Source organism: Vitis vinifera, chromosome 12 (assembly GCF_030704535.1).
Source record: "Vitis vinifera cultivar Pinot Noir 40024 chromosome 12, ASM3070453v1".
NCBI lineage: Eukaryota > Viridiplantae > Streptophyta > Magnoliopsida > Vitales > Vitaceae > Vitis > Vitis vinifera.
Genome location: NC_081816.1, coordinates 11,966,301 through 12,038,389, shown reverse-complemented (window position 1 = coordinate 12,038,389; position 72,089 = coordinate 11,966,301). Strand labels below are relative to the sequence as shown.

The window sequence follows — 72,089 nt, the reverse complement described above, 5'->3', positions numbered from 1 at the left end:
TTTTTTAACAAAATAACATAAGTCAATAATTTTTCTATAAGAGTTTTTAATTTTAATATAATTTTTAAATTTTTTTACAAGAAAATTTATGTAAATGGGATATTAATTTTTTTTATATACTCATAACTTTGTTTGGTTGCCCCCTCATAATTTGTGGACCAACCTTTATTTTTTTTTAAGTTTTTTTTATTAATTGTAATCCATTTTTTACTTTACTTTATTTCATTACTTTTTTCTTTCTCTCTTCATTATTTAACTAATATCAATTCTTTAATTTTCATGAAACCTTCAATTTTAGTTCATTAATAAATATTAATTTTGATTTATTGAATAAAAAATGAAGGAAAAAATGTCAATAATTGTTTAATGCTATATTAATAATTAAAATGTAATATTGATGTCTCCTACATACATGATGTCTTGTCTTTCTAAATCTTCATCTCTTAGATATAATCCAAGGTTTAACAATCATATTGCTCTTGGAAGTGTAAGCCGAAACAATAAGGACCATAAGGATGAGATAGGTGATGAAGAGTGGACATTGGGGGACTGAAAACTATAAAAAGATAAAGGGTGTGGTTGGCAGCATAATGGAGAAGATGAAGGTCCTTATTATTGTTGTCAATATAACACAAATGTTAGACTAACAAGTCTTGATTCCTCTCTATCAATCTCTTTATTTATATCTACTTCATTTGAACTACACTCTTATGAAATATAAGTGAGCCTTCAAATTTTCTATGCAATTCATTCATCAAGAGATGTATCAGCTCTCGAACAAAAGGCCTGATACATTTGTTTAATGTTTTTACATTTCTAATATTTCTATGGGCCGTTATGTGTGGACCCCGTATTTCGGCTCATGCGTTTTCCACTCGATGGAGAGCTTGATTTTATTTCAAAATGATTTTATTCATTAAGAAAATGACTTGGAGTCGCCACTTATTTTTGTTTTATTTTTAAAGGGGAAACAAAATAAGAAAGAAAACCTTAAGTGTGACTCCTTATTTTTGGAAAAGGTGGTCTGTGAAAAATCGGATCGGGTTCGGAGGTCAAGTTACTTATCGGGAAGGTACGGTAAAGACCGTAGCACCCCTCTAACTCCCTAAAAACGGGTTTCTACTAATAAAATGAAGCAAGTGTGACAATTGATAAAGAAATCAATGGATACCAAAGAAATCATCAAATAATAAAACGAATCATGTATGAAAACAAACAAAGTGGGAGCGAGAGCATACCTTGGCAGCAAGTAATAGTACACTATTATGGGAACAGAGTTAACTTAAACGCAAAATAATCACATACATATCAAAGAGCCAGTCAAAGATTAATTAATATTCATTAAACATAGCAAATGGCAATCAGAAGGGATCATATGTAAGGCCCCCACCTAAGCCCAATTTATCTTACATGAATTGGTTTCACAAATTTCATTATTTTGGCATTATGAAAAATTCATTCTTACTTATGAAAAATCAAAAGAAACAGAAGATTGTTTGAAAACTGAAGTGGAATTAAAACTGTTCAAGAAAAAACTGGATTTTTGAAATTTATTTGGAAATTGGAGTCTTGAAAATTATTTGAAAATTGGAGTTTTAGGAATTAAATTTAAGAATTGGATTTTTGGAAATTAAATTTGAAAGAAATTGGAATTTTTTTAAAACAAATTATTTGAGAATTAGAGTTTTGAAAATTAAATTAAAGAATTGGAATTTTGGAAATTAAATTTGAGAGAAATTAGAAATTTGAAAATCATTTGAAAATTGGAACATTGAAAATTAAATTATAAAAATTGGAATCTTGGAAATTATTTGAAGGAGGGATTTTTAAAAAGTAAATAAATAAAATGATAATAATAATAAATATAATAACAATAATGATAATAAATAAATAAATATGAAAATTGGAATTTTGGAGGATTATTTAGAGATGGAATTTAAAATAAATGAATAAGTGAATAAATAAATGAATGGAATAATAATAATAATATCGAAAATAATAATGATTGGATAAATAATTGCGAAAATTGGAATTTTGGAACTTGGGAATTGAACTTAGAGATTGGAAATTTGAAGAATTATTTAGAGATTGAATTTTAAATAAACGAGTAAGTGAATAAATAAATGAATGGAATAATAATAATAACGAAAATAATAATGATTAAATAAATAAATATGAAAATTGGAATTTTGGAAAATCAAATTTCGAAAATTGGAAACTTGAAAAATTATTTTGAGGATGGAATGTCGAAAAATTAAATTTCGAAAACCGGAAACTCGAAAAATTATATTAAGGATGGAATGTTGGAAAATTAAATTTCGAAAACCGGAAACCCGAAAAATTATATTAAGGATGGAATGTCGGAAGATTAAATTTCGAAAACCAGAAACCCAAAAAACTATTTTAAGAATGAAATGTCAGAAAATTAAATTTTGAAAACTGGAAACCCGAAAATAATAATGATTGGATAAATAATTACGAAAATGAGAATTTTGGAAATTGAAAATTAAATTTGGAAACCGAAATTTTAAAAATATTGTTTAAGGATGGAATTTTGAAAATAAATGAATAAATAGAATAAAAATAATAATGATTAAATAAATAAATGTGAAAATTCGAATTTTGGAAATTGGAAATTAAGTTTGGAAATCAAAATTTTGAAGAATTGATTTGAAAGGAAATGGGGTTTCGAAAATTTATTTGAAGGTGGCGTTTTTAAAAAAAAAAATTCGGAATTGTAGAATTTCGGAAAATTAAATTTAAAATTTTGAATCTTGGAAAATTAAAGTTAAAATTAAAACCTTAGAAAATTATTTTGAAGATTGAACTTTGAAGAATTAAATTTAGGGAACTGAATTTCGAGAATTAGAGTTTGGTGAACTAACTTTAGAATCGGGTTTTAGAAGATTTTTTCGAAAATGGTAATAATAATAATTTTTTGTTTTAGAAAAAATACATGAATAAGTGAATAAATTTAGAAATTTAAAATTTTAGAGGATTTTTAAAGGATCATTTGAGAATATATAAAAACAAAATAAAAGAGAATAAATAAAATAAACGAAGAAATGAAACTTTTAACGTGGAGAGTTTGAAAAAAAATGAAAAGAGTTTAAAGTGCATTGTTTCTTCACGTGTTCAAAGTGGCAACAAACCCATTTTTTTCTTTTATCAACCAATTCCATGCACTGTTGGAACGCATTTTCCATACCCCTTATCCATTACCACCTTCCAAACCATTAAAAATCTCATAACAGCAGCCACGCGTGGACCATTAAACCCATTTTTTTTAATTTAGTCCAAGCACCTCTTCTTGCTTAGTATTTCATTTGTGAAGGCCACACTCCTTGTACTCCTCCATGTCTTCAACTTCCCACCCTCTGCTTCCTCTAATGACCCAGCTGCTTCATCGGAAACGTAGCTTCGGGAAGCACCATTGCAGAGAGTATTGAGCTGCGTCTCTATGTTGTTCAGAAACGCGGTGGCTTCATTGAAAGGCCTGGCGAGATCCGATTTATATTTCACCAGTACATCGCAGTAGGTTTCCATGGACTCATCCAGCTCAGGATCCGCACCCAAACAAGTGGAAACGGTGTTTCTTCTACAAAGCTCGCTTCCTCTCCGTATTTCTTCCAACAGATAAGCCACCTTCGGTGGCGCTCCTACCTTCTAGCACTCGATGTAAGCATGGAGAAGTTTAGGATAGAAAGAATGAGTAGCGATTTTGGCTCGAATAGCACTGGAAACCTCCTCCTTGAATTTGAGCCATCATGGAAGCTGCATCAGAGACTGTTGGTTTTCTTAAAGCCAGTAACAAACTTGAAACGCAAACAAACACAGAGGATTTTTTGGTGATGCTCAACACTAACATCATTTTCTGGTTTTCTTATTATATAAGCAAATACAAAATCATAACTGCACTACTAACATTACAACCCACATTTTCTAAAAATAAAACTAACCACATAAACTTTACTTAAATAACTGCTACCCTAATTTTAGCCACACACTGGACTAAAAACTGACAGCCTAATTACGGACTCAAACAAAAACCAAGTTTGCTAAAATTAAACAAATCAACTACTGGACACGACCCTCTAACAACAAGATTAACTCATCAATCTCCTCCTTAAGCTTGTTGTTCTCTACTGATGATCCCCACACCAATCCTTTCTCTCATCTCCAAGAACTTCAGCATACCAGCATGCTGATCTTCTGTGCAAACATGTTGAATTTCAATCATTCCTGATTCAACACAATCTCTAATGTAGTGGAATCGAGTATCGATGTGTTTGCTCCTCTCATGGTGAACTGAATTCTTGCTCAATGCAATTGCGGACTGATTATCGATCTTTAGAACCACTTTCTTAACCTCGGTCTTTAACAAATCTGCCAACAGTGGTCCCAGCCACACTCCTTGACACGCTGCTGCACAAGCAACAATGTACTCCGCTTCACAAGAAGATAACGCAACCACTTTCTGTTTTTATGAACACCAACTAATAGGATTTGACCCAAGGAAAAATATTAAACCTGAGGTACTTTTCCTGTCATCAGTATCACCAGCTAGATCACTATCAGAGTAACCGATCAGCTCCAAGCTTCCTTCCTTCTTCTCATAAACACAACCGAGGTTTAAAGTTCCTTTCACGTACTGCAGTATGTGCTTCACTGCAGCCATGTGCTCCGTTGTGGGCTTCTCCATGTATTTACTCACCATGCCGACAGAGAATGCCAAATCTGGGCGCGTGTGCAGTAGGTATCTTAAATTGCCAACAATACTTCGATACAGAGTTGTGTCTACAGGTGGACTTGTGTTTTCCTTGCTCAGTTTCAGACGAGGTTCCATCGGGATTTGCGAAGGGTTGCAATCTTTCATGCCGCATTTGTCTAAAACCTTTCTTGCATATGCCGACTGGTTGAGTGTAATCCTTTGAGAATTCTGACAGACTTCAATTCCCAGATAGTAACTTAGTAACCCAAGGTCACTCATGCTAAACAATTTCTTCATCTGTGATTTGAACTTGTCTATGTCTTGAATACACTTTCCAGTGATGATTAAATCATCCACGTAGACTCCAACAATTAAATTCCCTTTACCTTGATTTCTCATGTACACGGCATGCTCTAAAGAACACCTCTCAAAACCGAGTGTCCTCAATGACTTGTCCAGTTTTGAGTTCTAGGCTCTAGGTGCTTGTCGCAAACCGTACAATGCTTTGTGCAGTTTTAACACCTTGTGTTCTTCTCCTTATATTTCAAAACCCGGCGGTTGAATGACATACACTTCCTCTTCCAAATCACCGTTGAGGAAGGCTGACTTCACATCCATATGATGTACCTTCCATCCTTCATGTGCCGCAATAGAGATCAGCAAACGTACTGTCTCTAGCCGAGCAATAGGGGCGAAAACTTCATCAAAGTCTATGCCTTGTTGTTGAACATACACCTTTGCCACTAATCTCGCCTTGTGTTTCACAATTCTGCCTTGAGTGTCCTTCTTTAGCTTGTAAACTCACTTTAGACCTATAGGTTTGTGGCTGTCGAGTAATGGAACGAGCTTCCAAGTTTCATTTTTTCGAATAGAGGAAATTTCCTCCTCCATTGCTCTTCTCCACATCGAATCTGCCTTGGCTTCTTCGAAATTTGACGGCTCTTCTTCTCCTAGCAAACGCAGTCCCGAATACTGCAACTCTATTGGGACTGTTGCATCGTACAAGCTTTTGATGTCATGCTTACCCCGTGGTCCTACTAATGAACTCTCATCAGATGTCGAGGGTTGTAGTGTTTCGGTTGATACTGATTCTTCAAAACTTGCTGCTGGAGTATATGGTGAGTTTGAAACAGATGTTCTGGATCTTGTGTTCATCACTGGTGTAGCATGCTGGTATCGGTTACCAGTTTGTTCTTGTGTCATCTGTGGGAAATCCATGCCAGAATTGCTGATACCAATGCCAGAATCGCTGACACCCTCTTTATCTTCCTGATTTGTCGTATCAGATGCTCCTGCTATGGTAAAATAGTGTGCTGTAAGAGTGTTCCCTGTTGATCCTGTTTCTGTTTCTGGAAATTTGCTCCACTCCCACTTCTTCTCCTCTTTGAACACGACATCCCGTGTCACCACTACTCATTTTGACTTTGGATCAAACATCCGATAGCCTTTTGTATTCGAATCATAACCTATAAACACCATTGGCTTGCTTCGGTTTGCAAGTTTTGAGAGGTGAGGTGTAACATCTTTTACGTGTCCCACACATCCAAAGATGCGAAAGTGATCAACAGTTGGCTTGCGGTTGTAATATGCTTCATAGGGAGTTTTGCCGATGATGCCTTTTGTTGGTGCTCGATTTAGGAGATATACGGCAGTTGATACCACTTCTCCCCAAAATTCGCCTGGGACTCCCATGCTTTTCAACAGGCTCCTTGCCATGCCAACCACCGTCTGATTTCTTCGTTCAACAACTCCGTTCTGCTGAGGAGAATAAGGCGTCGTGAGATAACGCTTAATTCCCAACAGCTCATAGTAAGTCTTGAACTCATTTGAGGTGAATTCGCCGCCACGATCTGTGCGAAAAGCCTTCAGTTTGCTGTTTTTCTCCATTTCTGCTGATGTTTTGGTCTTCTTGAATTCCTCAAATGCTTCGTCTTTGTTTCAGATCAACACCTACCACATGAATCTAGTACAATCGTCAACCAACAGTAGAAAATAGCACTTGCCTCCGTGTGTAGCAGGAGTTATTGGCCCGCACAAATCTCCATGCCACAGTTCAAAGGGTGATTCTACTCGGAATTTTGCCACTTCTGGAAATGGATTTCGGTGTTGCTTTCCAATCAAGCAACCATCGCAGAGGCGGTCTTCATTCTCGATTACGGGTAGTCCGTGCACCATCTGTTTCTGACTTAGAATTTTCAAGGCATGAAAGTTCACATGCCTGTATCTTGCATGCCAGTGCCAAGCACTTTCTTTGCTTCTAGCCATGAGACATTCTGGTATGACCTAAGCAATGTGCAGCAGATATAAACGACTTCTTGACCTGCTCACTTTTGCTAGTAGCCTTCGTGTCCTGTCCAGGATAGTCATCACTCCTCCTTCAATTACAACCTTGCATCCGTTCTCATCTAACTGACCAAGGCTTATTATGTTGCTCTTCAACTTCAGGATGTAGTAGACATTAGTAAGTACATGATGTTCACCTGTGAAGCATTCAAATAAAACTGAACCTCTTCCTTGTATTTCTACAGCCGAGCCATCTCCAAATTTGACTGACCCTTTAATGGTCGTGTCAATTTCAACAAATTTTTCGATACAACCGGTCATGTGGTTACTTGCGCCGGTATCTAAATACCAAGCCTTGTCTTGGGTGCTATTAATCTTTGGCACCACCTTGTCTTCGTATAGTAACACATGTTCGTTCTGTATTGCGTGGCTGAGAATACAAGTTTCAGCCATCAACAGTGTCGTTTCATCATCGGTTTGTGTTGTAACAAGATTGGCCCTCTCTCTTCGGTTTGGCTTGGGACACTCTTTTGCAAAGTGACCATATTCATTACAATTGAAACACTTGACCCTGGATTTGTCGAAGTTGCGTGGCTTTCGGTCTTCGTTAATGCGTTCACCATTTCCTCGACCTCTACCATACCCACGCCCGCGACCACGACCTCTCCCGTGACATCCTCCTCTTTTGGTGCTGCTGAAACCTTCATCTTTCTTTCCCTTTGAGCATCTTGCCTCCCACTCGGCTTGGGCAAGAAGTAGTTGTTCTCCACCGCCCTTTGTGTGTACTCGTCCTTTAAGTCCTTCCTCAAAGATTCTGAGGCGGCCGATTGCTTCTGAGACCGACATGTTCTCAATATCGCCAAACTGCTCGATCGTTTCGATAATTTGGAGAAATCTGTCTAGAACTGCGCTGAACAGTTTTTCAACAACTTCGCTGTCGTCGAGCTTCGTGCCCAGCGAGCGGATCTCACCCGCCAACGTGGTAAGCTTCATGGAAAACTCGTTTATTGTCTCTGAATCCTCCATGTGTAACTTGTTCAGTTGCCGTTTCAGCACCTCTGTACGCGTGCCTTCTTGACGCGATCTTCACCAACCCGCATCTCCCTGAGTGCGTCCCAAGCCTCCTTTGTCGTCTTCTTCTCCGCGATTGCCATCATCACGTCATCTGGCACGGCTTGAGAAATGGCTACCATGGCGCCTTGATCTTTGTCATCGTCTGTGTCTCCGCCTTCGATCACTGACCATACTCCTAGCGAACGCAAGATTATCTTCATCTTGACAGCCCATATGTCGTAGTTCGTTTTGCTTAACATTGGATATTGGATCGGGATTGAGGGTCCTCTTGCCGTCGGTTTGACGACTGCAAGCGTCTTAGATTGATCTCCTTCAACACCGGCCATTGCTTTGACAATCTGGCTCTGGTACCAAATGTTGGTTTTCTTAAAGCCATTAACAAACTTGAAACGCAAACAAACACAAAGGATTTTTTGGTGATGCTCAACACTAGCATCATTTTCTAGTTTTCTTATTATATAAGCAAATACAAAATCATAACTGCACTACTAACATTACAGCCCACGTTTTCTAAAAATAAAACTAACCACATAAACTTTACTTAAATAACTGCTACCCTAATTTTAGCCACACACTGGACTAAAAACTGACAGCCTAATTACGGACTCAAACAAAAACCAAGTTTGCTAAAATTAAACAAATCAACTACTGGACACGACCCTCTAACAACAAGATTAACTCATCAGAGACCGCCACAGACGACGCCAACAACAGCTGGTCGGATCCAAAGATCGGAAATGGTGTGGGAGAATTAAAATTAGGGTAGTGAGACGGAGAAATCAGATTTTCCGACATAAATGGAGGCGAGTGATGGTAATTGGAGGAGGAGGGAGAGTAGAGACCGTACAGTTGGTCCATACGAGTAGAAGATCAGGTGTGAAGGAGACTATTAAAAATAGTGAAAGGTGCCCATTCTTCGTAATTCATACTTGATCCTAGTCACTGCAAAAATGGAAATGAGAGAGAATGGGTTTGATGAATGGGGTGAGAGTGGGGATGGTTACGGTGAATATACAAGACAAGATGGGTATGGTTATTTAGTTTGGTGGGTATGGGAGACACAAATAGACGAAGGTAATGAATATGAAGGACATGCGTGCCATGAGTGAAATGGGTAGTGAGACAAATGGGTGTGAGAGACGACCATACATGCAGGAGATCAAAAATATAATAGGGAGCCAAAACAGAGTAATATTCACAAACAAGCAGATTCAACCATGACAACTTAGAAACTCTTGATGGACAAAGTGAACAAATGAACCATCCTCATCGGCTAACAGAAAATGAAATTGAATCTTTAGGAAATAAGAGAAAATGACAAGCTCGTCATAACCTTACCTGGAGGTCCGCAACAGAAAAAAAAAATCCTTATCCCTTCTCTACCCCCATTCCTCTCATTCTGCTCCCAATTTCCTCTTTTTTTTTTTGCTTTCTGCTCCCCCACTGCTACCCATCCCCCGCTCTTGGTCAGAGATGTCCCTCTATCAACTCCTTGTTCCTGCCATCACCTTCTGAAGCTCCAACTACCACCATGGCAATGGTCACATCCTCTCCCACGCGTCCTACGCTGCTTGCCCTTTCCAGCATGGGGTCCCCCTCACTTCAAAAATGAGACTTTTAGCTCTTCCCCGGGTGGTCCGAAACAAAAGGAAAGCTATTGGTTTTTAAAAGGGGTCTACATTATGCTTTGTCTTTCTATTAATCCAATTTTATAACTTTTACTTATATGTTTTCCCATAATTTATCTAGTTGCATTGTCTTTGTTACATGCATTTTATGGATCTTTGTGTAATGTCTTACTTTTAGTTTAGGTATGATCTTTCTTCATCTTCATATAATATATATTGTTCTTTAATTGTATTTCCATGTACTAAAATGTGTTATATTATTACTTGATTTTGAAATTGTAAGCACGGTGATAGACATATAATGATTTTGTGTGTGTCTATATATATATATTGTTATTTTGTAGATTTTAAGGTTTTAATATAACAAAATCATTTGTTGGAAAGAATTGATTTTTGTTTTGTTTTTAGTAATAAGAAGGCCTTTGTTCTCAATTATAGTTAACCTAATACATATTAAGTATATTATTAAGAGCGGCTTGCCTAATTTCATTTCATATGAAAATTCAATTTAAACTTTTTATATCAAAATTTCAATGTTTTCAAAAGGAAAAAAAGTAATTGACAATGCCTTATTAAATATGAGATATTTCCCCCTTTTAATAGACACAAATTATGCATTAAAAGGTTCTCAAATATGAGATACAAGTTTTTAATCTTAAACCCAGATTGTTGAATGGAGTTTCCAAATCTCCAATACTCAATTTATTCATTGAAATTAAAAAATGGGTATCTAAAGAAAATTTTAGAAGATTTTAGAAATGGATGGTAGGAAGGAATACGATGAATACTAACATGTTAAACGAGGTTATCATCCATAAAATAAAGCAAAATTTTTGTATGCTTCTTATTCAAATTCCAACAAAATGGAAATTATAAGAATATTAATTTTACGTTATAAGTATGTTAATTTTATATTTTAACACGTCTAATTATAGATTATATAACTATTGTAAAGTATATAAATTTTTTAATAATAATTTGAACAATTCTTTTAGGCTAATAATTTGAATTAAATTTTTTGTTATTCTTATAAAATGGGAAATCCTTTGTTTAGGCTAAGATATTATATTATATTCCATATTTGGTTGATAATCGGATAAATAGATTAAGTTATCTCATCATTTATCATATTCTATATTAAACCAAATATAGGATATGATATATTATCCAATTTTTTTTATTTTTTATTTTTTTTATTTTTATTTTTTATTTTATCCCTTTTACATGAGATATGTTAATCTCATTTATCAAAAATTTATTTTTCGACATTTTTTGTTTTTTTATTTTTATTTTTTAATATACTAATTTTATAAAATAAATTTTTAATTATAAATTAAATTTATGATTAAAAAAAAAACTTAAAAAATATTTATAAAATAATATTAATATATGATATATAAAAATTACTTTTATATATATTAAATAATATAATATAAAAAAAATTATTTGTAGAATTCAAATATTTCAATCATGACAATTGTTAAACATAACAAAAATTCCATTTTTTTTCAAATAGAAACTATTTGAATGTGATATAAATTTTATTTTAAACATTGAAAATGATATATATATATTTCATATTATTTTTTATTATTCATTTCAAAAATTAAATATAAATATAAATATAAATATGTGATAAGATACCTTAAAATACCATATTCATAAGACATGTGTATCCAAGGATATCATATCTCATTAGAAATAACATCCTAGATTTCTATATCCTATCATATCTTATCCTACCAACCAAACACACCTTGAATACTAAACCCTAAATCCTAAACTTCAAACCCCAAACCCTAAACTCCAAACCCTAAGCCTTAAACCCCAAACCCTAAAACCCCCTAAACCCCAAACCTTAAACTCCAAACCCCAAGCCTTAAATCTCAAACCCTAAACCCTAAACTCCAAAACCTTAAACCCTAAAACCTAAACCCAAAACCTAAACCTTAAACCCTAAAACCTAAACCTCAAACCCTAAATCCTAACCCCTAACCCTAAACCTCAAACGCTAAACCTTAAACCCTAAACCCTAACCCTAAACACTAAACCCCAAACCCAGAACCTTAAACCTAAAAACCCTAAACCCTAAACCTTAAGACCCCTTAAACTTAAAACCCTAAACATTAAACCCCAAACCCTAAACCCTAACCCCAAAACCCAAAACCTTAAACCCAACTTAAACCTTAAACTCCAAACCCAAAAACCTTAAACCCTAAACCCTAAATTCCAAACCTAAAAATCATAAAATCCTAAACCCTAACCCTAAACCCCTAACCCCTAAATCCTAAACTCTAAACCCTAAACCCCAAACCTTAACCCCAAACCCCAAACCCCAACCCTAAACTCCAAACCCAAAAACCCTTAACCCTAAAACCTAAATCCTAAACCTTAAAACCCTAAACCTCAAACCCTAAACTCCAAACCATAAGCCCTAAAACCCTAAACCCTAAACATTAAACCCAAACCCTAAACCCTAAAACCCTAAACACCAAACCCCAACCCCTAAACCTTAAACCCTAAACCCTAAACGTTAAACCCCAAATCCCAAACCCTAAACCCTAACCCCAAAACCCAAAACCTTAAACCCCAAACCCTAAACCCTAAACTCCAAACCCAAAAACCTTAAACCCTAAAACCTAAACCCTAAACCCTAAACTCCAAACTTAAAAATCCTAAATCCTAAACTCTAACCCTAAACCCCTAACCCCTAAATCCTAAACTCTAAACCTTAAACCCCAAACCTTAACCCCAAACCCCAAACCTCAACCTTAAACTCCAAACCCAAAAACCCTAAACCCTAAACCCCAAAACCCCAAAACCTAAACCCTAAACCCTAAACCTTAAACTCCAAACCCAAAAACCCTTAACCCTAAAACCTAAATCCTAAATCCTAAACCTTAAAACCCTAAACCTTAAACCCTAAACTCTAAACCATAAGCCCTAAAACCCTAAACCCTAAACCTTAAACCCCAAACCCCACTTTGAAACCCTAAACCCTTAACCCTAAACCTTAAACCCTAAACCCCAAAAGACCTCAAACCCCAAATCTTAAACCCTAAACCCTAAAACCCCAAACCTCAAATCCTAAACCTTAAACACTAAACCTTAAACCTCAAACTCTAAACCCTAAAACCCTAAACCCCCTAAAAACCTTAAACCCTAAATCCTAAAAACCCTCACTAGATATTTAGCTAAACACTACATCAAGAGGGAGAGAGTTTATCTCCAAATTTTGGCGAGGATACTTTGGTACATTAGTGGAAGATACCAAAGATTTTTTGAGTAACAATAGAGCAAACACTACTAATCAAAGATACAAAGTTGTGAATATAAGTCTTCCAAAGCTGAATCAATAGCAAATGAGGAGGTTAGACGCAATTAACAATAATTATACTATTGGGATTGAGCTTCCAAAAGCAAGACATGATGTAATAAAATTAGACTTAACTATCCCCTTGCTATCCCTTTGGCACATTGACATTGATTTGAGCATTCAACCCATATCTTTTATATTGTACATGATTTAGGTGCATTAAAAGTTGCATAGAAGATACAAGTCATGAGTTTTTTGTAAGTAAATAAGTTGTTCAGAGTCAGTTCATGGATTTAGACAATTTAATAGATATTGTAGTGCATAACCTCCTAATTGGAGGGATGGATTGTCTTGGCTGTTGAAATAGATTTCCCATGATGAGTGCACTAGTTAATATTTGGTAAATGTTAACTAAATATTTGAGTACATGACAAGTACGTGACCAATGCTCTTTTATACCATGTTTATAATAATTTTCAATATTGTTTCACTTCTAGTGATATTATGTGATTTATTTTGCCATGTTAACTTCCACTTTAGCATTAACAATCAAGACAGAAGATTTGCATTTGCTTTTGGGAATAACATTACATTTGCTTTGAGGAATAACTTTCACTTTAGTATTAATAATCCCAAATTTAAGATCAAGAAATTACCTTTAAAACAATTTGTGCAGATAATGTGTCATAAAACAAGAACAAACTTTGAATGTTGCATAAAGAAAAATTGAGAGAATAAGAGAATGGAACGAAAAGAATTTTTTGAAATGTTTTTTCTACAAGGTATGAGAGGCCTTTTATAGGCTTCATAAATGACTTCTATTACTCAACTTTAAGATGAGTAAATGGAAGTTCATGAATAAACTTTAATGGTGGTCATTCACCTTGTCATTTACAACAATTGCAAAAGTTTAAATAAAATTGTAAAAAAAAATACAATAAGCATTCACATTCCATTAAGATCTAAAATACAATTACTCCATTTAAAATTTTTAAATATATCTTATTTTTATTCCTTTAAACCCCACACATCCATAGTAACCAAAACTCAAATCTTTCATGAATTTGAAAGTCTATAAAACCAGCGCCAATGATTGGGGGTGGTGGGGGATGATGTAAAAAAGTGAAGCCACAATTGCAACCATTTTTGCAAGTTATTTCAAACTACCTCATTCCTACTAATGATAAAATTGGTGTTAATAATATAATATTTAACAAGTGGGACTTACACATTTGAAGAAAGTATATACTACAAGGAGGCTAAGAAAGCAGAGGACAACCACCATGTTTAACTAGCAAAAAGGTGAAATGAGATCAAATTCAGTTCAGATTTTATTTCAAAATGGCTGTACAAACAGTGTTTAATCTCACATAACAGTTGAATTTGCCACTGCCTACAGGCAACAACCATATCAGGCAATTTAAACTAAAGATAGGAATACATTGGTCAAGGGTTTTGCACACACCAGATGAGGAAGCAAAGGAGGCCCAAAGTATTAGATTCATGATTCATTACAAGCATCTTTGGTTACTGAAAACCACATATTCTGCAGCTCTTCTGGATATTTGTTTGTGAAACCACTAGTTCAATTCCACAACAAACACTCCATCCTCGCAAACCACCTTAACAGTAGCTTCCGGTTCAAGATTCCTTCTATAAAGGCACAAAATAAAAAGAGCAGCCAAAAAGAACAAAGCAAAAACTTTTTTGCTTTGGAATGTAACAAATGCAGGTAAGCAGCTGAAATTCACTTTTGTTAATGTTCCTCAACTAAAACAAGGGTTCCAAAATAAGAATAATTACACTATCAACTATACACAAAAATCAAGCAGCCCTTGAATATAGCTTACCAACCTCGTATTTTTCTTTGTTTCCCTTTATTTTTTATCTCCTCTAAAAGGCTGAGAAGAAAAAAGTTACAAAACCTTGTATTGAATCCTCATCTGTCACTCCCAAAAGTTGGAGAGGAAGAGCAAGAGCCCAGAAAGTTATCATCAACTCATCAATTTTCTTAATCTTTTTTCGGCAAGATTAGCAACCTTATTCTGTGGCTCAAGAACAAGAGCATGCTTGAAATCTGCAAATATAAAGAGAATGTTGGTTTGGATAAGAAGAAAACAATGAAAAGACCTGTGCACCTTCATGTGTGTGTCCCTTCATTCCCACACCATTTCTTGCTTATCCACTTCATACTGTCAGACTATATCTTACGCAAGGATAAATGAAATGGAATGGATAACAAATAGTTGTAACAGAAATGGACCTGACTCTACAACTAAATGGTATATCAACCTTCATTTCTTTCACAACTAAGGCAATAAGTGCCTCCTTGCATCAAATGGGCAGCTTAAGAATGTGCCTACCATTTGTCTCAGAGATGACGTGACACAAGTATAGGTCTACAATATTTGTCAGACAGTTCTGATGAAAAAAAAATGTCAGACAGAAAGACATGCCAGTTAAAATTTTCTGACAGGCATCTTTCAGAAAGAAAAGGGGTACATTCCTAATTCACCACAAGTTCCTGAGAACACTTGAGATATTTCTAGCCATATGGATATTCTAAAATGTTCCACATTCATGTGGGATCTTCACAAATGATTATAGACACTTCAATTCAATCCAGAATCTAAGGCAAGAAAGGATGATATGATAATTCAATTATGACATGTATACGACCATGTGACGACCACATGGTCGTCACAATTCTATATCCTAAATCTTGGACAGATGCAATGGATACCATTCTAAAAGCCTCCTAAAAAGTTATTTCCATAATGCAGGGCCAACTGCATGTTCTTCACCTAAGCCCAACTGATGAGTACTCTGCCAAATGCCTCATTAAAATTTATTTCTGCAATGCAACCCCACATGTAACTCTCCAACCACAGATACATACGCCTCCCTCTCCTCAAACCAAGTTTACTGGGTGGAATGATTATTGCCAGCTTGACATTTATCCCACCTCACATAATCACATAAAATTTTATTTCATTATCCCTCATTTGCTATGTCTCATTAATGCTGAGCTGTCTTAATATTTTCTCTGATAGCCAACAAAGCTTTTAAGTTCAATAGAATTCTTGCGACCTACTAATTTTATAGAAAAATTTAAAAATTATAATCCATTATTTATGTTAGAAATGAGTGTTTTTTTCCAGTCCAGCTGACCACAGAAGCTTTGCAGAAGGCCAAAAAGAACTACTAAATAGGCTCCCATGATTTCATGGATTTAGCATTCCATAATTCTTTTTTCCTTTTTTTTTTCTTTTTTTAAGTAAGCAATGATAAGATCCCTCATCTAGAAAGCAAGGTGCATAGGTCATAGAAAGGGAAAAAGGTATAACCCTAAGGAGGGAAAATACAAAAAGGTGCTCCCTCCTTAATCTAGATCCCACCCAATCTAAAAAATCAATTGAAGGCGTTGTTCATTCTAGTATGTACATCCTAATCCAAAATGAAAAACTTCTAACAAAGGAGCTCTTCAATGCCTGAGCTGATTGTTCTGCACTTTCAAAGACTCTTCAGATCTTTCCACAAAGTCCAAAAAATATACAATGAAGCAGCTCTCTAGAATAAATGGTTGACAAAACCAGCATACATGGATCCTTTGGTTTCACTTAAAGGATATCTTGTCTTTCCTTGTACCTTTTTTTTTGCTTTTAAAGTAGTAAATAGCTTGTTTTCTTGTTTGGGAAAGAAATACCCAAAACAAAAGGTTAAAAAAAAAAAAAACTTTGGAATGTGTGGTGGTGAAATAAGTATTCAACTTTTATTAAGCTCCAGATTATGCTTGCAGTAAAGTAAATTGAATTTTCATGTGGATGTGAGCAAAATTAGCACAGTGCATCTAATATGAGATATATATACATATATAGCATTCTCACCTTGAGCAGCCTCCTTGTAACAGAGAAGTGATTCTCTAGCAGTCCCACGTCTCAGATATGCTTTCACATTCTGCACAGGGAAATTGAGCATTGTCAATAACAGAGTTGATATAATGATGTGTTTAAAACTCAAAGAGGCCAAAGAAGAGTTTAACTGTAGGAAGAGAGAAATTTGGAAATTTGAATTAATTTCAACATGGGGTTTGCATTGCAGCTTCAAATACACATATTTCAAATTATCCCCTTTTTGATTACTATCTAGATTAAGAAAGAAACTCTAGTTCAACCATTATACATATGCACAAAGCACGACTTATACCATAGATGCGTTCAACATAACTTACTGCTTATGATTATTATATTTATCTTCCATGACTAAGAAAACCTTACTTCATGCAGAATACCAAGCAGAGAAGTTTGGCAGTTGAAAATTTACTGGTCTAGAAACCCCTCTAAAATCACTACAATGGAACAGAGTTTATTCTTAAAAAGAAGATGAGACAGCATTAGACAACTCCTTTGCAATGTAACTACATTTTTTTTATAGGTAAATTAAGCAAATATGTTAAAAGCTCTTGCAAAAGGCCCACAAAGTACACAGTACACAACCGTATGGCAAGCAAAAGGAAATGAGAAATAACAAACCACAACCTGATACAAAAACATCACCTCAAAGGCCTAGAAAGACATAAAGACCCTGGACAACCTTTCATGCTTGTAAACCAACTCTGTATATACTGCAATCTTATTGAATCCTTGGATAAATTCAGACTTCATCCATCCACTACTGCCAATTCCACTCTCTCTTGCCACTTCCAGAAATGACTACCTTCTGCCCCATAGGAATTACAAAACAAACCCAAATCTCTAAAACCCTTACCTTGAGACCAAGAGATACAATTACAGCCCCTCTCCACTTCTCTATTGTTCCTATTTTTGGGGAGAGCCAAGCACCCAGCCTCTAAACCTACTAATGGCAATCTGAAAATCTCAAACTTCATGATCACTCACAATTCATATCCCACCACTCTTCCCACTCCTCTCTTTTACACTTGATTTGTTGTAATTAACCAAACACTCCAATTTTTGAAGCCCCCTATCAAAGTGGGATGTAGAGGAAGGCCTCCTCTTCATACTCAAGATTGCTACACTACGACCCTTTATGGCTTCCAACTTTCTCTATAAGGAATGAATTTCCTTCTCATACCTTTCCACTGGCAATCCCAAAAACTTGCCACAAGAGACAAATTTTTCAAAAGATTGATTTGGAGAAGCTCTCATCTCCCATCAAGTCCTTATTGGGGCTCCCATTCCTTGAAGCCACCTCCTCATTGCACACATCTAGGTCTGCACTCTTGGCCTTGCTAGGAAGTCTGCAACCAAACCTTTGCTAGAAATCATACACAACAGCCTATAACCATCAAACTCACATTCCAATGAAAGCCCCTTATCTTGCTCCCTCCACGGAATCAAGCTTTTGGCCCTCGCAGATTCATTGGAATGTTAGTTGATGGTTTTGAGGGTGAAATTTTGGCTCTCATGAAGAGAATAAAATAGAGAATAAGAGGCAACACCTTCAGTTCAATAATTAAAAAAAAGCCAGGTGTTGGGTCTAGAATTGAGAGAGTTGTGTAAGTTGGAGTGCTTCATCAATTATTCCTCTGCTACAAGTAAAGGGAGGAGGAGTGGGAAAGCCAATTGAGAGTTACACAAATTTTGTTGATGAAGCTCCACATTCTTTCTTGGAATGTCAAGGGAATAAGTGAGAGGGATAAGTGGAAAGTTATTGAATCTCTCATCAAGTCTCAAAGGGTGGATCTTGTATGCCTTCAAGAAACAAAGATCTAACACATATCTACTAAGGTGATGAAGAGTTTGGGATTAGGTAGATTTTTGAGTTGGGGTATTGTGGATGCTAGAAGTTGAGCAAGGGGGATCCCAGTTTTCTAGAGCAACAAAGTGATGGAGTTAATTGATTTATTCTATCTCTTGCCGATTCAAAAAATAGTGAAGACAATTTTATTTGAATGCTTTTAGGGGTGTAAGGGCCAATTCAAAATAGGGAAAGGGAGGATTTTTCAGGAGAGCTATGTTCTATTACAGGGCTTTGGAATGACTTGAGCTGTATCGATAAAGATTTCAGTGTAGTTTGTATCCATGAGGAAAGGAGAAACCACCTAAGAAGTTCAGTAGCAATGCGGCATTCCTCAATCTTCATTGAGGAGATTCACTTGAGGGACCTCCCCTTGACTGAAGAGTGGAAAAATCACTTTAGTGGCCTTATCCAATGAGTTTTCCAAGATCAATCTCTGATCACGCTCCCATTTTATTGGATAGAGGAGGGATGAGGAGGGATAAACACCCTTTAGGTTTGAAAATAAGTGGTTGGAAGAGGAAGGGTTCAAAGACTTGATTAGAAACTAGTGGATGAGCTACTATATTGGGGTTTGTATATCAACATCTTAGCAATCAAGCTCAAAGCCTTAAAGCATTACCTTAAAGTTTGGAATAGAGAGGTTTCTAGGAATGTTGCCACCAACAAAGTTGCAACCCTGAATCAAATTAGTGTTTGGGACAAAAAGGAAAGGAAAGCCATTCTTTCTTTTGAAGTGAATAAGGCTAGAAGGAAGGTAATGGAGGAGAATTGCAAGTGGGAAAAAATGGAAGAAGTTTCATGGAGACAAAAATCTTGAGAATTATGGCTTAAAAAGGGAGATAAGAACACAAAGTTCTTCCATGAGATGGTCAATGCTTGTAGAAGAAGGAACTATTTGGATAAAGCTAGCGTACTTGGATGTTGAGGAGGTGGCTAATGCTTTTCAATGTCTTTTCGAATAGGGGGACGGGAGACCAAGTATCAGCAAATTGATTTTTGAAAATTTGGATAGAGAAGATTAAGGGCATCTAGAGGTTCCTTATTGGAGGAGGTATTTTGAGCCCTTTCTAGTTTCTGTGGGGAAAAGGTCCTGGGCTGGATGGCTTCTCTATGGTCTTCTTGCAATTTAGTTGGGACTTTGAGAAAAGTGAAGTGATGGACTTCTTTAGGGTGTTCTACAAGATGGGCACTTTTCAAAGAAGTCTAGACGCCACATTTCTAGTGTTAGTTCCAAAAAAAGCATGTTGAAGACTTAAAAGATTTCAAACCAATCAATTTGGTGGGTGGTTTATACAAGCTACTAGCAAAAGTCCTTGCCAACAGGATTAAAGAAGTGTGTAAAGTGGTCTCGACCTTCCAACATGCCTATGTGGAGGGAAGGCAAATTCTAGATATTGTCTTCATTGCTAATGAAGCCATTGACTCTAACATGAAGTGTAACAATAAGGAGATCATTTGTAAACTGGGTATTGTGAAGGCTTTTTTGATCATGTCAACTAGGACTTCTTATTAGCAATTTTGGATTAAATGGGTTTTAGCCCCATGTGGATAAGTTGGATTATATGACTCAATTCTTTGTTTTGGTATAAGCCCTTCGAGTTACTTTCAAATTTCTAGGGGGTTGAGGCAAGGTGATCTTTTATCCTTGTATCTCTTTTATCCTTCTCATGGAGGCTCTCTCATCTATCCTTAAAAGGGCAAAGGAAGGGGGTCTCATCTCAGGTTTCTCAATGGTGGAAGAGGAGGACAAGGAATAGGTGTGTCTTATTTGATTTTTTTCCAATGATACGCTTATCCTCTGTGATGTCTCAAAGGAGAAAATGGAATATTTGAGGTGGATTTCATGTGGTTTGAAGCAATCTTTGGCCTTAACATCAATCTAGAGAAAAGTAAGTTAATTCCTAGTAGGGAGGTTGCCAATGTGGACAAGCAAGCTAAGGTCTTGCATTGCAGCATGAGAACCCTTCTAGATATCTTGGCCTTCCATTGGCAGCTCCTTTCAAATCAATTCGAGTTTGGGATATGATTGAGAATAGATTTAAAAAATGTCTTGCTATGTGGAGATAACAATACTTATCAAATGGGGACAGACTTACTCTAATTCATTATACACTTTCTAGCATGCCAATTTACTTCATGTCCCTCTTCATTATTCTAAGAAAGGTGAGTTTGCAGTTAGAAAAGATCTAGAGGGACTTCCTTTGGTGAGAGCCCTTGAGAGTAAGCTACACTTGGTCAATTGGTCCTTAATTTGTCAAAAGAAGAGATGTGGGGGTTTAGGTATTAGAAGTTTGTTCATCCTCGGCAAAGCTCTGCATGGAAAGTGGTTGTGGAGATTTGCGTGCAAAAGAGACACCCATTGGAAGCGGGTGATTTCAAGGAAGTATGAGGAGGATGAGGGATGTGCTCTAGAGAAGTGAGGATGAGGTATGAGGTGAGGGTACGGAACATCATCAAAAGCGGGTGAGAAGGCTTTAAAAGCAAAGCAAGCTTTAGGGTAGGTAATAGGCAAAGGGTAAAGTTTTGAATGAATAGGAAGTGGGGATGAACCCTAAGGTGAGGCTTTCCCTATGCTACTCTCGATTGCTTCCTCCAAAGATGTATGAATAGCTAAGATGTGAGAGCAGATTAGGGAGGGTGCACGTTGAAACCTAGGTTCACAAGAAAGATCCACCATTGGGAACTAGATGAGGTGGAAGTCTATTTTAGGAAACAACAGACATAGTCAATTTGTAGTGGCATAGAGGATAAAATGGTTTCACATGTAAGATGTGGCAAATTCTCTATTAAGTCTCTTTATTCGTCCTTTTCCATTGAAAATTTAGAGGCATTTGCTAGAAGCTTGGTCTAAAATCCATCGGTCTTGATGAGGGTGAGTTTCTTCCCATGGGAAGCTACTTGGGGAGGATTTTGACATTAGACTAGCTTAAAAGGAGGGGATGGAGAATTCTAAAATATGTTATTTGTGCAAAGGCAATGAAGAAATGGTTGGTCATATCCTCCATTGTTCGAAAGCAGTCATGTTGTGACATCTTATTTATGCTCGTTTTAAGATAAAATGGGTGATGCACTCTGTTGTGAGAGAGGTCCTTCTAAGTTGAAATGGTTCTTGTGTTAGGAAGAAGAGGATAAAAGTTTAGAGAGTTACCCCCTTCGGTTAAATTTTTGGACTATCTAGAAGGAAAGAAATGAGAGAGCTTTTGAAAACATTGAAAAAGAGGACCACTTAATCAACAAACTTTTATGTATGTCTATTAGGAGTGGGTTAGATTGTACATAGGTGGTAACTCTTTATCCATGTGTCCACTTCATTGATTGGTTGAGCTCTAAGTGAGACGGGGGAATTGCTTTTTTGTTTTCCCGCGACATTGTTTGGCTATTTTGGCACCTTGCATGCATAATGTATACCTTTTCTTGCCTTTTGTTAGGCACTATAATATATTCTATCTTTGCCTATCAAAAGGAGTTATCCAATGCTCTTTGACCTTTAAACTCAAGAAAGCCAAACTTTTTTCCTCATACTTGGATATTTTATTTATTTATTGTATTATTTTTGGTCTTTTAGCAAGGGTTGATTAGTTGGGAAGGAATACTAGGATATTTAAAGGTAGTCGTCTCAGAATTTACTATCATTCCCAATAGCTTGATTATGCTCAATTTGAGAGATGTGTGCAAAGGGTGATAGGTTTTGGGTTGGGGTTTTGGTGCTTAGGGAGCCTCCTTCCTTCTGGAATCCTAAACGTAACTTTGATGGGTGATTTTTGGGGAATCTAAGCCAAATGAGAGAGCAATGTGTTCAAAGATCAAATTCTGATTAAAAAAAAATGTTCAAAGATCAAAGGGGCAACTTGTTTTGGGCTCAATTTTGATGGTTGCTTTATGGTTGAATATAGAGGAAGAGATTCTAGCCCCATGTATGAAGGATTGTTTGGTAAAGGCACCAATTCAATAGCTTTCATGTTGAACATGATGTAACCATTATTATTTGAATTAATTGGTTAAAAGGGATGAAATAATCCCCGAATTTGTGAATCTAGCCCTTCCCATGTGTTTACTAGAAAAGTAACCATTTTTGACATAAATGTCCTTTATCATTTCAAATATTTATATGTAAGCTTTAAAAGAAAATGTTATTTTTACAATAAAAGAGCGAGCACATTTATGTTAAAATGAAACCAAAAAAAGGATGGAGGGTTAAATTTCAAAATTTGAGCTTTCAATGGCTTTGTTAATCAAATAACCCTTATTATTTTTTGGATATCTCTAGAGAAGAGAAGCGCTTGAGATGGGATGTTTAGATTTGCAAAATTTAAGATTCTCTAGTAGAAATGTTTCGCTACTTTGGGGCCTCAAACTGATAATTAGTTAACAAATTGACTAGCAAAAGGAGTTGATCATCAAAAGGTTTTTAAAAGAAGCAAAATGAGGTGCCTCATTAGAGGTTTTTGAAAAAGACTTCTTTTGCTTTTTTTTTGGATGAGATTGAAAAAGACTTCTTTCAGTGTGTCTAGATTAGATAAGCTAGGATGGATTGTGGAGCATGTGTGACATGATGACTATCTCATATAGGGGTTTGGAGAGAATCATTAAAGGCAAGATCCTATGGCAAATCGCTTGTCTCACACTGATGTGGATTGTGTGGTGGGAGAGAAACACCAAGGACTTTGAGTACAAGTGGAGGATGACAGAGACACTGTGGGATTTAATCCACTTCTATTCCTCTTTATGTTGTTTTCAAGATATTACTCTCAATGTTGTTTAGCTTAATTGGTCCTCAATGTAAAAAACAAAAGGTTTTGAATATCAATGAGAGGAGTTTTGCTTGGTTTTAGGAGATGCCATTGTATTTCCTTTTGGACCAAACTCTTTAGCTAGGTCTCCTCCTATCGTGGTAGAGTTTCGCCATTTTTTTAATGAGCTCTTTGTAACTATGGGAAGGACTCCTCATCCTTTTCATGTACTTTTTATACATATTTAATACATTTCTGTTTATGATACAAAAAAGGTGTTTGGATTAGGATGGTTCATATTCTTTTTCATCCTTGGTTTGTACTTCTTGTTTTCGTTGAAGATGTTCATCCTTCCTTGCATCTCAGTTGTCTTTTTGGCAGTGAAATTCTTGTTTTCTAACCCCAAGACTAACAACCACCACAGTAACCCCCCACACAACATAAATAAAAAGTTCATAAAATTGTATCATTGATGGACTTCAAAAGGAAATATAAAAGAACAATATAGTCTGCTAATGAAACTATGTTGCAGGATATCATAAGGTTACTTTCAAACAAAAGCAACCATATCAAATCAATGCAGACTGTTTAAATAATCTTCAGATCACAACATGAAAATAAGTTTTTTTTTCTTCCACCCAAAACCCTTACCACTTGAGCTAGGCCTCAAGGGCTATACATTAAAAGAAGTTATAAGATTATTAAAACAAATATAAGCCATATAATTTGTGATGGTTGACATTTAATATCTCGAATTCATCAGGAAGGGGGTGAACAGTACCACCTTCCCTCCTGTAAAAGAAAATTAACAAACAAAAGAATTTGGATAACTTTAGAGAAAGATTTAAAAGAAGCTAATTTCAAAAACCAACACTATTGAGCATAACACATGGCCCTAAAACCAATGGCAACCAGATCAAAGAATTAAAAGATGCACATATGGAGTAATTAATGTTTTACATTATGCCATCAACACCATTAGCTTATCTTACCTTTTTATCAAGCAATATTGCCTTACTACAATCCTCCACAGCTTGTTGAAAGCTGCATGAATTGATATCAAATATTAAGATCAGCCTCAAACATGAAGTAACAAAATGAAGATCATCGGCTAACAAGTCAACAAAATGTCATACCATCCTAATTCTAAGTAAGCAGCTGCCCGGTTGCAATAGTATGTTGCATTTGTCTCATTCAACTTGATAGCTTCAGTGTAGTAATTTACAGCCTTATTCCACTGTCTCCCCTTAAATGCAGCATTTCCCTGCAACAAGATTTGTCCCCAATTCAAGAGAGCTTGCAATAATGGAGCCTAATAACTGCTTCATGTAAGGAGCTTATGATGCATCTCACGTGTTAGTTAATAAATAGTTGATAGAACTTTGACCAGTATTAGCTTTTGAGTGAATAAACATTGTAACAATCATAAGAAAGAAAAGCTCCTGAGCAGCCTATGCTAACAAATCTTCAAAATATGTAGATGATAAATGGGGAGGCTTCATAAGGCACTCTAGCAAAAAGACATAATAGTAAGTATTACAATGTGTAACCCCATGGAGCGAGGAGGGAGGGGGAGGGAGAGGGAGTGAGAGTGAGAGAGAGAGAGAGAGAGAGAGAGAGAGAGCTTTGGGCTATAATATATTGGCCAATAAAACGTGGAAAACAGCGGAATAAGGAATTATCCAATTGTGCCTCAGAAAGAAAGAGAGAGATCCTACAATTGTCTAGGATGCCTATGTGGTCTACATGCCATTGAGTTGGCCTAGAATGACCAAAAAATGCAGTTCTTAGCCAGTGTAATGTATCATTAGTGGCAGAACAAAACCAGTTCTAACCCACTGTAGGTATTAATTCAGATCTTGTTATCTCTACCTGAAATGGATGTGAGACATTGAAGTTTTAAAAAGCTCTTGACACGATCCAGCTTTAAAATCAGGAAACAGTTACCAACAAGTTTCATTTATTTGCACAATTTGTGCATTGCTGTTAATGCATAACAAACATCTATTAGCATCTTACAAAAATGGTATTCATCAAACTACTTCACACAGATACAATGCTTCATGTCTAAACATAACAAGAAGAAAGGAGCTCTAAATTGGCAAGAAAATTTAAATGAACTAGGAAGATACTGTTCAACCATACAAGTTTGAGAGAGAGAGAGAGAGAGAGAGAGAGAGGACAGTGTCAACCATCTTACAGTAAGTCTTATTTATTTAATATCCATCCCCAACAAGATTAGTTTATTATAGAAAGAGAACATGAGGACACCGATCCTAATGCTACTGTCACTCACACCACTTTATGATGAGACTAAACCCACTGAATGATATGCAACTCCATTAGAGAACACTTATCAATGGTGAAATAGAAACATTATGCAATTTCTAATAGGCAAACAGAAAATATATTATAAGTGCCTAACGAAGGTGCACACAAAAGTATACATGGGGCATAGAAAGGTGCCAAAAGGCCGACAAAGACCAGAGAGAAACAAAAAACAACCCCCTCTCCCTATTTAGAGCTTAGCCAGATAATGAAGTCTAACATGGACATTGAGAAATATCCTATATACACACCAACCCACTTCACTCATTCAGTATTTTCAAATGATATCCTATTTCTTTACTTTCATATGGTCTAAAAAACCAACTCCATAAGCATTTTGAAACTATTTTTGAATAATCTAAATCTAAAAAATGATAAAATCATGTGAGTCTCCTCAATGGGAGAGTCCTTAGGATTCAAACCCACAACAAAATGAAGCCAGGTAACTACCAGTGAACCAAGAAACAAGTAATAACAGATGAAAATTTGCATCTGGTGATCAATAACAAGATTATGGAATATTACAGCTCATAGTTGTTGATATCAAATGACCCATGATACATGATCCAATATATAGTGTAAAAATTACACAATTAAGTGTATCTTTGCTTCTATTTTTCCCTGAGAGTCTTCTGATCCATTTGTATAGTTCAACAGACCAGACAACCTGATTTTGAAAGAAAATCTTTTTAATTTGTTTTTTAATTCTCAATCACATCCTTTTTCCCCCCTCCTTTTTTAACAGTATTCTAGGACCTTTTAGGGTTACAAATAAGATGAGCAGGTCTTTCTAGTGATTAAGTTTTCTTGAGGCCTTTTCCCATTTTCAAAAGATTTGAAATCTCTCTACAAAGCTCTGAAATGAATGACATTTCCACATTCAAAGACACTCTGGATACAAGTTTGAAGAGATCTGAAGACTCTCTGTTGGTCCATAAGTTAACTTTTTACTTCATTAGGGGTCGTTTCTTGTTAGCAAATCTGGGTGATAAGAGAACAGTCCTACATGGAAAAGTTAGAACTTTTGTACAATAGTAACTATTGAATAATTCAAGATTTGGAACTTAAAAGTTAATAAAAATTTAAAAAGTTATTTTGTGATTTTTATGACAAATCATGCATTAAATATCACATTGTGTTGAGTTCATTTTATCTAACCCCCTGATTAATGTTCAATAAATGATACCCAAAAAAAAAAAAGTGATGAGTGGCAAGATTTATAATTTAATAATTCTGCCTCAATGGTTGTCTCTTTCACTTTTCTGACATCTTTTGGTGACTGTTATATACGTCTTGTGTACTTAGGTGTGCTCTTTTTAATACAATCTTTATTTGCCTATTTAAAAAAAAAAAAAAAAAAGAAGCAATTCTGCCTAAAATTAACTAATAGAAGGATAAGGGATAACACACCTTTTCTTTCAAAAGTTCAGAAGCATCCATGTCACCATTGGTATCTGGCAATGGCAATGAATTGGATGTAATACTAGCTTGCTCTTGAAGGGATGGGTACATATCCAAGACAGTATCAAGAAGAAATTTATCAGCACCATGAAATGCAATAAATGAAACAGAGATGGGAAAATCTTCATGCTTTCCAAGTGGAACCGTAACCTGGCAATAAAACTTGAACAAGTCAACAAAGCTCAAGAAACTAAAATACACCAAATGAAAGCTTGTGTGACAACAATAAGTTACCTGACAGCACCCAGACATGCTTGCTATGCTCAGTAAAGTGAATGCTCTATCATGGAACTCAGAGAACACTGCTTTCTTTGAGTTAAGCTTTAATGGAGGATCTGCAACTGTAGGAATTACTAATATTCCATCATCCTGAGACGAGGGGTAAAAAAAGAGATTGAAGATAGTGGCCCATAGGGTATACCAATAAATATTGTAAAAGAGTAAGGGGCTCAAAAAATCAAGAAAGTGAATGAAATATCAATAAAAAAAATGGCAAAAGAATTTAGGAATCAACATAAGTACTTAAGAGATCATCAACAGCATGTACTAGCCTGGAATTTCAATAAGTCAATCAGATGGTTATGGATTTTTGAACCAAATGCTCTTGATTCAAACTCCTTGTGATTCTAGTTTACATTTATCTTTCCATTATATAGCACATACAATTCCAAGGAGAAACCTTGTCCATGTCGAACACTCCATAGGACATGACACTCCAACACATCTTTACAAGTTCTGAAAACTCTTGGACATGACTAAAATTTTAGCATTAACAAAAGATAAGCAAAGGGGGACCACAAGATATACCAATGAATTTTTGTAATTCAAGGACAACCGGATAAGAGATGAATCAACTATTGATGCAGCAAAAATTATTGCAGAAGAATTATACACTTCTAAAGAGGACTGAGTAGCACTAGATCAGCTCAATCTAAGGAACAAGATGCAAACTTCTAGAACACTGGGCAATTTTTTTTTTCTTTTTTTAAACTCTATTTGGATTTAGATTACAAAAACATATGCACTCAGGACATAGCCATTTTATTTATGGAACTCAAAACACAGATCATCAATAGAACCAAAAAAAAAGGGAGAGGAAAAAGGTCATGAGAATGTCTATTAGCAAAAGAATTGTTCCATTCAAATTCAATCAACACACCTCAATAAACCATTACCCCAACTTATTAGGGTCACCAAAGAGGTGGGATATTCATTGCTTACCAGACTATGCATTCCATTTCCCCATTTGACTCCATTAGGGTCATATGCACCATAAAATCTTTGTCCTTTTTTTTGTGTGTGTGTTGTGTGTTGGGGTGGCTGGCAGGGCTCACTGCCTTAGTCCATATAATTTTCACCTTTCATTTTTTCCCTTACACATACAAATTGTATTGAGTCATTATTTATAGGTGATCTTCTCTTAACATGATAGAACCAGCAACTTTCCTCATATTGTCCTCAAAAACACATTTGCATCTTATTCTATCTTTTCTTACAGTACCAATTATCCATCTCAACAACCTATCTTGTATTCTGAACATGCTGTTTCATAACTTATCAACGTTTTATAGAATACAACATTGGTCATCTTACAGTTGTTTTACAAATTTTCCCTTTTCTACCACATTTGCATGACAACAGGAATTTATCCACTTCATCCATCCTGCTGTAAGCTGCAAATGATAGATGGGAACGTCCTCTTCAATCTCCCTGTTCTTAAGGCTGATCAACCAGTATAATGCAAATGTGTTGCTTTGGGTAATCTATGGCCATCAATTTTAGACAGACCCCCATATCCTCTCCTGATTTAAAATTATGTTCCCACATATCTTGTCTTAGTCCTACTCAGCCTAATATCTTGTAATTCTAAAGTATCTCTAAAAAGTGCTAACTTGGAGTTAACTCCTACTTTAACTTTTGTCTGCTAAACACTGTATCCTTAGCAAAACATGTATCATGGGATATCCTTCCTCTCTTAAAAATTTAAAGCAATTACTCAGAAATGAGGTTAGTTGAACTACCACTAGCCCCAAAAGCCTAGGGTCTATTTGGGAGTATTTTCAAAAATGGTTCTCAAAAAACAGTATATGAGAATAGTTTTTTATTTTTTTTGAAAAAAAAAAAAATTATGATGTTTTATAGAACAAAAATTTGTTTGGGAACTTCAAAAACATGAAAACGCGTTTAGTTATCAATTGTTAAAATAAAAAAGGGTTTTAAGAATTGCTCTGAAAATATGGTGTTTCCTAAGAACATATCTTAATCGTTCACTAGTTTTCTATGAATTGTTTTAAAAAATAATTATACAAATATGAAGAATGATAGTATTACACATAAAATTTATTCTTTAAAAAAATTGAAAACATTGAGAACATTCCAAGTTCACAAACATACTTTTATTCTAGAAAACATTAGAGAACCATTTTTGAGAATTGTTCTAAAAAACTATTTTTTAAGAATTGTTTTTGAAAACATTCCCAAACAAGCTCTGGAATGTTCTCAATCTATTTTTGTGTTTACAAATCTTTCTTAAAAATAATTTTTTTATTTATAGCACTTTATTTTCAATCTAAAGACATATTTGTACAATTATTTTTTAAAACAACCCCCCAAAAAACAATTGAAAATAATTAAAATATGTGCTAAAAAAACACCCTATTTTCAAAACAAGTTCTCAAATAATGTTTTTTATCAAAAAATTACCAAACATGTTTTCAAATCTAAGAAGTAGTTCCCAAACAGGCTCTTAATTTTTGTAGGAAACGGGCCAACCATGTTTATTAGACTGGCCAACGCTTAATGCACCACCCATATGCGACCTTTGCACAAATGGGTTCAATAAATCAGGGAAGAAAAAAACAACATGATTTGAACCCAAGATCTTCAAGAACCAAAGCTCAACTACCATGTTAAACTACCACTTATCTTAAAAGCTTACGCTTGTAAGGAATGAACCAACAATATTTATTTATTTATAAATCGATAGGCAACTGGGAAAACATGTATTAGTAGCACCAAAAAGGAGGCGTAGCAAAGTACATTGCCCACTAGCAAGAAAGGAAAGAAACAAAAAGACCCCTCTCCTTACTTTAGTTTCAACCAATCTACAAAATTTAAACAACCAACAATGTTTATCAAGTTGAGCCTTAAGGACCTTCCCTTGTCCGATGGCGAGTATGCATACTGTGGCGGTTTAAACAACAATTTAGCCTCTAAGTTGGATCGTTTTCTAGTCTCTGACGATTAGGAAGACCAGTTCAGTGGTTTGGTTCAGAAAATCCTGCCAAATCCAGCCTCTGATCATACACCAATAATGTTAGATGGTGGAGGGATTAGAAATGGAAAGATTCCATTCAGATTTGAAAATATGTGGTTAAAGGCACACGAGTTCAAAGACCTCATGAGGAAGTGGTGGGAGGGTTATAGGGTTCATGGGACCCACAACCATATTTTGGTGGTTAAGCACAAAAGTTTAAAGTAGGATCTTGAAGTGTAGAATAGGGAGGTTTTTGGGAATGTGTCTATAAAAAAACTTGAGGCTCTAGCGCAGTTAGGACAATGGGATGCAATGGAAGAGTTAGAACCCTCACAGTGGAGGAATTAGAGGTTAAAAAGAGGGTGGTAGATGAGTTTAAAAATTGGGTAGTGTTGGAGGAAATATTCTAGAGGTAGAAATCAAGAGAGTTGTGACTAAAAGGGGATAAAAATACTAGAATTGTTCAAAAAATGGCTAATGCTTGTAAGAGGAGGAATTTTCTAGAAAAGTTAAGGATATATGGTGCTTTACTAGAGGGGGAAACAATATTAAAGAGGGGGTGGCAGGTGCTTTTCAACTGTTGCTTTCAGAGACAGGGGATTGGAGGCTGAGTATAGAGGGACTGGTTTTTTCAACATTGTCTAGTTTGTGTGGAGATAAAGCTTTGGGTCTGAATGGTTTTACTTTGGCCTTTTGGCAAAACTATTGGGATGTGGTTAAAAGTGAGGTCATGGGCTTCTTTGGTGACTTCTATGAGATGGGATGCTTTGAGAGAAGTTTAAATGCTACTTTTATAGTCTCAGTGCCTAAGAAAGGGGGAGCTAAAGAGTTATTTTAGGCCTATTACCTTGGTTGGGGGCTTGTATAAATTGCTGACCAAAGTTCTAACTAACAGACTCAAAAAGGTGGTGGGCACTTTGGTCTCGGATTTTTAGCATGCTTTTGTTGGGGGGAGACAAATCTTAGATGCAGTTTGATAGGTAATGAGGCCATTGATTCTAGACTTAAAAGATAATTTGAGTGGATTATTATGCAAGTCGGATATAGAAAAGGTGAATGACCATGTAAATTGGAATTGTGTAATTGCAATGATGGATAAAATGGGTTTTGGCTCCAAGTGGTTGGGTTGGATTAGATGGTGTATCTCTACAGTCCGCTTCTCTGTATTGGTCAATGGCACTCCTAGTTTCTTCAGCGGTTCTAGAGGATTGAGACAAAGAGACCCTTTGTCTCCTTATCTGTTTATTTTAGTGATGGAGATCCTATCTTGTTTGATCTCTAGGGCAAAGGAGGGTGGCCTTTTTTAGGGGTTTCGGGTTAAGGAAAGGCATGATGTGGGTGTAGAGGTCTCCCATTTATTCTTTGCAAATGATACTCTCATTTTTTGTGATGCAAGCAAGAAAAATCTAGAGTACTTGTAATGATCGCGTTTTTAGGCCACGTTAGAAATTCTAATTTGAAAAGTCTTCTTTTGAGTGGTGGTTGAAAAGTCAAAAAGAAAAGTGATTGGAGAACACGTGTTAATTTTGGATTGGTGAAATTCGAATTATTTTGTTGGTCAATTAGGCAAGTTGAAAATTTTGTGTCACATCAGCCTTATGGTAGAAAATTTCTTAAGATTTTAGAAATTGAAAATTTCCGGAAATGAAAAATGAAAACGAAAATGAAAGTGAATTAATTAAAATTAATTAGAATTAATTAAGTAAAAATTAAATTAAATTGCTTAATAATAAAATTGAAAAAAATAAATTTTTGAGTTGGTGTTTAATAAATTAATGTGTTATAAAAAAATTAAAAAATTAAAAAAAAATAAAAATGAAATGAATTGGAAATGAAACAAAGCAAATGGAATCAAAAGAAAAATAAAATAATTCAAAGGGGCTTTTGGGTGTTGGGTCGTGGTTGTGGCTGGGTTAAAAGCCAAGGAAGTGGCCTTTTTAAAAATAAAGAAAAGAAAGGAAAAAGAGAAAAGGGGAGAAGTGGCAAAAGTTTTCTACCAGATCTTTGGTCAGCCGTTTGGACGGCCAAACGATGTCTGTTTCGCCTGAAAATTTGAGGTGTTCTACTCAACGAGAGGAATGATTCTACAGTAGCCGATCTTGATTTTAACGATCTGATTCATAGATCTGTGGTAAAGAAACCTAACCCTAAAACTTTAATTAAATGCATTTTTCCTTGGAAAAAAATTGTAGATCTTGTCGTTATGAGTTAAATAGGTAATGTTTGTGTTGTAGGAATTTTATTAGATGGTTGGGAATTTTTTGGAATTTTTGTGATTTCGGAAAATTTTGTTTGGTTCATAAATGGTTGTTTTTGGGTTGCTAAAATTATTGGAATGGTTGGAAAATTATAAAATTGTGGTATAAATTATAATTTATTGATATGTGAATTTTTGAGAAATTGTTGGAATATTTTTTGTGATTTTATTGTGGAAAAATAATCATGTTTGATTATTGGAAATTATTGGAATGGTTGGAAAATTATAAAATTGTGGTATAGGTTATAATTTATTGATATGTGAATTTTTGAGAAATTGTTGGAATATTTTTGGTGATTTTATTGTGGGAAAATAATTATATTGGATTATTGGGATTGTTGGAATTGTTGGGAAATTTTAGAATTGTAGCATGATTGTAATTCCAATGATATTGATGATACATATAAATGAGAGTAATTAACCTCATGGCATTCATTTACATCATGGTTGTGTGAAGAAAGGATACAAATTGTGAAAAGTGTATGAAATGGAAAAAGAAAAAAAAAAATGAAATAGTGATGAAAAGTAAAGTCTCATGTGAGGCGAATTAAGAAGGGAGAGAGATCTCTAGGGTGAAAGACCCAAAAGTTTACCCTGGGAAGATTCCGAATGGGGAGTGTATTTGGGTGCAGATGCATATCCTTCGGTGAAAACCCGAGAACCACAATGCATTGTATGACTGTGTCACATGTTCATATGCATTTCATTTAATTGTTGAAAAATGGTGGAATTGTGTATAATTATAGAGATTCAAATAGTGGTTTGATCAATGTTGATGAATGTTTTGTTTGTGCTCATTGAAACTTAGTACTTCTCATTAACCCCTTGGGTGTTAGGCACCTTACTGAGCAATGTGGAATGCTCACCCCTTCCTTTTTATATCTTTTTAGATGCAAATATCACTCCTAAGGATCCACAGGTGGGGCAGGGAGGACTTTAGGATGCCCCTGGAGAGGCCTAGTGGAGGGTGTTGTGTTTATTGTGTTTGTGGTACTGGAACTTGTTTTGAGCAAACTGTGGACTATGCGCTGTAATGAGACTCTATTTTGATTAAACTGTTCAACTGTGAACTTTTATTTTTGGACTGTAATGATAATTATTATATCTTGTTGCTTTTGAGTATTGATTAGTATGTTGTTAATTGGTGGGAACTCTAGTGTGTTTTATACATGAAGGAAAAAAAAATTTCAGAGTATTTTGGTTGACTGCCAACATGGAGTAAGAGAAACCCTTAGGGTCAAACCTTTGACTTGAGGTCATGGGCCAAATTTTGGGTTGCCCGGAATTTGGGTCGTGATAGTATTTGAGTTAGGTCTTTATATGGTTTGAGGCTTGCACAGGTCTTCAGATAAATCTGGAGAAAAGTAAGTTGATTCCTGTTGGGAATGTCCAAAATGTGGAGGAGTTTGTCGAGGTTTTAGGTTGTAAGGTGGGCTCTCTTCCAACCACTTACTTAGGCCTCCCCTTAGGTGCTCCTTACAAGTCCAATAGGGTTTGGGAAGGGGTGGAGGAACGGTTCCAAAAAATGCTTGCTTTGTGAAAAAGACAACATCTTTCGAAAGGTGGAAGACAAACGTTGATTAAGAGCACATTATCTACCTTGCCCATTTACTTTATGTCCCTCTTTGATATTCCCAAAAGAGTGGCGGCCAAATTGAAAAAGATCCAAAAAGACTTCCTATGAGGAAGAGGGGATTTGGTGAAAAAGCCCCATTTGGTTAAGTGGTCGATTGTTTGTACGGAGAAAGAAAAAGGGGGTTGGGTTTTAGAAGTCTATCTCTTTTCAATAAGGCCTTGTTGGGGAAATGGCCTTGGAGATTTGTTTAGGAAAGGGATCCTCTTTGGAAATGGGTAATTATTAGTAAGTATGGGGTTCAGGAAGGGGCATGGTGCACAAAGGAGGTGAGAGGGAGGTTTGGTATAGGAGTTTGGAAGGCAATCAGAAATAGTTGGGAGGCATTCAAAGTTAAAACAAGGCTTCAAGTTGGGTCAGGGACTCAAGTGAAGGTCTGTGATGATAGGTGGTGTGGGGAAATATTGTTGAGGGATGCATTCTTGGGCCCTTATTCTATCGCTTCTTCTAAGGATGCTTGGGTAGTAGATGTTTGGAATGGTGGTAGTTGGGGTCCAAGGTTTATTAGACAATTCAATGATTGGGAGATGGAGGATGTTGATTCTTTTTTTGGGAGGTTGCATAACCACTTCATTGCTTCGAGTACCATTGATGACATGGTCTGGTTGGGGACCAAGAATGGAGTCTTTTCAGTTCAGTCTTATTACTTCACTTTGGCAAGAGAGCAGAATCTTTCCCGCATAGTATAGTGTGGAACTCTTAAGCCCCTGTAAGAGTTAGCATTTTTGCTTGGGAGGCAACTTGGGCTAAGATATTGACATAGGACCAGCTTAGAAGGAGGGGATGGAGGATGCCTAACAGATGCTACATCTGTAAGGCTACAGAGGAAATGGGAGATCATATTCTATTCCCTTGCCTGAAAGCAAGCTTATTATGGCAACTGGTCTTTTCTCTATTTCATGTATAGTGAGTGATGCATTCTTCTATGCATAGTTGTGAAGGCGTGTTTCAAGCGCACTTAGGCGCAAGGCAATGCAACGCGAACCTTCGACGCCTCGCCTTACTGGGGCAACACCTGTTGAAGAAGGCGTGGCTTAGGCGTGCAAGGCACTCACCTTCGGCTAGGCACAAAACCCCAAAAAGGTACGCTTTTTCTTCTCCCTTCTCCATTCTTCTTCTTCTTCTGTTCTTCTTCCTCCACAAACCTTAAACGAGTTGCAGAGGCGAAGTAGAGAGCCCTAATCTAGGCCCTTTTTTTGATTTTTTTTTTTAATTGGGTCAAAACGCAGTGTTTTGAGATGCAGCTTATTTTAAAGAAGAAAGGGCCAAAACAACATTGTTTTGGTCCCTTTCTCTTTAGAACATCTACAACCCAAAATGCTACAGTTTGCCCAACAAAAAATTTTTTAAAAAAAGGAAAGGGCCTAACCCAGAATGGGGTTTTGACCCAACAATTTTTTTTTTTTTTTAAAAAAAAAGGTCCAACCCATATTAGGGCTTAAAAAAAAAAAGGGCTCAACCAGTTTTGACTCAACAAAAATTTGAAAAAAAAGGCCCAACCCAGATTAGGGCTCCCTATCTCATGCATGCAAAAGAAGAAGAAGAAGAAGAAGAAGCAACGTACCTTTCCAGAGATATAAAATTATATATGTAAACTAGGGTGCGCCTCATTTCACTAAAGCCCGCGCCTTAGGCTTTAGAAGGACTTTGTGAATTTAGCCTTTTAAAACTATGCTTCTATGCGAGGGGTGCTCTTAAGTTGGAAGAGTTGCTCGGTAGGCAAAAAAAGAAAAATGCTTGGAAATTGCCCCACTTTGCATTCTTTGGTCTATTTGGAAGGAAAGAAATAGGAGAGCCTTTGAGGATAGGGAAAGCATAAATCAAACAATCAAAAGTTCTTTTTGTATATCTTTTGGGATTGGGATAAGAGTGTACATGGGGAATGGTATTACTTTTTGATATATTTTATGGATTGGTTAAGTTCCCTGTAGGGTGCAGTCGTTCTTTGTGTTTTCTCGCCCCTATTGGTTTTTGTATTTATATACATCGTGTATACTTTTTAATACAATACTCCTTTACTTATCCCAAAAAAAGACACTTCACCCCCAACCCCCCTTTTTTTTTGTCCAAACAAATAGTCCCCCACCTTACAAGATGAGTTTTCCTCTCAAGAGCCCCACCTTTCCATAAGAAATCCCTTTGAATCTGCTCTAACCTCAATCTGACCGTCTTGGGTAATTAAAGTACAAACATGTAATAAATGGGCAAGTTAGCCAAAGTGCTCCATATCAAGGTAATCCTCCCTCCTTTGGCGATGTACTATCTCTTCCATATTGACAATATCTTTTAAAACCTCTCCTCCACACCATCCCAAGCAACCATAGACTTAAAAGGCACACCCAACGACAATCCCAAGTAAGAGGAAGGCGGACTCCCAACCTTACAACCAAGTTTTACAGTCAAATCCTCCACATTTCCCACACATCCCACTAGGATACTCACTTTTATCCAAATTAATTCTCAACCCCAAAATGGCCTCAAACCACACGAGGGTCTAACATAAATACGTCATTGGATCCTGAGAAGCCTCACAGAATACAAGTGTATCCTCCGTGAACAATAAGTGAGACACCTGAGCCCCTTCACCACCTCTACCCCTGACCTTACAAGCTGTTAAAAAGCCCCCATTCATAGCTCTCTTTAGTAGGCAACTAAATGTCTCCAAAACAATCACAAACAAGTACGGTGAGAGAGAATCTCCTTGCTTTAAACCCCTAGAACTTTGGAAAAAGTCTGAGGAAGTCCCATTAACCAAAACGGAGAACCTGGCTGTGGATATACACCACTACATCCACCCTAGCCATTTTTCCCCAAAACCCATCATACTCAAAACTGAGAGCCAGAAGGACCAATCCACATGATTATATGTCTTTTCTATATCAAGTTTGCACATCACCGCACACTCATTGCTCTTCAAAATCGAGTACATAGTTTTGTTAGCCACAAGAGCAGCATCCAGAATTTGTCTACCCTCCACAAAGGCATTTTAAGCCTTAGAAACCACCTTACCCACCACTAGCTTTAACCTATTCGCTAGCACTTTAGCCAACCACTTATACAGCCCTCCCACCAAACTAATTGGGCTTGAAATCCCTTAAGCTGGACTCCCCCTTTTTTTGGATCAAAACTAAAAAGGTTGCATTCAAACTTTTGACAAAACAGTTGTGGTCATAAAACTCCCTGAAAAATCCCATGACCTTCTCCTTCACAAACCCCCAAGAAAATTGTCAGAAAGCCATAGAAAAACCATTAGCTCTAGCGCTTTGTCCCCATTAAAACCCTTAAGAGCCTTAAAAACCTCCTCAGTAAAAGGCCAGTCTTGTAAAGGAAAGGCCACTAATATCGGATCTCCAATTTCCTGCAGTAGACAACAGAACCTTAAACGCACTGACCGCTCCTTCTCTAATCTCATTCTCCTCTGTTAACCCAAGTACCGTTGATTTTAACTCAAGCCATCGAATTCCTCTTCTTGTGAGCATTAGCCATCTTGTGGAAAAAAACTACCGTTTCTATTCTCTTCCTTCAGCCACACTTCCCTTGATTTCTATCTCCAAGAAATTTCTTCTAGGAGAACCCATTTTTTTTTTTTTTTTTTTTTGATAAGTTAGGAGAACCCATTTTTTAAAATCCTCCTTTGCTTCTCTCCTAACTTCCATCTCATGAACAGCAAGTGGTTGAGCTATCTCTTCTTTGTCCCAAAAGTCCACTTGATTTGAAGCCAAAGCCTTATTGACTTCAACTTTTCCAAAAACATTCCTATTCCAGTCTCTCAATAAAAGCTTCAAGGCTTTAAACTTTGCAACCAAAACAAAACTCGCAAACCCACTAAAATTGGGACCTTCCCACCAGGCCTGCAGCTTATCCCTAAAGCCCTCCTCCTTCAACCACATATTTTCGAATCTAAAAGACATTAGGCCTCTCCTCAAACCTCCACCATCAAGCAGAATTGGACAATGGTCAAAGACCAATCTAGGGAGTACACATTGAACAACCCTTGAAAAGTGACCTTCCCATCCTCGGAAACAAAAAACCAATCAAGCTTTGATTTAGACTGATCATTCAGGCCATCACTCCAAGTGAAGGGTCCTCCTTACAAAGGTAAGTTCTTTAACTCTAAATCTTCAATAATCTCGAAGATCCTCCTCATTGAAAAGGTTAATCTGCCTCCTCTACTGCACTCCATAGGGAACCTAACCACATTAAAATCGTCCGCCACACACCAAGGACCACCCCATGGCCCTCTAACAACTCTTAACTCACCCCAGAAACCTTCCTCTCCTTCTTACGTGTAAGATCATAAACCCCTGTAAAATTCCAATAGAAATCATCATCACAATTCTTAAACCGGCACGACAGTGAGAAAATCCCCACTTCACCTCCAACAAATGTAACACCCTGTTGTCCCAAAACACCAACACACCACCGGAGGCTCTCCTCGAGTTGACAACCCCCCACTCTAAACATCTTCCCACTCCAAGGCTCCAGACTATCCTCTTAGACATCTCCTGAATCTTTGTCTCTTGTAAGCAAACCAAGTCCACTTTCTGAGACTTAATCAACACCTTAATCACCTTTCTCTTATCACTATCATTGGCCCCTCTCATGTTCCACGATAAAATTCTCAACTTCATTTAGCAAGCTATAGTTCCTCCACAGGCCTTTCTGCACCAAAAATTCTCAACTTCATTTAGCAAGCTTTAGTTCCCCCACACACCTCTCTACACCATTGTAGTTCACCGAACAGTCAAGTTTTTTCAATTCCCTTTCAAATCTTGAGGTCTTCTAGACTTTCCTTCTTTTTCCAACCAACTTACCCTTCATCTTTTTTCTCTCTTGCATCCTTTTCATAAGGGACAAAAACTCCCCCGCAAACCCCTTGGTAGGCATCCCCAAATAGCGGCAAAAAGACACAAGCTACTATTCACCGATGAATCCAATGCACTTCCTTCTACCTCATTCAACCCACCTTCCAAATCTCTCACCAGTAACCTTTTCCACCATCCACCTCAACCCCCCCTTCCAACTCAGATAAACCTCCCCTCTCCCCCCCATCTGCCCATATCACCCTCAATGGGTCAACCCATCCTCATCAGCCAACCCATCGAGCGCCCCAAAGCCCAAATCAACAACCACCATCGCCTTATTCCCCCCAAAGAAAGAAGGAGAATCCCGACCCCCACAACTATGAAGAGAACGAGGCACAAGAGAGGAGTACCTAGAAGCTTCCTCCCACAGGGATTCATCCGCTACAGGCGCAACAATCGCCTCAACAGTCAACGCAACACTGAGAATCTCCTCATCGATGCTTCGCTCCAAGTTGACATCCATTCCTCCAGGAGCCCTAGGCTTTTTTAAATCTCCATCAACATTCCCCAGGACCAGGCCCCCTAGGCTCAACATAGAACAACTAGGGTGGCCCTCTTCCACAAAAGACACAAGCCCACCAACTCCTTTTTCCACCAATTTATGGTCCACTCTAAAACGCAACTGGGCCACAAGCCCATTCCTATCTGGGCCCCTGGGCTCCAAAAAACCAGCCCACACCTCTCCTTACCAACCCCGACCCAATTGTCTTTAGGCCCACTCCCCTACCCACTCAATCTCTCTCCAACAACTGCAAAAGAGCTCCTTTCCTTAACAACTGCTTTCCCCCTCCCACCTTCTCTTGCAACTTCTCCTGCACCCCTAGCAACACCCAAACCATGCAAGTCAGAGTCAACAACCACCTCCCTTTCTCCGACTTAACCACTAGAGCACGCTACTTCATCCCCAACAGCCTGCGAAAGCCCCATGCACCTCCCCGCCCAAGTATCCTTATCAATCTAGTCTTGATGGAAGTGATGATAATTTTGATTTCAACAATGACTATGTTGATGATGATGCCTAAGGCTTCTCTAGAATGTTCAATCTCTTATTTTGTTTTTTATTTTGCTCTTCAAATGTTTGAAAAATTAGAATATGCATTTAGATAAGGTGAATATCTTTAAACAATATGATGTTTTTTATAATATGGGATATAAAATTAAATACTTTGAATAATAATTACTATTTTGTTAATTTTATAAGGCATTGTGAGTGATGAAAAATTAATAGTGTTGATTGTTGAAGACAACACTTATATTGGTTGAGCATCGAATAGGTAAATATATGTATATATTTTATCGCTTTACAATAGTTAGGCTATTGCCTTGTTTTTCGCCTTTCACCTTAGGCTAAAAGGAGTCTTATCACCTTGACATCACCTTTTGCTTTTGACAACACTGGTCTAGTCTCTATTCCCACCTCTTTTTAAAGCTACAAGTTTATCATACACCACTACAACTTTCTAAGGACAAAAATAAAGTGTCAGATGAGAATCATACTTCATCTAGAATGAGCTAAAGGTTTTTATTTGTAACATTTATGTCACAATTATTTCATCAACCACTTTTAGTTCTGTATTGTTATCAGGATAATTATATTATGCCACAAAGGCATCCTGATTACAAAAACAGAATACAGTAGAACAGGAATGCATAGCATTACTGAAACACAGGATGGAAATGCGATAATCATGCAAATGAGATTTTGGGGATACCTTTAAGAGACTATGAAGGGCAGCTCGCATTTCAGTCCTGACTTTATAAAAAATTTTAATGTTCTCATGGGTAGTGTTAATCGCGGCAAGAACACGATCAGAGACTTCAGGTCCTAACCTGGGTTTGACTGATTTAACCCACTCTTCATGATTTGTTTTGAATTCACATCTGAAAATCATTTATAGGCATATAGATGTTGGTCAGAGTGAAATCACAACCTCATTAAACAGCAACATCACTATCCAAAGTATGAGCAAAAGAATAAATATGAAAATATGACAATGGAAATAATTATTCAAGACATTTATCAAGAGTAGAGAAGTTTCAAGCAACATAGAGAAACATACAGGTGCAACTTGAAAAAATCTGAAGGCCAAGTGAATTTGGTGAAACATACAGGTGGGTCATAAACCTTTTTTTTTTTTTTGATAAGTAAACTTTTTGTCCCTATGGGAGCTAGACCTCAAGTGGATCATAAACCATTTATTCCTTGGTTGCCCCTTTCAGATCGACCTTATGGCAAAAGATCTTCTCCCTTGCATGCCCATCTTAGGAGCCATTAAGGAGTATTTCATCTATGCTTAAAATTGCTTTTAGAGTATTTCATCAAGAAAGACAATGGTTGAGGGCTTTTCTTGTTTTGTGATGCAATAGCAAAGAAGGAAAACAAGAAGTAGCAATCCACAAGTGAATTGCACACCAAAAAATAAATAAATAACCAGAAGCATATATTGACTCACTGAATCAATATTAATGGTCTCCCTACAAGAGACTATGTATATGTAATGCAAACCTCTAATCCAACAAGGATGCTATATGGATATAAATTGCAGACATAATTTACAAAATCTACAATGGCCTTATAATCCTAGCCAATCACACTACTAAAACATCACATGACTCTCACATAATGAATTTTTTTTTTTTAAAAAAAAAAAACAGAAAGAAAGAAAGAAAGAAAGGAAAACTAAGATGCTAATGAAATCTAAGCTGGTTTGGAAGCTTGCTTGGCCTTGTTAAGCCGTTTGAGTGCTCCTACATTAAATTGAATTGGGTTATTTGGTAGGGGGGAAAAAGTTTAAAGAGCATGGCCAAGGTGACACTTTCTGGGAAATGATTGTTTTTTGGCATCCCTTTAGGCTTTGGCTTCAAAGTATTGTGAAGGACTGCCCCTTGTATTTTAAAGGATTTGACAACAAACAGTAGGTGCCAAAAGGAACCAGATACACCTAGCATTTGTGGTATTCTTTTAAATCATGAACCAGGCATGCTAGATTTTAGGCATGGGAATGCTATCAAAAAAGAGGTTTTAGCTCTTCTTGAAGATGTAAGGATGTCTTATAGTAAGGACAGGAGAAGTTTTGTTTTCGTCAACTCTAATTGTATGGACAATAAAGCACTCTCCATTGAGGAGGGAATTTGCCACTTCATCTAAAGGGAATTCCTTAAGAAAGGGCTTGAAAGCTTTTAATCCGAAAATTTCTTTCTAAGTTGGTTTAAAATAACCTATCAAAAAGAAAGTTGGTTTAACCCTGATGAATTTCTGGTTTTTCACTAAAATAAGATTTGTTGAGTTAAATGATGATGAATTTTAAATTTACCCTCTTTTTTTGGGTAAAAATGAATGTGTGAAAGGAGAATTCAGAAATTTATTTTAGGTCATTTTTTTATTTTTATTTTTTTTGTTATACAATACCTATACACCCACCGCCAAAACGAAAAAAAAAAAAAAACAATCGAACAGAAGGGGCTAAAACAACCTCAACAAGAGCCCACCAATCAACAAAACTAACCAAAGTCCGAAGATAATCATATAAACAACTTTGTCTCTAACCAAAGAGAATAAACAAAAGAACTTTTTAGTCTTTGGATTGAAAAAATGACATCAGTGAAGGCCATTCTATTCCTTGCCTTCCACACCATTCAAAAGAAGTATAAGAGAACTGCTCTCCAAATCTTCTGGCGCTTTTTGTTCACAAAAGAACCATGTCAACCTAGTAAAGTTTGCCTGACACAGGAAGCACCCAAGAAACCCCGAACATGGTAAAGAGAACTCTCATAAAACCCTTGTTTTAACACAGTGAATAAGAATATGATCTATGATCTCTTCATTTTCATAGCACATATAACATCCATTTGCTAGAGCTCACCCTCTTTTTTGAACTAGATCCAAGGTTAAAGCTTTACCCTACATTGCCTCCCAAGCAAAAAAGCTAATTTTAAGTTGCACCCATGAGTTCCAAATGCTTCTTGAAGGGAAAGAAACAAAGCTGCCCAGCTCTAAGGCGTTGTGTAGAGATTTAACAGAAAACTTGCCACTATTTGTTTGAGTCCAAAGCAACATGTCTTCCACATCCCTACACACACACACTCTTCCCGTGCAATTGCACTATAAAGCCCTCCACAACATCCATCTCCCAATCATTAAAATGTCTAGATAAGCATGGCCCCACCCCCTCTCCCCAAGGAGTCCCAAATATCCTCCACCCACGCCTCCTTTAAGTCAACTAAAGCAAACAAAGACGGCAAGGACACACACGAAAGAGTTTCCCCACACCACTTATCCTTCCAAAATCTCACACTTCACCCATTACCCACTAAGAAAGAGATCATACTACTCACAAGATCTCAATCCTTCCTTACTGTTTCCCACAACCCAACACCACTTATCCTTCAGTTTTTATTTAAAAGTAAAGCTTTAGCAGGTGAATTTGGGAGGTTTTTCGGCTGAGATTATTGGCGAAAGATAAGCATCTCTTGAGGTTACCTTGGTCATAGGGATAATCTAAATGCTATATGAAAGTGCTTCCGATAAAAGATGTTATGTTATTCCTTTTTCATTCTGTTGTGAACTTTGCTGTCTTCAAAATAGTGTAGATGTAAGCCAATCTTCAATTCAAAAATTGAATAAACTGGCAACTAGTTGTGCAAGGAATTCTTATGTTGTCCAATGAGAAATAAAAAAATTTGGCACCTTTTGAATGACAAATCTATTCTTCATGAATCTCTGGATGCACACTGGCAGCTAAGATAGCATGTTCATAGAGTACACACTACACTTGTTTTGGATGTGTTTGCACATTATAATTGATGTCAAGTGAATACTTCTTAGGTTGTTTGGAATACCTCCTATTAACTCACAGTGTAAATGGTTAAAATTAGTTTGTTCTCTATTAACTCATTGTGTAAATGGCAATATATGTTTTAGGAATACAGGTCCAACCATGCATAAAACAAGTGGACTAGCAATTCCCATTGCACAGGCTTGGACCCGGTTTTGTTTCTCTCAGAGAACCAGTTCTTGGGATTTTTTTTTGAAGCATTTAAGACACCAACTGATGTAGAATATCCTTAGGATGATTATCTACAATCAAATGAAACGAGTTAGGACTTTAACTCTTTTAGGATTTAAGAAGTGGATCAAACATTTAAGGTTATAGAGAAACAATGAAGGCTTATTATTGGAAGTTAAAAGGTATGCAAATAGATATTAAGGTTAATCATAATACTTTTATTTTACAACAATTAGCCTAATTTTTTATACTTTAGAAAACTGTAAAATATCAATAAAATCATGGGGGGGAAAAAAAAAAGAAAAGGAACTTAACCTATAGAGTAAATTATTAGGATTCCTTATTATTTCATAAAACTCCTAAGTTTTCCAAATAATAGAATTAAACACAAAAGAGAGACTTCTTTAGAATTAGAAAGCTTGAAAATCTAGATTATTTTGGCATTTGAAGTGTAGATAAAAAGGAACCGTGTAAAATTCAGAGGACCTTATTTAAGGTTTAAGGAAATGATATCCATGTACATTTTTATGTGGATTGAACCTTTTTGTATAGGCCTCCTTGCATCGTGGAGGTGTTCAATTATTTTTTGAGTAGGTTTTTGTAATTGAGGGGAGGAGTCCTCATTCTTCTCATGTTATTTTTATCTATAATTAATGCGTCTCTTACTTCTTATCCAAAAAAAAAAAACAAAAATCTAGATACTAATGAAGGGCATAAGTTCATGAGGAAGTTACAGTTTGTTAAATCCAAACTAAAAGAATGGAATAAGAAGTCCTTTATGGTGTTAAAGGAGAGGAAGAAGAGTATCCTTACGGATATTGCTAGCATTAATGCTATTGAGCAAGGAGGAAATATGTCTCCTGAGCTTTCAGTGAAGAGGGCTTTGAGAAAAGGGGAGTGGAAGGAATTATTGTTAAGGAAAGAGGTGCATTGGAGACAGAAAGCTAGGGTGATGTGGGTAAAAGAAGGGGATTGTAATTCAAAGTTTTTTCATAGGGTGGCTAATGACAGTCGAAATAGGATGTATATCAAGATCTTAGAGAATGGAGGAGCATTGTTGGATAACAATGATAGTATTTCAGAAGAGATTTTGCATTTTCTGAAGAAAAAAAAAAAAAAACCGTTGTACAAGTCCCCTTGCAAAGTCTTGGAGGTTAGAAGGGTTAGACTGGTCATCCATCTCAGCAGGGAGTGCTTCATGGTTAGAACTCCCCATAACTGAAAAAGAGATTTGTAAAGCCATTTTTCAGTTAGACAGGGACAAGGCGCCTAGGCCTAATGGTTTTACCATTGCTATGTTTCAAGAGTGTTGCAATGTGATCAAAGAGGATTTAGCCAGGGTATTCTCATAATTCCACATAAGCGAAGTAATTAATCAGAGTCCCAATGCCACCTTTATAGCTTTAGTGCCTAATAAGAATTAAACCAAAAATATTTCTGACTTTAAACCTATTAGCTTGACTACAAGTTCGTATAAGGTCATAGCTAAAGTCTTATCAAGGCTATTAAGAGGCGTCCTTCATGAAACCATCCATGCTACACAAGGTGCTTTTGTTCAAGGGAGGCAAATATTGGATCCAATGCTAATAGCCAATGAAATAGTAGATGAGAAATACGCTTAGGAGAGGAAGGGGTAGTTTTCAAAATTGATTTTGAAAAGACTTATGATCATGTGGATTGGGGTTTTCTAGACCATGTACTGGAAAGGAAGACATTTAGTCCTAGATAGAGGACTTGGATGAGAGGTTGTTTGTCTTTAATAACTTCTACAACCCTAGTGAACAGAAAGGCCAAAGGTTGGGTCAAAGCTTCTAAAAGACCAAGACAAGAAGATCCACTATCCCCTTTTGTCTTTACCATTATAGCTGATGTGTTAAGTAGGATGATGTTAAGAGCAGATGAAAGTAGGTTGTTGGATGGTTTCATTGTAGGGAGGGGTTAAATTAGAGTGTCCCATTTGCAATTTGTAGATGACACCATCTTCTTCTCTATAGCCTGTTCAAAAGAATTGCAAACTCTTTCTTTTCTTTTTTTTATAGGTAAACACAAAAATATATATATATATATATATATATATATATATATATATATATATATATATATATTTTGATAGGAAACGACAAAGGCATATATTGATAAAAAGGAAAGTACAAGAGAAGGATGAGGAATCCTCCCACCCAAGAAAAACAAAACTACAATGAAACAAATGCGAGAAAATACAAAGTAGATACAGACAACTGCTATAAGTTAGGCCAACCCAATGGAGTTGCACGCCGCTAACCAATCAAGGTGTATCACATTAAAGGGAATCCCCTTAAAAACCTTAGAACAAGAAGCCCAAAGAGAAGCAAGGAAATGAATCATGTCCCAAAGGTTCTCTGAATTCCTTGTTTTATCCTCAAAAATCCTTGCATTTCTTTCCCGCCACACCACCCATAATAAAGCGATGCATGCAGCTTGCCATAATACAATCCCTCTCTTAGAAGATCCAAAACCATTAAAATTGGTAGATAGCATGTCAAAGATGCTCCTCGGAGGGACCCAATCTATCTTTGTTAACTGAAATAATCTGTACCACAACCCCATCGTCAGAGGGCAATGAAGAAAAAGATGATCTACTGTTTCTCCCTGCTTCATGCACAACATGCAAATGTCGGGACTAAATGCTTTGTAGGGTCTTCTCAACTGTAGCATGTCGTTAGTATTTACCTTCTTGTGAGCCACTAACCAGACAAAGGACTTGATTTTAAAAGGGACTTGAGAATTCCAAACTAACTTGGTAGGGAAAACTGAAGGCAAACCAGAAATTTGGGATAAGGCAAGAAAGAAAGATTTGACTATGAAAAGTCCTGAAGAAGATAAAGACCAAGATCTCTTATCTAGAACCGAAGGTGATAAATGCATATGATCAAGAGACCGCATGAGACTTTCTAAATCTTCTATCTCGGAATCGGAAAGGTTACAACGGAAGTTAAAGTTCCAAGAGAAGGGGCGAGTGGATCCGAGAATTGAAGAAATAGGAATGTTTTTATCCATGACTACTCTAAGTAGTCTTAGATAACGGACCCCCAGAGGTTGATCCCCCCACCACAAGTCTTCCCAGAACCGAATTCTTTCCCCATCTCCTACCATGAACCGAGTAAACTTGGAAAAATCTTGGAAAACTTGTGCAATAGCCTTCCAAGGACAACGATGTGACCATCTAACAACAGTGTTGGTGTCCCAAACATTAGAGTGTGATCCATAAATGCTTAAAATGACCTGATGCCACAACGCTGAACCCTCCCTGGGATACCTCCACAACCATTTCCCTAAGAGAGCGGAATTCCGTAAGGAAATCCTTCCGAGGCCCAAACCCCTTTTCATCTTCGGATTACACACTACATCCCAACTAACTAGATGATCTCTTTTGCCTTCCCCAACCCCAGACCATAAAAAATCTTTTTGCAACCTCTCAATTCTTACTGCCACGGAGGCGGGAATCTTAAACAAGGAAAGAAAGTAACAAGGCATATGAGTGAGACAAGATTGAATGAGAGTTATCCTGCCTCCAAAAGATAAATACGCCTTTTGCCACCCATCTAATCTGCTCGAGATCCTCTCAATCACAGGATCCCATAAGCTACCAGACTTGGGATTCCCACCCAGAGGAAGACCCAGGTAGAATATGGGCCACCCAGAAGCCTTGCAATCAAGCAACTCGGCCAACCTATGAAGATGATCCTGACCGAGGTTAATGCCATAAATATTACTTTTGTCAAGGTTAACCTTCAACCCAGAAATATGCCCAAACACTAGCAAAACACTCTTGAGAGTTAGCAAGTCCTCTTCTCGAGTACTAGAGAAGAAAATGGTGTCATCTGCAAATTGTAAATGGGACACCCTTGTTCTGTTCCTACCCACCCTGAAACCCTCGAATACATTTCTTTCCTCTGCTCTCAATAACATCATACTCAATACATCTGCTACTATGGTGAACAAAAAGGGGGATAAAGGGTCTCCTTGTCTTAAACCTCTAGATGCCTTAACCCACCCTTTAGCGTTTCCATTCACTAGAATTGCAAAAGACACCGAGGACAGATAGCCTCTTATCCATTTCCTCCATCTAGGATTGAACCCCTTTTTCTCCATCACATGGTCCAAAAAATCCCAACTCACATGGTCATAAGCCTTTTCAAAGTCAATTTTAAAGACAACTCCTTCCTCCCCTGATCGTTTTTTCTCATCCACTATCTCATTGGCTATGAGGACTGCGTCCAAAATTTGTCTCCCTTGAACAAAAGCTCCTTGAGTGGAATGGATAGTTTCATGAAGTATCCCTCTTAGACGCCCTGCTAACACTTTGGCTATAATCTTGTAAATACTTGTGATCAAGCTAATGGGTCTATAGTCTGATATCTTCTTTGTCATACTTTTTTTAGGTAACAGAACTATGAAGGACGCATTAGTGCTTTGATTAATTATCCCACTCCTGTGAAACTCATCGAATACTCTCACTAAGTCCTCCTTAATCACATCCCAACAATCTTGAAACACTGCAATAGTAAATCCATCAGGCCCCGGTGCTTTATCCCTATCCATCTGAAAAATGGCCTTAGAAATCTCTTCTTCAGTAAAAGGGGATTCCAACCTAGATGCACTCTCTCTAGATATAGGAGACCAATCTAAGCCTTCAACTCTCCAAGATTCTCCGGAAGGACTAGCATAAAGGAGCTACCATCCAAACCAACCAAAAGAAACATAAAGGAGCTACCTTCCAAGCCTTTTTACGCTTCTTCCCCACAATGGAACCATGCTAACCGAGAAAGGCATCTTTAACTGAGGATGGAAGTACCCACAACACTCCAAAAAAAGCAAATAATAACTCCCACAACACCTTTGCCTTGGTACAATGGATTAGAATATAGTTAATAGATTCCTCTTCATCACAACAAAGGAAGCATCTATTAGCAAAGTGCCACCCCCTCCTTTTTAGACGATCCAAGGTTAGCACCTTACCCCAAGAAGCTTCCCAAGCAAAAAAAGAAAAAAAAAAAAACCTACTTTTGAGGGAACACAAGAGCTCCAAATGATGCTCTTTGGAAACGAAACTGTACTTCCAAGTTCAAGAGCACTATAAAGGGACTTAATAGAAAATTTTCCATCCTTAGTCTCTTTCCAAAGCACCCTATCCTCCACATTAGTAACCATCCTCTTTCCTTGAATTGCCAAAAGGAACCTCTCTACCTCCTCCACCTCCCAATCATTAAAAGGCCTAGAGAACCTAGGGCTCCAACCCCCTTCCTCACTCATTGAACTCCAGAACTCCACTGCCCATGCCTCTTTTGTAACCGCAACAGCATACAAGGGAAAGAATCACATAGAGCAACATTCCCTATCAAAAAAGAATCACATAGAGCAACATTCCCGCACCAAATGTCTTTCCAAAATCTCACTCTTTTGCCATTCTCCACAGAGAATACGGTTTTATTATGCAAAAAAGACCCTTCCTTTTTTATTTCCTTTCAAACCCACACCAAACCCCTTTGCAAACTCTGCTAAAAACTCTTAAGATTATTTTGTTAGTGTTTGGGTAGATATCTGAACTTAAGGTTAATCTTGACAAGAGTACCCTCTCAGGCATCAACATTAATCAGGTTCAACTCACTAGGTTGGCATTGTTGCTTGATTGCAAGGCTTCCAACTTGCCTCTTCCCTATCTAGATCTCCCATTTGGGAGGAATCCAAAGGCTTATATTTTTTGGCATCTGATGGTTGAGAGAATTTCACGAAGATTAAATGGGTGGAAAAAAGTCTACTTGTCACTAGGTGGAAGGATAAGTGTGATCCAATCATGTCTTTCCCATAATCCTAGCTATTTCCTCTCCCTATTCAAGATCCCATTTTCAGTGGCCGGAAAAATTGAGAAATTAGAAAGGGATTTTCTTTGGTCAAGGACTAAGGAGAGCAAGAGAGACCATCTTATTAGTTAGGATTTAATGTTAAGTCTAAGGTAGGAGGAGGTCAGGGGTTTGGGTAGGTCTTCCTAAGGAATCATGCTCTATTAGGGAAATGGCTATGGAGCTTTCCTAAGGAAAGTTTCGTTCTATAACATCAAGTTATTCTAAGCATTTATGAAACACATACTAATAGGAGGGATGCCAACACTTTTTTTTTTTAAGTGTAAATGAATTAAAATGAAAAGAAGTATACACAATGTATACAAAGGAACCAAAAAACCCAAAAGTAGTACAGGAATACAAAAACCATCAGTCACGTCCTACAAAGTGTCTATCCAGTCCGCAAACTCTAACAATGATAACGATTCGTTCCCAATATACGTTCTTACCCACTCCCATAAATGATTCAAGAAAGAACTCTTAATTGTTTGATCCACACTTTCACAGTTATCGAAAGTTCTCCTATTTCTCTCCCTCCATATGGTCCTCCGAAAAGGATGTCAACACTATAGTCAAGTCTGTCACAACGTTGCCCATGAAGGCCATTGCACAAGTCTTTCAAGATTTTACCAAGTACACTCATTTGGTGGTGGGAGATAAGGCAAGAATCTGTTTTTGGGAAGACTTATGGTGGGGGGATCAACCTTTGGGTTCAACAATTACCAGGTCTATTCAAAATTATCACAATTAAAAACCTTCCTATCTCATCAATTATTAGGTCTTTTTATCCTTTCTACTAAAACTTTAACTTCCGTCGTAACCTCTCTAATTTTGAGATAGAAGATCTAAAAAGATTAATGCTCTCTCTTACTTGTTTGCATTTATCTCCATTCACTCCAGATGCGAGTGTTTGGTATTTATATTCTTTAGGTTTATTTACAATAAAGACTTTTTTTACAGCTTTGTTCAATCATTCTGACCCGATTCCTTTCCTCCTTATTAATTTTGTTCCAAAATCACAAGTCCCTCTTAAGGTTAAGTTCTTTGATTGAATGGTGGCAACCAAGAAGGTGAACACCAAAGATATAATACAACTAAGGAGAACCTACAAAGCCCCCAACCCTGATGTTTGTATGTTGTGTATGGAGCATGGAGAATCAATAGATCATCTTTTTTTGCATTACCCTTTGACTATAGGATTGTGGCACAAATTATTTGGATTGGCTAAGCTGGACTAGGTTTCTCCTAGGAGTATTTGTGATATGATGACCATTGCATATAAGGGACTAGGAAACTCCAATAGAGGATTGCAAGTATGGCAAAATGCTTGTATTGTTTTGATTTAGGTTGTGTGGCGAGAAAGAAATGCCAGAATTTTTTAGGATACGACAAGGACTTTAGAGGCTCGTTAGGATACCATTCATTTCCTTGCTTTTTGTTGGGCATCTTGCACAACAACTTTCAAGGGCATTCCCCTTAATGTGATTCAACTTGATGGGTTGTTAGCATGTAGGTCCAAAGGTGTGGGCTAGTAAGGAGAGATTGTTTTATGTACTTACCTTATAGTGTATAGGTTTATTTAGTATTTTGGAGGTTGTTTAGTTCTTTGCTTTTTGGAGGATTTCTCATCCTTCCTTTATACCTTTTTATCCTTGTTTAGTATATTACTTTGTTGTTTCTTATCCAAAAAAAAAAAAAAAGTTCTCAATTGTTTTTAGAAACAAAATTCTCTTTGAGAACTCAAATATGAAACACAGTTTTCCCAATTTGTTTTTAATGAAGGTGCTAGGCATTTATGTACAATGCTAAAGTTTCCTAAATATTCTTCATTGTTTCAATTGTTGCTAAAATGACTCCACAAAACAGCTGAAAACATTTAAAATTTGTTCTAAAAAACAACCTGTTTTTAGAGGAAAAAAATTAAAAGAATTATTTTATGTCAAAGGTTTGTCAAACTTATTTTTTGAGTTAGCAAACTATTTTCTATTTTAAAAAACAATAAACTATTTTCAAGAACAGTTTCCAAACAGGACCATAGACACTTTTTTTAAGGGATTCCAACCCCCCCACCCCAACTAAAAAAAAAAAACAGAATTCAAATTCCAAATGAGACTCAAATAACCAAACTATTACTAATCATAACTCCAAATAATCTAAATTTGAAAAATTACACGAATATCCTTAACTTAGAACTTCTTTATTCCTTTTCTTTTTTTTTTTTTGATAAGCAAGCGAATATATTCTTTATTCCTTTTCTTGAACTCAGCTTAAGAGCTCATCCCCACCACCAACGGAATACAAAGTCAAATATGGTTAAACCCCTAATCTTCTAACCAAGTAGTAATAGAACGGTGAGAAAAAGCTGAAATAAGGTTGCCAGGTTGGTTCAACAGAGATGTTCAACAATGGTAATGCAGCATATGCCTCTTCAACATAAAAGATAATCATCCTATTTGCTCCCAGATCAACTAATTTACAGGGTTAGTACAGTTGATTTTCGCATGTTTGATGGAAATGTAATCTCAGTTACATCTATGAATGTTTCTTGAGCCAAGCAATCTTCTTTTGTTTTGACAAGTAATGAAACATTACTAGATAAAAGAGACAACAGTAGAGGAATAGATATCCTTCAAAAAGCAAGACAATATAAAGCTGCCACCCTATGACTCAGAACAGACAAAGAGGCTAGTTCTCTAAAAATCTGAGGATCTAGCACTCATTTGTCTAACCAGCTGACCATTTGGTGATCCCATCTAAGTAGACACATAAAAGAAGATTCACAATCTCCAATAAGGCAGATACTTCATCAATTTCAAGAATAGACAATGATGATAGCTGCCTGGGTAAAAGGCCATTTTGTTTTTAGAATCTTAGTTTTCCAGTTATAAATATATGTTTTAATGCAACTAGAGGAGTGATGAAGGCAGATCCTAGGGGTGGAAGAGTTCGGTTTGCTGTGGAGTCAAAATCTTTTGAGATTTTGATTGATAAGTTAGGTGATAAACTGAGAGGGTGCATTTGGGAGAGAAACAAAGGTATAACATCTTGGATCAGATTTGGGGACGTAAGTCTCTGTAGGTTGCTGGCCGGAGTTGAGTTTTGTTGCAGAGGCGGAGATGATAAAGGCTGGTCCCATGCTTGGGAGGAGGAGGGTAGGAGTTACAGGCTGGAGAAACGTGTAAATGAGGCGGGAAGATTTATCCTTTGCTCGGTCCGTGATTTAGAGGCAAAACGTTTTTGCTTAATCTTTCCAGAAGGGAAGGGGCTGTCAGGTGGGTGGAATATTTTGGCAGAGAAGCTGAGAGTGGTGGGAGTAGTCCCCATTGGAAGCTTAAAGACTCCTCTGTTTAGAGAGGTGCAGAAGAAGGAATTGGAACTAGAAACAAGGACCTATGCAGATGTAACAAAATCTAGAGCGGGTAGAATAGGAGATAAGGTCTGGTTGGAGGTGGGAAGGAGGGTGAAGCCAAAAAGATTTGAGCTATTGGATCGATGTTTAGTGGGCAGGTGGGAAAATGGTGTGAATCCATCACTAGAGCTGGATTTTCTGAAGCATTGGGCGAGTCAAGCTTGGCTCCTAAAAGGTAATTTGAACATAGATGTTTTGGGAGGAGGGCCTTTGCTCTTTGAGTTTGAATGTTCAAGTGAGGCTGAGCGTGTCTTGTCGAGAGGGAAGAGAAGGGTGAAAGACAATGAATTAATTCTAGAAAAATGGCATCCGGAGGTGGGTTGCTTGGGTAATAAAGTCATGGCTAAAGAGGCTTGGGTGAGAGTGGTGGGCCTTCCCATTCATCTATGGAGTCGAGAGATATTTAAATTGATTGGGGATGGCTGTGGTGGTCTGATTAAAGTGGATGATAAAACAGATTCTATGGCCAATTTTCAACGGGCTAGATTGTTGGTGAGGGTGGAAGGACGGGATTTTCCTTCCTCAATTCAGCTGGTGGAGGGATTGGGATGTTATTCAATCCAGCTATGGTGGGAAGTCCAGCCCTGGTATTCTCAAGTGATGCCGGCGGGAAGCGGGTGCCGGAGAGGTGATACAGAGATTGAAGATGAGGAAGGGAGTGGGTTAGGTGACGTGTGCAGAGGAAGCATGTTGGAGAAGGAGGCGCAGCTTGTGGAGTAGACGGGAATTCAGAGTGAGCCGCCCTGTGGAAGCTCCTCGAGAGAAGCTACAGTCTTCTCTATGGAGCTAGCTGCATGGGGGCCTGGTGTGGAGGAGACTAATGGAGAGGATAGGCTAGAGAATAGGGGTCAGGGAGCAGGTAAAGTGGTCATAAGGGGTGGTGTTGGGTTGGGGCCTGCCGCCATTGAGGTTGGGCCTAATATTGGGGAGGCCCAGATTAGAAGCGGGCTTGGGGTAAAGAAGGTTAGTCCAGACTGTGAGGAAGCCCAGTTGTTTGGGCCGGCAAAAGCAAAGCCCATTATATTAAAAGGGTGGCAAATGGGCTGTGAGGAGAAGCCCTTTTATATCAAGGGCTCCTTAGTGGGTTGGGAAGGTTTGGCCGAGATGGGTTGTGGGCCCGCAAAAGAGGGGTTAAAAGGAATTAGGGCTATCTCTCTCGCTGACGAAGTGGAAATGGGAGCTAGGGCTACTGAGGAGGATTCGCGGGCTGGTGTTAGAGACGACGAGGGGGTCACCTGCTGTCACGGAGGGGATCAGAGGGTTTCTGAGGCTTTTTCAATGGTGTCTAGGGCACGGTTAACCGACAACGCTCTAGCAGCCGAGGCATCCAGGTACGAGTCAAATCTTGTGGAGGTTGGGGGGGTTCGGGATTTCTTCTCTTCTTCTTCTTTTTCTGGGTGTGAGAGGGCTTTGGTGGTGAGGGGCACTTCGGGATTGGACGAGACTGTTGTTGGTGTTGGGTATCAAACTCCATTGTGTGCAGTGATGAAAGATGGCAGCCCGTGGATGATGGACTCAGTGAAAGAAAAGTCTAAGGGCAATAAGATGTCAGATGTTGTTGAGGTGATGCAAGAAAGGGTGGATCTTGGGAATAAGTGGGATGAAAGTAGTTTGGTGAAATTCAGTAAGGCATTGGGGTTCTCGACTGAAGGCATTGAGGGGGAAATCCTAAAGTTACTGCAAAAACTGAAAACAAGAAGAGACCAAGGCAAGAAAAAGGGAACTTTAGGACTGACTAGGTTTGATCGGGAAGTAAAAAAGCTAGAATGTTCAATTAATTATGATGGTGAGAGCAGAAAGAAAGGGTCGGCCAGAAGAGAAGGGGGCAGAGCTTTGTGTATTAAATGAAGTTAAAAATTCTATCATGGAATGTTCGTGGGGTGAATGACAGAAATAAGACGAAACTAATTAAAGCCTTAATTAGATCCCAAAATGTGGATTTAGTCTGCCTTCAGGAGACTAAAATGTCTGAGATGTCATTAGGGGTGGTTCGGAGCCTAGGGGTGGGGAGATTTTTGGAGTGGAGAGCTTTGGATGCCAGGGGTGCAGCTGGAGGGGTGGTAGTATTCTGGGATAACAGGGTGCTAGAGCTAATGGGAATGGAAGTGGGACTCTTTTCCATTTCCTGTCGTTTTAAGAATGTTGAAGATGGATTCAGATGGACTTTCTCAGGACTGTATGGCCTTACGCTGAAAAGATACAGAGAAGCATTTTGGGAAGAATTAGGGGCCATCCGTGGGCTATGGACTGATCCATGGTGTATTGGAGGTGACTTTAATATGATCAGGTTTCTGAATGAGCGAAGAAGAGGAGGCAGAGTGTCTTCTTCGATGAGATCTCGGAGGTGATTGATGAGCTGGAATTAAGGGACCTCCCCCTTCAGGGGGGGCCGTTTACCTGGAGTGGAGGTTTGAACAGCCAAACTATGTCAAGAATTGATCGCTTTTTGGTGACGGATGACTAGGAGGGCAACTTTAATGGGGTGGTGCATAGTACACTGTCCAGGCCAGTGTCGGACCATTTTCCCATCCTCTTGGACAGGGAGGGGTGAGGAGGGGGCCTGTCCCCTTTAGGTTTGAAAATATGTGGCTTCAGGAGGAGGGATTTAAGGAATTGCTTGGCGGGTGGTGGCAAGGTTTAAAATTCAGTGGTGCTTTCAGTTTCATCCTTGCAGAGAAATTGAAGGCACTGAAAGTCATCTTAAAATCTTGGAATAAAGAGGTTTTTGGAAAGGTGGGAGTGAATAAGAAGTTGGCTTTGGATAAAGTGGATTTATGGGATAATCAGGAGAAGGGACGTGTTTTATCCATGGAGGAGCTGGAGGCTAGAAAGGAAGCAAAAGAGAATTTTGAAAAATGGGTTCTCATGGAGGAAATTTCTTGGAGGCAAAAATCAAGAGAGGTGTGGCTGAAGGAGGGAGACAAAAATACTGGTTTTTTTCATAAGATGGCCAACTCTCATAGAAGGAAAAATTGCTTGTCTAAGATAAAGGTGAATGGAACTTGGTTAATAGAGGAGCAGGAAATTAAGGGAGGGGTGGTTGGAGCTTTTAAGAATCTTTTGACAGATCCTGGTGAATGGCACCCATCTATGGATGGTTTGGCTTTTAATAGGATTGATGCTGAGGAGGCAGCCAGGTTGGAGGAGGCGTTTACAGAGGAAGAGGTCTTTTCTACATTATCAGATATGAATGGAGACAAGGCTCCTGGTCCAGACGGATTCTCTCTTAGCTTTTGGCAATTTAGTTGGGAGTTTGTGAAAGTAGAGGTTATGGGTTTCTTTAAGGAATTCCATGAGCGTGACAGATTCGTAAGGAGCCTTAATTCAACTTTTCTGGTCCTTATACCTAAAAAGGCGGGCGCGGAGGATCTTAGGGATTTTAGACCGATAAGTTTGGTAGGGGGGTTGTATAAACTGTTGGCAAAAGTGTTAGCTAACAGGCTTAAAAAGGTCATGGGAAAGGTGGTGTCTTCAGCTCAAAATGCGTTCGTTGAAGGTAGACAAATTCTAGATGCAGCCCTAATTGCCAATGAGGCAATTGACTCAATGCTGAAAAGAAGGAGAGCGGGGTGTTGTGTAAGCTGGATATAGAAAAGGCTTACGACCACCTAAACTGGAATTTCTTCTTGTCGGTTCTGCAAAGAATGGGATTTGGGAAGAGGTGGACTAGTTGGATATCTTGGTGTATTTCCACAGCAACTTTTTCGGTGTTAATCAATGGTACTCCAGAGGGTTTCTTCAATAGTTCAAGGGGTTTGTGTTAGGGAGATCCTCTTTCTCCTTATCTTTTTGTGATTGGGATGGAGGCCTTTAGTAGGCTTATTCATAGGGCTATGAGAGGGGGGTTCCTTTCAGGCTGCAGGATAAAAGGTAGAAGAGGTGATGGGGCGTTGGTTTCTCATTTGTTGTTCGCTAACGATACTCTAATTTTCTGTGATTCGTCCCAAGATCAGATGGCTTATTTAAGCTGGTTGTTGATGTGGTTTGAAGCCTTATCAGGTTTGAGAATCAATTTGGATAAGAGCGAAATCTTGCTGGTTGGCAGAGTTGAGAATTTGGAGTTGTTAGCTCTTGAGGTTGGTTGTAAAGTGGGTAGGCTGCCAACTTCTTACTTGGGGATCCCTTTGGGGGCGAATCATAAGTCCGTGGCCGTTTGGGATGGAGTGGAAGAAAGGTTCCGGAAAAGGCTTGCCAAGTGGAAAAGGCAATTTATCTTTAAAGGAGGGAGAATGACCCTAATTCGGAGTACCTTGTCAAGTATGCCTATATATTTGATGTCGTTACTTCGAATTCCTAGAGCGGTTAGTTTAAGATTGGAAAAAATTCAAAGGGATTTTTTATGGGGAGGAGGAGCTTTGGAGAAAAAGCCTCATCTAGTAAAATGGGAGACTGTGTGTTTGGATAAGAGTAAGGGTGGTTTGGGAGTTAGACGTTTGTCTATTCTCAATAGGGCCCTTCTTTGTAAATGGAACTGGCGCTTTGCGAATGAAAGGGATAATCTTTGGAAACGTGTCATTAGTAGGAAGTTCAGGGAGGAAGAAGGGGGTGGTATTCTAAAGAGGTCAGGGAGGGCTTTGGAGTTGGTTTTTGGAAGGATATAAGGAAGGAAGGTGCTCTTTTGCAAAACAAGGTGGGCTTCTCTGTGGGGAATGGTAGAAGGGTGAAATTTTGGAAAGATAATTGGTGTGGGAATTCCACTCTCTGTAATTCATTCCCCTCTTTGTATGCCTTTGCATCATATAAAGAAGCTTGGATAGAGGAGATGTGGGATCATTCTGGAGGTGAAGGGGTTTGGAGTCCCAGATTCTCTAGGCCCTTTAATGACTGGGAGGTGGAGGAGGTGGAGAGATTACTTGTGATAATTCGGGGGAGGAGGCTTAATCCTCTTGCGGAAGATTGTTTGTTGTGGAAAGAGACAAAGATGGGATTTTCTCAGTTAAATCTCTTTATAGTATTTTAGATTCAAGAAGAGGCGTTCAATTCCCTATCAACATTATATGGAATCCTTGTGTGCCTACTAAAGTGTGTTTCTTTGCTTAGGAAGCTTTTTGGGGTAAGGTGTTAACTTTGGATCAACTCAAAAAGAGGGGTCAGTGTTTAGCCAATAGATGCTTTCTTTGCTGTGAGGAAGAAGAGTCTATTGATCATATTCTTATTCAGTGCTCCAAGGCTAGAGTGTTATGGGAATTATTATTTGCTCTTTTTGGTGTTTCCTAGTTCCTGCCTTATTCGGTTAAAGATACCCTTAGTGGGTGGAGTGGCTTTAATATGGGCAAGAAGCGCAGAAAGGTGTGGAAGGCAGCCCCTTCGTGTATCTTTTGGGCGGTGTGGAAGGAAAGAAATAGGATTGCTTTTGACAATGAGGAGCTATCTATGAATAGGTTGAAAAATTATTTTGTTTGTAATCTTTGGGTGTGGTCTAAATCAATTGTAAATGAAGGTCCTCTCTCTTTACTCGGTTTTTTTTATTGGCTAGGTGCTAGGTGAGGGTTGGTATTGTATTTCTGCTTCTTTTTGTGCCCTAGGGCGCCTCTTATATACTCCTTGTATGCTTTTGGGCCTGCTTTATGGGGCTCCTTGCTAATATATGCTCTTTGTGTGTTTGCCAATCAAAAAAAAAAAAAAAAAATCTCCAATAAGAATATCAATCCTCCTCATCTATTAAGTGAGCTGCCATGGATAATTTTTGGAATTCCCTTCCATGAAGATTCCTAACATCTGGAAAACAGCGGTCAAAGGTCCATGGAGGTTGAACACAATCACAACTTTTTTTTTTTATAGTTAAGTAAAAATCTCATATAAAAAGAGGCGCCAAAAAAGCAACTCAAGGTATGCAATACCTATACACCCACTGCCAAAGCGGCCAAAAAAGAAGAAAAACACTCAACTGGCCCAACAAACAACCTTAGTTAGAACCCAACCAATCAATAAAACTAACAATAGTTAAAGGGCAATCAACTATAAACAACTTGGCCTCTGACCAAAGAGAAAGAACAAAAGAGTATTTAAGTCTTTGGATTGACAACACATTATCCTTGAAGGCCAATCTATTTCTCGCCTTCCAAACTGTTCAAAAAATGTAGAGAGGAGTTGCTCACCACACCTTCTTGCTCTTTTTGCCCACAAAAGAACCATGCCAACTAAGGAGAGTCTCTCTAACTGATAAAGGTAGCACCCATGACACCACAACCAAATTAAAAAGTAAATCCCATAAAACCCTTGTTTTTTAACAATGTAGAAGAAGATGGTCTATGGTCTCCTCTTTCTCAAAGCACATAAAACATCTATTTGTCAGGGCTCATCCTCTTTTCTAAACAAGATCCAAGGTTAAGGTTTTACCCCACGTAGCCTCCCAAGCAAAAAAGCTAATCTTGGGCTGCACCCACACATTCCAAATGCAGCTAGAAGGAAACAAAGAAGGACAACCCGCTTCTAGAGCAAGGTAGAGGGACTTGACCAAGAACTTTCCACTCTTTGTTTCGCTAAACACAATCACAACTTAGGCAACCAGTAATAACAACAATCCAATTTCAGGATGTTTTGCCAGAGTGGAAATTTGTGTATCATCTAAGTCACTTTTTTAAACGTCCATCTGTTCATTTGTTAGGTTTTTCCTCCTTTTTCCTTTACATAGCTTCAATTAATTTTTTTTTCCTTTGCAAACAAATATCCCTATGTTTGTCTGCTAGTTTTCTTCAGGTCTAAATAACTAGAACTACCTCATGAAGCATTACAAATTGGAATTTCAAAACAAAAGGATAGCATAATATCTAACAAGGTGTCAGTTTTAAAGAACATGCCCATGCACACATATACATATTAAATTAGATTTTAATTAAATGTTTTCATATCAACCATTACAAAATGAATAAAATAACATTAAATCATTCTAAAAAACCTTTATCTATCAAAAAAAAAAATCATTCTAAAATACCTTTGTAGAGAAATCATCACAGAAGAGAGTGCTTTCAAAGCAGATATTCCATTTTTCACATTTATTGACTGCTCATGGAATCCTTTTAGACTGGGTACATTTGATGCAATATATTGACCAAAATTGACATGCTTTGGAGGCTGGTCTGCACAATGAACAACAAAACAAATTTCAAGATAACCACCACATTTTCATGAGGTCAAAGCAAATCATAACTAAGATACCACAATTGTCAAGGAGCCAATGATGATGTTCATAATCAACCCATCACATAACACAACCAAAATGGAACCATGCCATGTAAGTATCATAAATCAGCAACTTACACCCAGATAGATTTTCAGCTACTTTGTTAACAACATGTACTGTTTTCTGCTTTGGAACCTTAGAAAGCTGAAAGAGATCATCAGCAATCATAAGGTTCCTTACCCTTCTCGGTTCCACTGGGTTTATTTGAAGTAGAATGTGCCCAACACGGTGCAAAATAGAAGGATCACGGGCAAACCATCCTGAAAGATTACAAAAGTGATGCAACAAGTGAATAGTAAACAAGAAGATACAATAATGAAATCCAAAACAAATAGAAAAGATGTGAGCAATCAAAAAATTCAGAAGACTAGTAAAAGGAAGCCAAGAGTTACAAATCTAAACCACCAAAGAAGCCAGTCTTTTGGAAATCATATAGAGTAGATGAATCAGTACATGGTAGTAATATAGCCCAGCCTTACCTGTTCAAGATCTGTGAGTGTTTGCACATGTAAGTGGTATTCACATGTGCATTAGTGAGGTGATAGTGATCATGTCACTTCCATACTTTTTTTTTTACAAGGGACAAATATTATTGAAAAGCAAGGAATATCGGAAAAGAATGAAATACCCTCCTGGATAAGAAGAAAACCAAAACAAAGCCCAAATCCAAAATCAAGAAGGATGGTCATCCACTAAGTGTAGATATCCCCAAGAAAATCCTTCTAGGTCACATTCCTGAAGTAGATTCTCAAACACTTTCTACAAAGGTGATATAAGCTTTATTTGTTTGGTTTTGTGTGTGTGTGTATGTGTGTGTCATGTACTTGCTCCATTTCTCTAATATAGGCCAGCCTTACCCGTTCAATATCTGAGTGTTTGGACATGTATGTGGTGTTCACATGTGCATTAGTGAGGTGATAGTGATCATGTCACTTCCATACTTTTTTTTTTTTTACAAGGGACAAATATTATTAAAAAACAAGGAATTGCGGAAAAGAATGAAATATCCCTCCTGGATAAGGTGAAGCTAGAGCAAGAAGAAGAAAACCAAAACAAAGCCCAAATCCAAAATCAAGAAGGATGGTCATCCACTAAGTGTAGATATCCCCAAGAAAATCCTTCTAGGTCACATTCCTCAAGTGGATTCTCAAATACTTCCTACAAAGGTGATACAAGCTTTATTTGTTTTGTTCTGTCTTTTGCTTTTCTTTGCATGTGCATGTGTGTGTGTGTTTTTTTATTGGCATTTGTAGAATCATATACTCATGTACTTGCTCCATTTCTCTAAATGGAACCTATTTTTGTTTGACACTAGCTAAATCAAACAATCCTACCCCACAGTGGAGACATGCCACGACTACACCAAGACACATGTAGGTTAACATGTGGAACTAGCACACTGGAAAAGCAGATAATAAATTCATAAAAGATGGGGAACTTGGCAGTCATATGTCTGTAATGCTTTCCGTAAGAGATTAAGAAAACAAAAAAAAAACAAAATTTAAGGCTATTTACAGAGAAGATATTACAGCACTATCATCATACCAACAGTGTCCAAACTTTGTGAACTTGGAAGAACTCCAATTGTAGATACAGCTCCATGAGATGGTCGGTATCCAAGTATTCCACAAAATGATGCAGGAACTCTCACACCACCAATTGTGTCGGTACCTACAAATTGATGAGAGCCCAAATTGATGAGAGGGAAAAATAAAATTGTATATTGTATATATATATACATTAATCAAGCAAAAGTCTTTTGAAGCCTTTATCCTCTTGAACAGAAGACACAGTAAAAGGAAACTGAAAAATACAAGGATATATTCAACTTGATCCCCAAAAGCAAACACAGTTCAGCATTATCACATATGGTACAGAGAGAATAAATGAAAAACTCAATGAAGGTTCACAATTTTGGGCCTTCATCTGTTTATTTTTATTCGCTTATTTAGTTCTTTTGGAAAGGCACAGCTTTGTTTCCTTTGTAAATATCGAGGTTCGGCCTCTATCTAGCATTAATATCCTATTAAAAAAATCTAGCATTATAATAGATTTATTTATTTACTTATAAAGAAAAGTGGGCAAGATTTAATCACCTGAGATGGATCTAGCACAAGTTCACCCTGATTTGTAATACTTAGCTGCAGGGTTTTTTTTTCCCTGATATGCTTTTCTTGGATGTAGTCCCGCACAAAATATCTTAAAAGCTAGTTTTTCACTTGATCAAATATCATCATCTGCTGTAATTAAGAAATGTGAGCTTTCATCTCCATTTTGCCACTGCTATTTCATTATGTAAGATTATGTACTTTCATTTAATTTAAAGGTTCATAGTAGGTTGATTATAAATCTGACTAATTTTTGACAAGGAAATAGAACTGAAAGTCAACAGCCAGTCAGTAGTGACATTTGATAGGCAGCTCAATCTAGTTACAACAAAAAAATGTGTCATGGACTTTGTGGGTTGTCTGCAATTAAAATGCCATACAAGGGAAGAAAGAGGGGAAAGAAGGTTGGAGATGTTCACAAGAGCAATTTGGTTTTTCCTTTTCATTGGAGAAAGATGGGAGAGGGACTGCAAAAGAGGCAATAAGTGTTCATGTGATCAAGATGATTAAGTACGAACCCTCTTAAAATATGAAAACTGAAGGTGGTGGTGTTTTCATGTTAGGGATGGTACCATGTTGAGTCATGGAAATTTCAAGATGGACTGGGATTTGATTAGTAATAGAATTTCTTTCTTTGTAGGGAATTGGAAGAAGGTCAAGTTTCGAAATGATAGGTGGTGTTTGATGAGCCCTTATGCATCTCTTTTCCAGCTTTGTTTAATTCAACCTCATCAAAAGAGCAAGAAGGTCCATTGGTTTTCCACGAAGATAGATTATTGGGAGATGGATGACATAAAGCATCTATTTTCTAGATTGTAGAGCAAGGTGGTGAATGTGACGAGGATAGGGCAGAGTGGATGGACTCAAGGAATGATTCTTTCTTTGTGAAGTCTCTTTACTTATTTTTTTTTTTTTTTTGTTAGATTCGGCGAATGAGGATTATTTGGAATTTATGAGTTCCATCAAAAGTAAGCTTTTTGCATGAGAAGCTTGTTGGGGAAAGGTCTCAACTCTCGGTCAGCTTCAGAAAAGGGGGCAGATGTTAACTAATATATGCTTCTAGTTTGAAGTAGATGAAGAATCCATTGATCACATCCTGCATTTTACCATGACAAGGGCCTTTGTGGCAGTTATTCTTCTCTTTGTTTAGTGTTTCTTAGGTTAAATCATAGTCAAAGAGACCCTTTTAGGTTAGCATGACTCATTCATAGGAAGAAGACCAAAAAGGATTTGGAGAGTTGCTCCCTTATGCACTTTCTGGACAGTTAGAAATGTGGAATTATAGGTCTTTTGAGAATGAGGAATGGTCAATCAGTGCTCTAAAAGGTCATTTCCTTAGTAATCTTTTGTTGTGGGTAAAGATGTACATAGATGTAGGTCCTACATCTTTAATACATTTTGATGATTGGTTGGGTCTAGCTAAGGAAGGGTGCTTTTGTTCAACCTTTAGTGCTCATTGTGTGTGTCCTGTGTACCTTGGAGCTCTGTTTTTTGGGGCTTGTTTATATATATTATACAATCTTATCTATGCCTATTAAAAAAAATAAAGAAAAAAAACACACCAAAAACTCAAGATAAACACAAATTTAACAAAGCAGACAGACCGAATTATTGCTATTCAAGAAATTACAAGAGTCAAACAAAAAACACATACCGATAGCAAAATCGACAAGTTGAGATGCAACAGCCACAGCTGACCCACTAGAAGATCCTCCGGGTATATGTGATGGCAAGACTGGATTTGCCGGGCTTCCAAAATCCATGTTCTCACCAGTTATTCTGGAAATAAAAATAAATAAATAAAATAAGAACATTCATTCACTGCAACAGTGACATCTCTCCATTGCACTGAACTAATAACCATGTTTGCAATCAATAAATTGCAATTTCTGCAGATAAAGCACAAACTAACAATATTTTTATAAAATTAAAAATCGTTTCATCTCAAAGAAAAATAAAATACCGTTTGATCTCAAAAACACAAGTAAAGTCGAAAGAAAAATAAACTACAAACCCGAAAGACAATTCGTCCAAGACAGTCTTGCCAACACAAGTAGCCCCATTCTTCAACAGGGCTGTCACCGCCACTGCAGTCTTCGTAGCCTCTTCGTGCGTTCTCTTCCAACTCGTGCTCCCAAACCCAGTCACATAGCCCTTCACATCAAATCTACCAACCAAAACAGCCAACAGCAACAAAACCCAAGTCATCAACGCTCAAATACAAACATGTAAAGCCTCAGAAGAGAGTCTTAATCGCAGAAAAGAGAAACGAACATGTCAGTGACCGCAAATTTAAAGCCAGAGAGCAAGAGCCGAGAGGCAGGAGGAGGCGGTTGGGGGAAGGGAAGAAGCTCGAAGCGCTCGACGAAAGCGCCCAAGCCTTCTCTAGTCAGCAACGCGGCTCTCCGCTTTCGCCTCCGGGTCTCAACGAGAATGACGATCCCGGCGACGCCGGCTGCAATTACGATCCAGGCCTTGGGGTTGGAGACGTCGATGTGCTTCTTCAGTTGATGCAATGCCTTGGACATGATCGATTAAAGAAGGGAATGAAAGATGACAAGACTAGGGTTTTAGGAGGGTTTTAGAGGGAGAAAAGCTCTGTGCGGAGGAGTATAGTGGAGAAATAAGGCTTTGCCTTCATGGGGGTTGCTTCGTGGCGTTGGGGCCGCGTGGAATCCACGCGCGAATCTTCGCTTCCTTGGATTTTATTGCTGCGTTGCTTCCTTGGTGATTTTGACTGTTAAAAACGTGTTTGGTCGCAGGGTTAGAATACCCCGGCTCAGGGTTTACTAATCTACTGCAGGAAAAAAAAGAGCGGTGCCAAATTTCAATTCTTTGGCGCAAGATACTCCTTCGTGATTCTTGCGATGAAAAATAAATAAATAAATCTTATCTACCTTGTCTAAGGCGGCGTTATAATTCTGAATTTATTTAAAATTTGAATAAAAATTAATACAAAAATTTCATTCATGTTTTGGAGTTTATAGAGAAGTTAAAAGTTAAAGTTCTCCTCTAGATATATTTTTTGTTTTTTATTTTTAAAAATAAAAATTAATAATAATTTCTCTATTAAAAAAAAACTTACAATAGCAAATACAAGTTGAAAAAAGTCCTCATATAAAGGTTCCATTAAATTTGCTACTTGCAAAAAGCTATAAGCATTGGTAATCTATTTGCTTCTCAATCATAGATAGGAAGGATTTATCCTTTTAAAATATTTATTTATTTATATTTTATAATATACTTTCTAGGAAAAGTTGTGTTTTGGTGGACCAATTTGTTAAATATATGGTTTTTGGAACCCAGGATTTTGAAATATGAAAAACATCTTTTAATGTGGAAACTTATATGAGTTTCATGCACTCTGAGCCGCTTGTCTTTTTTCTACCAAGATTGCCCCTCCCGGTATCCAAGTCAGCAGCATCTACAGGGCATGTCAGCATGGGCTGAAACTCCAAAATCAAACATTCTTCTTCCCACAAAAACACCCTAGCCGATAGTTCTTTCTTCCCTCTCTCTCATTTGATACCCATTCCTCTCATCTATCTTCACTCCGTCACCGAGCTGAAGTAGAGAATCCTGTATATTTTTCAACAATTTCTCTCATTTCATTTGATAAGCCTTTAATCCCAAACACCAATCTACAGTTTCTATCTTCGGCCCCTTCTCCTCTCAAATTACTAACCATTTGAACCTAATCGTTCCAATTTCCTCACCCCTCCAAATTGAAGACAGTGTCAAAATTTGGAAAATTTCACACATTTGAAAGTGTAAACCTTTAATTGAAAACCTCAATCAAAATTTTGTTGCTTTGTGGAAATTGTGAAGAACCAAATGGAGCACTTGATCGAAACAACGTCCAGCTAAGAAGACAGTTTGAGGAGGGTACATGTTGATTGAAATCTAGATTAGGATACCGAACCTGAATGGAAACTACACCTTTGATATATTGGCTTCATGAAGAAGAAATATTGTCTTCGTCTCATTGGATGGGATTTTTCTCTAACCTCCGCATAAAATGTGAAGGTAATTAATTTGTATTTAGGGTTATTGTGTTAATATTTTTTTTTTTTTTGTTTAAAATGGTGCAGAAGAGTGATTTTCAAGTGGTTGTTGTATTTCGAATTTTTTGTGTATTGGTGAGGCCATAGCTTAAGGAGCATGTGGATTTTGGAGCGCATGATCGAACGTTCGATCTCAGTCTTTTTGTGGATAAGAGACTGATGAAATGAAAAATGAAAGTGGTAATTTATTTTTTATTGTAAAAAAAAATGTTCTGGAGATATATAGAAATTGGGTGGAAAACCTGTGTATTTTTTGAGATTTTTAGACTGATGACTATAATTAGGCAAGATCATCTTTTGGAAAAAAAACTTGATAATTCAATCATATTTGTTGAGAATAATAATAATAATAATAATAATAATAATAATTAAAATGCATAAATTATGTGCTAGTTAGTAGAAATTGTTGGTAGTGTTTGTGAATTTGTAATGTTTGTTGGATTCTAAGTGTACATCTTTCGTCAATGAAGACAGAATTCTTTCATTGCATTATAGATTGGAGCATGACATTATTATGCTGTTATTGGTTACTCAATGTGTAGCTTATGTAATCATAAAAAATTTACTACCTTAATGCACCTCAGGTACTACCTTAATGACCTTGAGGTACTACCTTAATGCACATTTGAAAAATGTTGCTCTTCTGTTACTTAAGCCACAATTAGTTCATTGCATTACAGAGTGCAGCATGACATTGTTCTGTTCTTATCAGTTACTCCATCGGTAACTTATATAATCATCAGAAATTTAAGGTACTACCTTAATGCACCTCAGACACTACCTTAATGTACCTCAGATACTACCTTAATGTACCTTAGGTACTACCTTAATGCATATTCGAGAAATGTTGCTCTTCTGTGACTTAAGCCACAATTAGTTCATTGCATTACAGAGTGCAGCATGGCATTGTTCTGTTCTTATCAATTACTCCATCGGTAGCTTATGTAATCATCAGAAATTTAAGGTACTACCTTAATGCACCTAAGGTATTACCTTAATGAACCTAAGGTACTACCTTAATGTACCTCAGGTACTACCTTAAGGCACCTTGGAGAAATGTTGCTCTTCTGTGACTTAAGCCAGAATTAGTTCATTGCATTACATATTGCAGCATGGCATTGTTATGTTCTTATGGGTTACTCATTCGGTAGCTTCTATAATCATTAGAAATTTAAGGTACTACCTTAATGCACCTCAAGTACTACCTTAATGACCATGAGGTACTACCTTAATGTATCTCAGGTACTACCTTACTACACATTTGAGAAATGTTGCTCTTCTATGACTTAAGCCACAATTAGTTCATTGCATAACATATTGTAGGATGGCATTGTTATGTTCTTATGGGTTACTCATTCGGTAACTTATGTAATCATAAAAAATTTAAGGTACTACCTAAATGCACCTCAGGTACTACCTTAACGACCATGAGGTACTACCTTAATGTACCTCAAGTACTACCTTAATGCACCTTCGAGAAATGTTGCTCTTCTGTGATTTAAGCCACAATTAGTTCATTGCATTACATATTGTAGCATGACATTGTTATATTCTTATTGGTTACTCATTCAGTAGCTTATGTAATCATCAGAAATTTAAGGTACTACCTTAATGCACCTTAGGTACTACCTTAATGTACCTTAGGTACTACCTTAATACAACTTCGAGAAATGTTGCTCTTTTGTCAATATTTTGTTGTGACTATTTATTTAAGTAAACAATTGTTTTCTCATTTTGGTGTTTATCTAGATTTTGAAAGGTTGTGGTTGGATATGGAAGGTGATCATATGAAGCAAAAGTTTATTGGTTTTCTAACATATATTTATTTTTCTATCACAACATGTAGATTTGGAAGCAAAACATGAGCGACATGCAGAAGCATTTTGGAACCCTGTATAACCCTTGCAACTGAGGATGCTCTTCCTTTGGGAGAGCGAGTGCCAACCCTACAAGATCAATATCAGGATTCTTATTTCCCTAATGATGTTAAGTTAGGGACCGGAGGATCATGAGAAATTTTCTTCATGACTAGGAGTTGAGCCAAATATTAAGAACATGATGAGGATTTCAACGGCCCTAGAGAGGAATAGGGAGAGAATGGAAATAATGGCATTTTGGTTGAATCCATGATTTGTCAAGGGCTGAATCCAGTCATTTTGGGTGCACATTCATGTCCACCATGTTTGGCATTAGAAGAAATAGTGAGCATGAAGACAACAAATTTATGGATGGTTTAGATTTAGCACTATTTTAGTAGTTATGTTCAGTGATTTACAACATTCTCTATTATTAGTGTCCTGAGTTCACAACTAATAGGACTTCGGATTGTCTTTGCTAGAAGGTTACCTCATGATTACTTCTTAAAAGAAATCCAAATCATAACAAGCCATTCAAATATATCACATGGCTTATTATTATTTTTACTATTATTAATATTATTATTATTATTATTATTATTATTATTATTATTATTAGTATTTTAATTATTATTAATATAATTATTTGTAATAACATTATTGATAATCAAGGGCAATTTTTTAAAAGCCCCACAAAATGATGAGCAAAAAGGATAGTTGACATTTTATGGGTTGTGCATTCTCATCATATCTGGGCAAGATTGCCACATTAATATGTCACCACACAACCCATGTTGCACCCACTCTCTGATATCAAACCTTAAGATTTCTCTTTATTTTTCATGAGATGATTTCATCAGATTTTTATTAACTAAAAAAAAAAAAAACTCGTGATATATGGAAGAGGAATTTCATCGACATGCTTAAGGCCATCTTAGCACATGACAATCTAAAAATATCACCAGCGCCAATAGTCTTCAATTAATCGTTACGAATACCATCCCATGTCTTCACCATCACCCATGAGACCTGAATTTGTCACCATGGTTTGTAGCATTCTGCTTCTACAAAGGATCCTTATTTTTGAACTACAGTTGGAGAGGACACTGCCATGGAACAGGGAAAAAATGGAAAGGATATGTAACAAATGTCTGGCCTCCATAAGGATTTCTTGAATAAAACAAAACACAAACATAGTCCATGGAATTTGTACATCAGCAAACTGTTTCTAATATAGTCAACAAACCTAAGAAACCTCCAACCTACTTATAACATTGATAGAAGATGCCCTAGAATAAACCTCTCACTTTGGATCACAGCTTACAAATGTAGATGTTGTCCATAAAGCCACCAATGCACCATGGACCAGTGCCAGTAATCATCATAAATTAACAAATATTGACTTTTCTCCATGTTCCTACTCCATTTCCTATACAATATTTCACATTAATGAATAACCCTATTACAGTGATGAATCTCCTCATTTGAAGAGGATTGAATAATTGATTTATCTGTGTCCTAATTTTGATCATATGGTAAGCCATGTTTGCTTCATACAATCTGAAGAAAGAAGATATCATATGACTCAGTCTGATATTACTCCCTCCCATAGGCTATAGCAGCAGCATCACCATGCAGTCTTTTTTTCCTTTATGCGTTGCCCATTGTTGTACATAAAGTTTTGACATTCAGCATCACCAAATTGCCACTGTTACAATGGGATGTGGTATACTTAATAAGATACAACATATATGAAACATAAATAATGGTTTTAGAATGGGAACAAAACCACATCAGCACATAACAGGATATGAATTTAGTCATTTGTGGACAAACTACAATCAAACATTGCTTTATATGGTAAGTAGCATCAGATAGGAAAAAACTTATCATCAACCATGAAGTCACAAATGATAAGAGGCCATAATTTTATCTCTAACACTGTTGCGTTCATTGAGCACTAGTTCCACAACTAGCTGGAGTCTGTACATGTTCAGCTTGTCCTACAGAAATGGGCAAAACTTATTTCATGTTGTTGTAATAAAAAAAAAAAAACATTACCAATTAGGGTGTAAACTAGCTCTAACCTCTGCCACTGAAGTAGTTAAGGTTGCCCCATTCCAAAATTCCATGAACTTTAGTGTGAGGATACCACAGTCGGACCTATAACACATCACATTTAGGCTTGTCATGTAGATGATAGAAATCTGAGAAAGAAAAATTCACTACACATGTCTGTTTTGGTTAGAAGATAAGGATATTTTACCCATTAAGCTGTTGGACAAGGTGTGGTTGGACATGCACAAAAGTTGAGACATCTACGTCCATATGAATTCTATATGCATGTAGTGCTTTGTGGATTGCCACTGATAATCGTATTGTTGCAACACTAATGTTGTTCCCCCACCTTAGGGGCAAAGAGGAAAGAATCTCAACTCTTCCAATTGTAAAATTAACAACATGCATGTGTCAGTGATTGTTCTCACAAATTGGTATGAACATCTGCATTATCATTAAAGAGTTATTAGCTTTTATGTTATAAGATAATAGTCATGCCCACTGCCATTGCATATATTACTAAGGAAATGAACTTTAACAGCCGTTATTTACCATGTCACATGTCCCCAGATCATGACCCAATATATCAACATTTAGATACATGCAACATCTGTCCATGATGACTTGGTTGGTTGCATTAGATTTCAAGTTGCTCAGAATAACCTGTTCAAGGGTGGGGTTAATCAATACAAACATCAACAAATATTATTCTATTTTGAGACTATGTCAATTTAGGATATTAGAGCACCGAGAACGAATGATCAAAATAGTGTGCGCACGTTGGTGGTGCTTGCTATCCATTCATCATGCGAGAGACAATCGCCACAATCTGCCAAAGTTGTGGAAATAAACATATTTTACAACCTCCATCAACACTTTATGCATTCATATGACCTATTAATTGTGAATTTAATTTAGCATAAGGATAAGTAACTTACCACTGAATTAACCCATCGCCTTGCATTTAGATAAGAAATTTCTTCTCGGGTAATGTACATCCCATACATCTCGCACAAAATCTCGCTACAGTGACAGAAAAGGAATTATTTCATAATAATGTAAAGTTATTCATATATTAAATGATTGTAAGAAAGCTTTTTAGAAAAAATAAATGTACCTAGGATCACCAATTTCTGCCAAAGCGTAATCCGCAACTACCCGATCAACATGGGAGATTTTAGGGAATTGTTTAACACATTGGGCGACAAACGGACTTTTGCA

At 37.2% G+C, this 72,089-nt stretch overlaps 1 protein-coding gene across 1 annotated transcript; it reads right to left on the bottom strand.

The window, feature by feature from the left end:
• Window positions 1-14,320: 14,320 nt before the first annotated feature.
• Window positions 14,321-65,607, bottom strand: LOC100268105 (outer envelope protein 64, mitochondrial). The gene is made up of 13 exons (XM_002268852.5): window positions 65,165-65,607; window positions 64,905-65,057; window positions 64,545-64,669; window positions 62,328-62,453; window positions 60,860-61,042; window positions 60,534-60,678; window positions 41,018-41,186; window positions 27,529-27,663; window positions 27,244-27,444; window positions 24,642-24,769; window positions 24,498-24,549; window positions 16,900-16,969; window positions 14,321-15,089 (listed from the first exon to the last, which is right to left on the bottom strand). The coding sequence occupies exons 1-13, from the start codon at window positions 65,416-65,418 to the stop codon at window positions 15,007-15,009; spliced, it is 1,824 nt and encodes a 607-aa protein (XP_002268888.1). The 5' UTR covers window positions 65,419-65,607; the 3' UTR covers window positions 14,321-15,006.
• Between the last annotated feature and the right edge of the window lie 6,482 nt (window positions 65,608-72,089).

Bases quoted from the DNA above. Each gene is read 5' to 3' on its own strand.
- LOC100268105 (XM_002268852.5), bottom strand. From the start codon at position 65,418: ATGTCCAAGGCATTGCATCAACTGAAGAAGCACATCGACGTCTCCAAC. The intron at 62,454-64,544 runs GTATGTGTTTTT...ATCAATTTGTAG, and splicing joins ACTTGTCGATTTTGCTATCG to GTACCGACACAATTGGTGGT. The intron at 41,187-60,533 runs GTATTTTAGAAT...AATGATTTTCAG, and splicing joins GTGATGATTTCTCTACAAAG to ATGTGAATTCAAAACAAATC.